The sequence below is a fragment of the Rhinatrema bivittatum genome, unplaced genomic scaffold (genome assembly GCF_901001135.1).
Source record: "Rhinatrema bivittatum unplaced genomic scaffold, aRhiBiv1.1, whole genome shotgun sequence".
Taxonomy (NCBI): domain Eukaryota; kingdom Metazoa; phylum Chordata; class Amphibia; order Gymnophiona; family Rhinatrematidae; genus Rhinatrema; species Rhinatrema bivittatum.
In genome coordinates, this window is record NW_021820740.1 from 73,630 (window position 1) to 145,718 (window position 72,089).

At 44.0% G+C, this 72,089-nt stretch overlaps 1 protein-coding gene across 1 annotated transcript; it reads right to left on the reverse strand.

Annotated features, from left to right (window-relative positions):
- Positions 1 to 28,260: 28,260 nt before the first annotated feature.
- LOC115082060 (exocyst complex component 1-like) lies at positions 28,261 to 58,698 on the reverse strand. Its single transcript, XM_029586323.1, has 5 exons — positions 58,689 to 58,698; positions 51,666 to 51,849; positions 49,627 to 49,820; positions 30,227 to 30,421; positions 28,261 to 29,192 (listed from the first exon to the last, which is right to left on the reverse strand). The coding sequence occupies exons 2-5, from the start codon at positions 51,685 to 51,687 to the stop codon at positions 29,037 to 29,039; spliced, it is 567 nt and encodes a 188-aa protein (XP_029442183.1). The 5' UTR covers positions 51,688 to 51,849; positions 58,689 to 58,698; the 3' UTR covers positions 28,261 to 29,036.
- Positions 58,699 to 72,089: the final 13,391 nt, after the last annotated feature.

A 72,089-nucleotide genomic window follows, 5' to 3' on the forward strand; every position in this document is an offset into this window, starting at 1 on the left:
GGGGGGATGGGAAATGGAAATGGAAACTCAGGAACACTAACAGAAAATGATACAATTTATTGACACTTTCCAGGTCAGTAAAGGTCAGTTAGGAATGAATATGTATTCCTATTGGCTGGCTGCCCTCTTATCTATTGATGTTACCAAGGTTCCAACTGAGGTGATGGTTGGGGGGATGGGAAATGGAAACTGTTGGTAGTTGACAAAAAAAGTAATGTGATCAGTCAATATGACTAGAACTTGTGCCCTATTCCTGATACCAGGGGTGTTGTGATCTTCCTGCACTCAGTGCCCTATCCCTGATACCAGGGGTGTTGTGATCTTCCTGCACACAGTGCCCTAACCCTGACACAAGGGGTGTTGTGATCTTCCTGCACACAGTGCCCTATCCCTATTAATACCAGGAGTGTTGTGATCTTCCTGCACACAGTGCCCTAACCCTGATACCAGGGGTGTTGTGATCTTCCTGCACACAGTGCCCTACCCTGATACCAGGGGTGTTGTGATCTTCCTGCACACAGTGCCCTAACCCTGATACCAGGGGTGTTGTGATCTTCCTGCACACAGTGCCCTAACCCTGATACCAGGGGTGTTGTGATCTTCCTGCACACAGTGCCCTAACCCTGACACCAGGGGTGTTGTGATCTTCCTGCACACAGTGCCCTATCCCTATTAATACCAGGAGTGTTGTGATCTTCCTGCACACCGTGCCCTAACCCTGATATCAGGGGTGTTGTGATCTTCCTGCACACAGTGCCCTAACCCTGACACCATGGGTGTTGTGATCTTCCTGCACACAGTGCCCTATCCCTATTAATACCAGGAGTGTTGTGATCTTCCTGCACACGGTGCCCTAACCCTGATACCAGGGGTGTTGTGATCTTCCTGCATGCAGTGCCCTATCCCGCCTGCATTACTAGTGAGAGGCTGGCTTCACAGACAGGGGGGAGCTGCCTGACCCTCAATCCTCCCCTCCCCCATGTCCCAGCCAGTGAATGGTGTGTGGGTGAGGGGGGGGGGGAGGATGGTGAAGACTGAGACAGCTCCCTCACTGCATTACTAGTGAGAGGCTGGCTTCACAGACAGGGGGGAGCTGCCTGACTCTCACTCCTCTGGGGTGTTGTGATCTTCTGCACACAGTGCCCTATCCCTGATACCAGGGGTGTTGTGATCTTCCTGCATGCAGTGCCCTATCTCTATTAATACCAGGAGTGTTGTGATCTTCCTGCACACAGTGCCCTATCCCTAATACCAGGGGTGTTATGATATTCCTGCACACAGTGCCCTATTCCTGATACCGGGATGTGTGCAAGAAGATCACAACACCCCCGGTAACCGGGATAGGGTACTGCATGCAGGAAGATCACAACACCCCCGGTATCAGGAATAAGGCACTGTGTGCAGGAAGATCACAACACTCCTGGTATCAAGGATAGGGCACTGTGTGCAGGAAGATCACAACACCCCTGGTATCAGGGATAGGGCACTGTGTGCAGGAAGATCACAACACCCCGGAGGAATGAGGGTCAGGCAGCTCCCCCCTATCTGTGAAGCCAGCCTCTCACTAGTAATGCAGGGAGGGAGCTGTCTCAGCCTCACCATCCTTCCCCCCCCCCCTCACCCACACACCATTCACTGGCTGGGACATGGGGGAGGGGAGGAGTGAGGGTCAGGCAGCTCCCCCCTGTCTGTGAAGCCAGCCTCTCACTAGTAATGCAGGGAGGGAGCTGTCTCACCCTTCACCATCCTCCTCCCCCTCCCCTCACCCACACACCATTCACTTGCTGGGACTTGGGGGAAGGAAGGAGTGAAATACAGGCAGCTCCCCCCTATCTGTGAAGCCAGCCTCTCACTAATAATACAGGGAGGGAGCTGTCTCCGCCTTCACCATCATTCCACCCCCCCTCACCCACACACCATTCACTTGCTGGGACTTGGAGGAAGGGAGGAGTGAGGGACAGGCAGCTCTCCCCTGTCTGGGAAGCCAGCCTCTCACTAATAATGCAGGGAGGGAGCTGTCTCTGCCTTCACCATCCTCCCACCCCCCACTCACCCACACACCATTCACTGGCTGGGACATGGGGGAGGGGAGGAGTGAGGGTCAGGCAGCTCCCCCCTGTCTGTGAAGCCAGCCTCTCACTAGTAATGCAGGGAAGGAGCTGTTTCAGCCTCACCATCCTCTCCCCCCCCCCCTCACCCACACACCATTCACTGGCTGGGACATGGGGAAGGGGAGGAGTGAGGGTCAGGAAGCTCCCCCCTGTCTGTGAAGCCAGCTTCTCACTAGTAATGCAGGCGGGAGAAGGCACTGCATGCAGGAAGATCACAACACCCCTGGTGTCAGGGTTAGGGCACTGTATGCAGGAAGATCACAACACTCCTGGTATTTATAGGGATAGGACACTGTGTGCAGGAAGATCACAACAATCCTGGTATTAATAGGGATAGGGCACTGTGTGCAGGAAGATCACAACACTCCTGGTATCAATAGGGATAGGGCACTATGTGCAGGAAGATCACAATACTCCTGGTATTAATAGGGATAGGGCACTGTGTGCAGGAAGATCACAACACCCCTGGTATCAGGGTTAGGGCACTGTGTGCAGGAAGATCACAACACTCCTGGTATTAATAGGGATAGGGCACTGTGTGCAGGAAGATCACAACACCCCTGGTGTCAGGGTTAGGGCACTGTGTGCAGGAAGATCACAACACCCCTGGTATCAGGGTTAGGGCACTGTGTGCAGGAAGATCACAACACTCCTGGTAGTAATAGGGATAGGGCACTGTGTGCAGGAAGATCACATCACCCCTGGTGTCAGGGTTAGGGCACTGTGTGCAGGAAGATCACAACACTCCTGGTATTAATAGGGATAGGGCACTGTGTGCAGGAAGATCACAACACTCCTGGTATCAGGGTTAGGGCACTGTGTGCAGGAAGATCACAATACTCCTGGTATTAATAGGGATAGGGCACTGTGTACAGGAAGATCACAACACCCCTGGTGTCAGGGTTAGGGCACTGTGTGTAGGAAGATCACAACACCCCTGGTATCAGGGTTAGGGCACAAGTTCTAGTCACATTGACTGATCACATTACTTTTTTTGTCAAGCTACCAACTGTTTCCATTTCCCATCCCCCATATATTGTCAGTGGGAACCTTGGTAACATGAATAAATAAGAAGGCAGCCAATAGGAATACATATTCATTCCTAAACTGACCTTAACTGACCTGAAAAGTGTCAAATTGTATCATTTTCTGTTAGTGCGCACTAACTCCCGGTTAGTGCGCACTAATCGGAAAAAACGATTTTTTAACGATTTTTTAACGAAACAATCGTGCCAAACACGATTTTCTTCTCCTGCCAGATGATTTCAATCGTTAAGACGATAGGGGACACGATTCACATCCCTAGAAACCATGCCAAATGTTTGGACTTGGTGGCTTTTTGCTGTACAGCTTCAGCTTCCTTGCCTGGTATAAAACAAATTGTATGTTTGTCCTCAAGGTGGACATGTAATATTTCCACATGATCAGTTTGGTGGTGCATTTTGTATTCTCTGAGCCTCCATCATGCCTCAGGTGCACTTACATATCTGGTCTCCAAGAAATTTTTAACTTCGTCCCATTCAATAGTATTTATTTATTTATTTAGAAACTTTTATATACCGGCATTAGTGGGTACATCATACCGGTTCACATAATAACTGAAAGTTTGGAAAACTTCCTGTTCTGTGATAACAGTAAGGAATTGAATATTTGCACAGTCATGCCCCTTGTAGACATATTTGAACAGGTATTTAACACTTTGAATTGAGTTACAAATCTCAACGTTAATGTGGGCTTTGTATTTCAGAGAAAGGTATGGGTTGTATGGCACCACCCATCTGTTATCCAGTTTGTTTCCCCCAAGTTGAACAAAGTTACCATCATCTCGGTGTTGATATTTTGGGTAATCATTCACATTGGAGTTGGTCTCGGGGCAGAAATGTTTTGGGAAATCTTTTCTGCATTTGCCGTTTTCCATACACGGTGAGTTTGAATTGAATGGACCACATGGGCCGTGTATCATACAGGATTTTACAATGTCATGTAGTCTTGGGTGTGCATCCTTATCAGGGAATTCTGCACAGACAATTTTGTCTATTCTTTCATTCTCCCAGAATTTGTGTTCTGGGGCTATGAATAGCAGTATGTGCCCATGTGGTAGACCATGTTTTTGAAACTCGATGACATGGAGCATAGCCATAACACGTCCAAATCTGTGGTGTTTGGTGAAATCTTCAAGTAAGAATTTCATTTTCAAGTGGAACACCCTGGCAACTAAATCAGGGCAGCCGTATGGTTACTGACCAGGAAGTAAGTTTTCCCTGATTTCTCTCCACTTAGGATTGGAGGTAAATGTAACAAATAAGTCAGGCTTACCATATTTCCTTACCATGGCCATAGCATCCTGGTAATTTTGAGCCATATTTCTTGGACTCCCTTGGAAGGTTGAAGGCAAGATGACTTTCTTTCCAGGCAATATGTTAATCTCCTGAAAATTGTGGTTGTTGAAAAATCGGTGAGCACATCATAGTCTTCAGCTCTTATTGTGTTTTGATTTTTTCTAAACCAGTTCAAACGGTTTGCCTCGGTCTTGCAATAGGCGTCAACCATGAATTGATGTGTCAGCTTTCCTGTGTTGAGAAACTGGTTAAAGTTGCCATCATGAATGGCCAAATGGTATGAATACCATTGAAGCTGGGACACATTTCCTTGACCAACCGCTTTCTTCAGATCTGTGGTCCACCCTGAATCCCCATATGGGAAAAGCAATGGGTAGCACATTGGGTCGCAGAGTCTACTAAGGATAGATATATTTTGTAAAGTTCCGCTTTTGTGATGAATTGTAATATCCCAATTTTCTGAGGGTGCACCATCTGCATGGTAAAAAACAGCAGCAATTTCTCCTCTGGCAGTGGGAGCGTTCATTCTGCCGGGTGCACATTAATTCATCTTTCTCTTAAAGTCATGCAATATTCAATTGGCATTCTGTTTTCCCGATTTGCCTTTAGCATTTCATCTTGTTCAAATTTGAGCATGTTCTTCTATTCTGTAGAGAATGGATTGATATATGCAAGAAGTTTGTGTAGATTCTCCATTACGACAGGAATGTATCCATTGTTTGCTGGAGTGTTCATTCTTTCTGTCAAAGCTTGGGCAGAATCCAAAATGTACAGTTGGGCATACTTTGGTAATTCACCTTCATTTGGGTGTAATGCAGATGTAGCGTGATACATTTGCCCATGGATACTGTAACCTAAAGGACCGGAATGTGTGGTGACTAACTGGTCAACTTGTGCTCCCATTGAGGCAAACACCATTGCACTGTTGTAGGATCTAATGTTTGCCATGAAATTCTTGGAATGTGGATCAGATCCATCCATGTAATTTGTAATGAAGGGATGCAATCGTATTTCTTGTAAAGCAATGGTACCTTTATGGCAGAAATTTGACATTAATTCATGTGTGAAGTGCTTAGCATTGCAAAATGGACATGTAGTGTCCATAGGGCCAAGATAACTTTCTTCAATTTCGTGTTCATTGAAATTTTCGGGAAGCAAAGCAGTGTTGCAGGATCGGTCATATCTAGTCAGACGTCCTGTTTGATGTAGGCGTGCAACCTTTTGTCTTTCAGCATTTGCCTCACGCTGTTGTTGAACTTGTATTTGTGTCATGTTTTCTCTGCGTTGCCGGTGACTTACAGCATTAGCTGTGCGTTGTGCTGTAAGCTGCTGTTCTTGCATAGCTCCTCGACGTCGCTGCTGGGTAACGCCGTTAGCTTCCGTTGCTCTTGCAGCAGTTCTTGTGACATGGCTGCTCTATGGTGTCGTTCAGCTTCAGCATGAAGTTTTTTTTTTTTGCTGCAATTTCTTCAGCAGTTGGTGGTTGCTGGCGTTTAGGAGGCATATTTCCTGGACATCACTGCTGGCTATCGGCGTTAGCTGCATCACGTTCCTCAGCCGAGTACATTCCTCAGCGGCGTTTGCTCAGCGGCCAGGGAGCCGCCGCCGCCTACGCAATCTATCGGCGGGCTGGCTCCTCTCTGACAACTCTATGCGAGCACTGACGGACACACTACCAAGCCCGATATATAAAGAGATGCCATACTGGGTCAGACAAGGGTCCATCAAGCCCAGTATCCTGTGTCCAACAGTGGCCAGTTTTAGTGGTGGAAAACCTTGAGAGGTCCCTGGTTTTTGATCTGGAGAGAGATTACAGGGAAATCTCTCCCTGGGGGATCCAGGATAGGGAAGACCTGCTCCTGTCCACCCTCTTATATGACAGAGGGTACTGCAAGTGAAATCTGATGTTTGGACTCAGTTTTGGGGAAATACATTTTTGTTTTAGAAAACCTGGGAGGAAGATTTTGCTGCCCATTTCTGGCCCTGAAGGAGGAACATTGAGAAAGCTGTGGTCCTGGTTGGCTCCTCTTTCCAGCGAGGGACACTGACTGACAAATACATTCTGGAGAACTGTGAGCAAAACTAAATTAAGATATTCTGAGGACCCACACTGGAATCTTCAACCTGAGGAAAAAATTTTAGACTATGTGCAAAGACTGTTTTACCATTTTTCTTACCAGTTTTGGAGAGGGTTTTTCTGTCCAAACAAGAATGCCCCTCCCTACTTAGGAATTTATCCAAGCCTGGAGCGTGAGTGTTTCCCTTGCTTTCGTAGAGAGAGACCCTTGCACAGATAAATAAGAAATTGAGATCTGCACATGTGACCGAGGTGAGGGTTCTGCTAGTGTATAGTTCCTGTGCAGGGGTTTATAGCAGTCTGTTTTGTTCTGTTTTCAGTAGGAGGTGTATTGGTCTTCTAGGGCTTGCTGTAATATTTGCAGTGCTGCTCTTTCCTGGGCAGGATTTTTGCTGTTTCAGTCCTGGGAGTTAATGTTGTTGTTGTGGGAGTGGACCCTTGAGCCGGAGCGAGAGAAGATGATGACAGCCGAGGAGGTCTCTCGGTGGGGACTCGTCTCCGGAAGGTGGCGTGGGCGATGAAGAGAACTCACAGACAGGTTCAGATGATCCGGCAGGATGCGTAAGAGCCCCCGAAGAGTGGTTACTCAGATCGTCCACCCAGCCGAGTGGAGAAGGCTGGAGAAAACTTGAAGTCCAGGCAGAAGATCCGAAGCAGGAAGCGAAGAGGCGAAGTGAGGATACCGTCCACTGGATAGGTCGGACAGCTGCCAGAAGCAGACGAAGCGACAAGTCAATGTCAAGCCAGGAGACCCAGACGAGGAACTGCGGCAGAGAGGGGATACCAGCACTGGAAGTAGAAAACACAGAAGGATGAGACACCAAACACAGCAGAAACACTGAAGTAGGCCCAGCCCGAGAGCAACAGGGGAACTGTTGCAAAGGCAATTTCCTAGTGCCCAAGTGGAGTTTAAATACCCCTGTCAGCTGACATCCTCTTCCGGGCCCGGATTGCGATTTCCCGCGCTTGTCCCTTTAAGGGGCGGGGCCTCCTGCGCGTGTGCGCCTAGGGAGAGCCCCGCTGCAAGGAGGAGGATGGCGTTGGCGGCCATGCGGCAGGCTGCAGGAGGCCTGCCATGGATTGGGGGCACGTCGGGCAGGGCCGCGGTGACCGGGGGCAGCGGCGGCGGAGGTAAGAGAACCGCGGGCCGCAACAGTTGTTTTGATATGGCAGATGGGTCTCTTGGGGTAAACTGTATTCTTGGCAGGCTGTGATTAATTTTTATTGGATCTAAGCAATTGATCTAAGTGAATTATTTAGACAATATAGGATCTGCTTTACAATTGAACGTCTCTAATCTGACATCCAAAGAAGGAAGCTATGTAGTTTTAAAAGTGTTTGCATAATATTTTTAGGTACATGCATTTTTTATTTTACAGGTAGTTTTAGGCAGCCCGGCTTGTTCTGTTTTCCAAATATGAGGTGTATTGGTGTTTTAGAGCCTGATGTAATATTTGCAGTGTTGCCTTTAAATAGATAGTTGTAGCTATTTGACTGCTAGCAATTAGTGCTGTTTTGTATTGGAAGTTTACTATATTGTAATTGTTCATTCATGGCTTTCTAAGGGCCAAATCCACACTTAACACGTTACAATAGGCCTAATGTTATATGGGTTCCAAATGTCCTTTGTGTTTTGGGGAGCTGGGGTTGAGAGAGAGAGACTGCTGGAGACCTGGGTGGGTATGTGAGAGAGAAGAGGGGACTGAGGGAGCGAGACTGAATTCTCTGCAATAATTGTCACCGTATGCCACAATGGCTTTCAATATTGACCTTGATGCGTACTGCCAAAGAAGAGACTTGGACAATTCCCAGCTCATTTCAGAGTCCTTCTTCTTAAGCTGGGAACACTTCTGAAGCAGCACTCAGTTTCTGGAGGAAAGGCCCAGCCAAATAGTGCTCTTTCGGTCACTTCTAGTGGCTAGTTAAGTAATCAGAGGCGTAGCAAACAATGAGAGTGAAGTACTGATGACCACCAAACCAGTCAGGGATCTGGGAATGATCATATCTAATCATTCAAATATGTTAGTGTGACAAGGCAGTGAGGGGGAGCTGTGCAATGCTAGGATCCATATGAAGAAGTCTAACCAGAAAAAAGGAGGTGTTACCTGTACAAATCATCACTGAGATTTCATCTGGATTATTGTGCCCAATATTAGAGGCCACGACTATGTTTCAAGGATATCAGCAATGAATATTCATGAGATAAGTGCATATGTTTGGTCTAATAGCCAGGCTCTTTTGCATAACTTTTTACCCTGAAAACTACACTTGCTTTTGCCCTTAAAGGATCAAGTTGCCTATCCTGAACGAATACAGTGAAGGCTATCAAAATGTCTACACCTGAAGCTCTGTGAAGTGAAACTTAGGGGCCTGAGAGTAATATTTTTTCCAGCCCACTCCCTGCCAGCAGATGTCCTTCAAAGTACTTACTTTGTGTGATTTTTTTTCAAATGACAAACAGACTAACAAAACAGATTGGTTTATTAATACCACAAAGAACAATTGAAATTCTTAAAACATTTTACAAAAGCATCAGAAACAGCATTTCAATATGCCCTCTGGACCTATAGATTTTTATAGTATTTTATATCAGAGCTGTTCTTGTTAAACTGCTATAAAACAGTGGCAGCCACTATAAAATACAGACACTGCTGCAAAGTAATGAGCCTTTTCATCTGATTTGTATGCAGTTGGGCAATGCTGACTGAATTGTGTCCTCACTCATTACAATAGTGTGATAGCTCACCATCACTATTTCTGCCAGCCTCCATGTTTTGTTTTGGTTTTTTTTTTTTATAATTATTGTTTATTAATAGAGAAAGCAGGATTAAGACTAATGCCCCATTTTCAACTGGATCCCGATGTTAGGCATATAAATTAACTTGCCCAAGATCACAATGGCAGAGAGAAATCTTGAATTTAAGAACCAGGATTTTTCTTGAGTCATGGGCCAAGTCTGTATCCAGTAAACCACTATAGTAGGGCAAATTATACTTAGGTGTTCCTGCTCTGCACAGGTTGTATGCATAGCAAGTTTGCACTTTTCAGCATCTGACACCATTGCTAAAACCATAGGTCCTGAATTTAAAAAGCATTTACATGCTTAAAATTGGGTTTAAATATGTAAATGCACTTTACTCGAGTAAGTGATCATTTGAAAATTGCTACAATATATGCCACTGAATTGTCCATAGGATGTACTCACGCAAGTACACTTTACTCGAGTAAATGGCTTTTGAAAATTGATACAATAATATGTTACATTTACATGCGTAACTCCTTTGAAAATTACCTCCATAGGATATAAATTTCATTTAGAAGAGCGAGCATAAAAATCCTCCTATTGGTACTAATCCAGTTTTGGATTGCTGTGAATGTCACATTCATTTCAATTTACAGCTGTATGTAGGAAAATGATTATTCCTTATCATCCATGTCAAACTAACCCACACAAATGTGTTATGTCCTCCTGACAGCAGATGGAGACAGAGAAAAAAAATCTCAAAAGCTGAAAGGTCTGGTTCTACCTTTAGCTCTTCAGTATTTCTCTGTCTCCGGCAGATGGTACAGATATGTGGACTTGTGCTGCAGCTAGGAATAGGCTATACCCAGGAAGGCTTTATTTAGGCTCAAGTTCCCGGTGGAGCATAGGCTGAGTCCTGTGGGCACTGCAGGCTACGGACCTGTTGGACTGATTCTCCCTTCCCCTTGAGAACCGATTCAGCTGTGGTCTGAGTTCCTGTACCAATGGGTTACACATTAGATAGGGTGGTCCTTAGTGACTTTGTTACCTTCTTAGGTCCGTTAGAAGGAATTATTGACAACACACTCTCACTCTGTTCTTGGAGAGCAACAGGGAGGTAGTAAAAAAAAAAAAAAAGAGGCTTGGAGCACAACCTCTTCCCTGAACTGCCTCCCAGTCTCTTATGGTGTTGTGCCAGATTTGGACTTGGTTAGGGGATCAGAAGTGATCACCCCCCTCCCTTCCTCTCCTAGCTTCCAGTTTGTCTGTGAAAAAAAATGGAGGTAAGGCATCACAGGTAAGGCACAGTGGCTCAGTATGTCAGCCGATGCATTCTGCCTGGTTTGCAAACAGACAGGCACCAGGCAGGAAAGTGCAATCTGTGGAAATCCAGCATCTTACTAAAAGCAAAACTGAGTGGATCCCCCAGTTCAAGCCCTGGTCCCTAAGATAGAAGGCAGCGCTATGGTGTACATGGAATAGGTCGTGGTCAGAACACTCATTTTGGTAGGAATTGCAGCCATTTTACTGCCACATTGATGAAAAATAAATAATTATATAATTAAGTCAAGCATGCCAGGCTCTTTACCTCTCTCTTCCCTCCAAAATCCAAATGGAGAAGTTCCATGGGGCTACAGATTTGCCCTCAGTCACAGCAGAGCCTGTGGACCTCTAGTTCGCAGGAAGCAGATGGCCGCCAGGTATACTAGAGTTCTCTTCCTCCCTTTTTTCTAGTGGAGTGATCATAGGAACAGTCTCTAAAACCAGATGTCTTCTCTTGTACAGAAATGAGACTTCCCAGAAAGGCTTTTGGGACCAAATTAAGCTTGTAGTGATGAAGATGACTGAAGCCAGTTAAAAAAAAAAAAAATCCCTCCTTCAGTCCTTCCCAGCGATTATTCATGTTCCCACATGGAAGAAACTCAAGTTGACCTTGCCAATGTTTGGGGTGCTAGAGCACTCCTCTGGCTGGGACAGTCCTAGGGAACTGGCAGAACATGAAAAGGAGGAGAAAGCCATGTCTCCTCAGAAGTGAAAAATAATGCCTCAGTGGGGAAGCTATTCAGGAGACAGGAGCTGATCATCATTTATTCTGGGACACAACCTCCTTCAGCTCTCAGATGAGCATTTGGAGACAATCTGTAAGGGGATGCCACATTCTTGTGTGTTACAGCCACCTCCCCCCTCCACTGAATCCTTCCTGTTAAATCTGATTGTTGGAGATGGGATCTCCCCAGTGTGATACCCTTGATTCCAGCCTTAATGATATACCAAGACATTGAGAGATCTATATTTTTTTTCCTAGAAAAGAGAATGATAGGTTATTGGATCATCATGAGGAGTGAGGTGAGGAGTTGTCTTCATCTTTTAAGACCACAGTTGGTGGAGCAAAGCAAAATGTTCAGAGACCTCCATAATGAAAGATTGAATCTCAACTTAAACATGCTTTCTTTTTTATTCCTATAGTCTCTTTCCCCAGGCTACTATGTGCAATGGGTGTGACTCATGTCCTTCTGCCTTGCATCCCTCAGAGGCGGCAATGGTGACCTTTCCCACAAGAGGGAGAGGTCTTGATACTTCACACACAGCTCTCTAACTGATTCACAGCTGATGAGTCTCACACAGTGAACGTAAGTGATGCTGGGAGTTCTTTTTGGTCAGACCTCCCCCCATCTGGTCTAGTCAGTGCTAGTTCAAGATGGAGGCCAGAGAGTTTATGGCCATACTTCTCAGGAACTCTGCCACAGAGAGACACGCATTGCAATCTCAGCCATGTATGGTTTTATCCTCTCTACGAGAATGGTCTTGTGACATGGTCCTGGAAGTTTAAGGACCAAAGTTCAGAGGCCAGCTAGGGTTGCTATTTGTAAGCACCTCCTCCCACCCCCAACCAAGACCAATCCTGGTTAGGGGAAATTTCTGAGGCTACAAGCAGTAGGCTCAGGGAGCTCTCTCTCTTTCTTGGGAAAAGTATTCCAGGACAATGGGTTTGGCTGGGGCAGTCTCTTCCGTAATGCGAGCACCCGTAATTCTGACCATGTTCTTTCATGCCAACACTCGAAGCCTCCTGCACTATATTGTTGAACACTACTCAGAGGGACTTCCATGTCCTCTCATCATAGGCCTCAGTGGCAATGGTATGAGGCTGGTTTGGTCAGTCAAGGGATTTGGGGCTCCATCTCTTCCTTGAAAAGAGGTCAGGGGTGAAGTTCTATTTATTTCAGGTCTCCCAGTTGAGGTGGTGAGTTCTCCTAATCTTGAGGTCTCCAAGAAGAATGGTAGACCTTTTCTTAGGTGGTTCCCCACATAGATGCACAGGGCATTCCCTTTTATCCCCACCAGGGATTACTCCCAGATATTTCTCAGATGAATTATACTGGATCCCTATCTATCAGGCTTGTCTCTTGTGCTAACCAGTACACTAGTACTAAAGGCCTCCCTATGCACAAATGGAATCTTTTTCCTCCTTTAGTCATATGTCTGACTATTTAGGTCCAAAGTAGAGCAGGAAAGCCCAGGATAATGCAGGTGCGAAACCCTATACTGATTAATGAATATTTCAAATAATAATCAGTCCTTCCCAGTCTCTGGAATATAGGGAAGCCCTCATATTTTCACAGAAGAAAGTGATCTTATGGCCCTGGATATCATAGGCTCAAGGCCTTACTCCTAGTATCCATCTCCTGTTTCAATGTCTGCCCTGAGCACGATCTGTTCTGCAGTTTCTAGGCTTCAGGGCAATGAACCTGAATGTAATACTTTAGGTACAGATCCACCTGCATCTCGGTCAATTTGCTCTCTTCTCAGGATGATATTAAGTAGCCCAGTATCACAAGGCTATTTTCTCTTTCTGTAGGGAGGTTATAAGGAGCCAGAGCAAGTGGTTTTTCATAAGAACATAAGAAAATGCCATACTGGGTCAGACCAAGGGTCCATCAAGCCCAGCATCCTGTTTCCAACAGTGGCCAATCTAGGCCATAAGAACCTGGCAAGTACCAAAAGTACCCGATTCAGTCTCCTGCAGAGACTGAATCTTGAGTCTCCTTCAAGGTTCTTTTGGTATAGGCATGGGCCTTATAGGTTAAGAGAGGAGTTATGATGTGGGGTGGCTGAAGTGGGTACAGGAATTCTAGTGGAGATCCAATGAGTCCAGGTCTAAACCAAGGACCAGAGCTAGCCATCTAGCAATCTTTGCTTCTAGCTCAGAATAAGACAGCCCAATGGTGGTCAGTATAACACCATTAGCTGATGTGGACAAACTGAGGGAATTCTGTAGCCAGGTAAGATTTGGTCTGGGATGGTGTCCCCCTACAGGATCTAGCAGCAGCTCACATAGGAGGTCATTTTCAAAGGAGTTATGTGCGAAAATGTAACATATTATCGTAGCAATTTTCAAAAGCCATTTACTTGATTAAAGTGCATTCACTCACATAAAAACGAGTTTTATTTGTGTAAATGCTTTTTAAAATCAGGCCCTTAGCGAACACGGTCATCATACAGACAAATATTTTGAGCTGACACTTTTGAGATCCTGAAGTGGAAGGACTGGCAGAAGGGGCCGTTGCCCTGTATGAGGTCAGGTGTGGAGCTTCCATGAGTGGGTTTCAGATTAGCTTTTTGAAGCTCTGGCTGAAAAAAGAAAGCAGGAGCCAGCAGGTTCAGATATACTAGTATAACCATGACCTGGATCCAGTCTTCAGCATGTTTCCTCTGGAAGTTTGAACATTCCCTGGACTGAGTTTTGAAGATGAATATTCCCTGGACTGTTTCTGAATATGCAATGATAGGGAGGATCAACTTGGTGGGGGTGTGGCACTTTATGTCCGGGAGGGTATAGAGTCCAAAAGGATAAAGATCATACAAGAGACTAAATCCTCAGTAGAATCTATATGGGTAGAAATCCCATGTGTGTTGGGTAAGAGTATAGTGATAGGAGTATACTATCGTCCACCTGGACAAAATGGTCAGACAGATGATGAAATGCTAAGAGAAATCAGGGAAGTTAACCAATTTGGCAGTACAATAATAATGGGAGATTTCAATTACCACGCAACAACACTGGTGCAAGATCAAAATTTAATCACCACAATTTCTATGGTGGTTATTAGCAATTCCAATAATGGAAAGACTCAGTTTTTATAGTGGCAACTCCATGCGTTCAACGAAACAGAATTTGAACAGGTCCCCCGACACGGTCCCGTGTTTCGCTGGGCTGCTTCGGGAGGGACCAGGGGTATATTTTAATCTTTATGAAAATACCCGGAGCGCCATAAAGATTAAAATATACCCCTGGTCCCTCCCGAAGCAGCCCAGCGAAACACGGGACCGTGTCGGGGGACCTGTTCAAATTCTGTTTCGTTGAACGCATGGAGTTGCCACTATAAAAACTGAGTCTTTCCATTATTGGAATTGCTAATAACCACCATAGAAATTGTGGTGATTAAATTTTGATCTTGCACCAGTGTTGTTGCGTGATACTTGCTTATGTGCAAGGGTTCGCTCCTTCTTCATTTGGACTAGATTTCAATTACCCCAATATTGACAGGGTAAATGTAACATCAGGACTTGCCAGAGATATAAAGTTCCTGGATGTAAGAAATGACTGCTTCATGGAACAATTGGTTCAGGAACCAACAAGAGAGGGAGCTATTTTAGATTTAATTCTTAGTTGAACGCAAGATTTGGTGAGAGAGGTAACGGTGGTGGGGCCACTTGGCAACAGTGATCATAACATGATCAAATTTAAACTAATAATTGGAAGGGGGACAATAAGTAAATCTGCACCTCTAACACTAAACTTTCAAAAGGGAAACTGATAAAATGAGGAAAATAGTAAAAACTGAAAGGTGTAGCTGCAAAGGTTAAAAGTGTTCAACAGGCATGGACATTGTTTAAAAATACAGTCCTATAGGAACAGTCCATATGTATTCCACACATTAAGAAAGGTGGAAGGAAGGCAAAACGATTACCGTCATGGTTAAAAGGTGAGGTGAAAGAGGCTATTTTAGCCAAAAAAAATCCTTAAAAAATTGGAAGAAGGATCCATCTGAAGAAAATAGGATAAAACATAAGCATTATCAAGTTAAGTGTAAATCATTGATAAGACAGGCGAAGAGAGAATTTGAAACGAAGTTGGCCATAGAGGCAAAAACTCTTAATAAAACCTTTTTTAAATATATCCGAAGCAAGACACCTGTGAGGGAGTCGGCTGGACTATTAGATGACCGAGGGGTTCAAGGGGCTCTTAGGGAAGATAAGGCCGTTGCAGAAAGACTAAATGAATTCTTTGCTTTTGTGTTTACTAATGAGAATATTGGGGAGATACCAGTTCCGGAGATGGTTTTCAGGGGTGATGAGTCAGAAGAACTGAACGAAGTCACTGTGAACCTGGAAGATGTAGTAGGCCAGATTGACAAACTAAAGAATAGCAAATCACCTGGATCAGATGGTATGCATCCTAGGATACTGAAGGAACTCAAAAATGAAATTTCTGATTTATTAGTTAAAATTTGTAACCTATCATTAAAATCATTCATTGTACCTGAAGACTGGAGGGTGGCCAATGTAACCCCAATATTTAAAAAGGGCTCCAGGGGCGATCCGAGTAACTATACCAGTGAGCCTGACTTCAGTGCGGGGAAAAATAGTGGAAAGTATTCTCAAGATCAAAATCGTAGCGTATATAAAAAGACATGGTTAATGGAACACAGTCAACATGGATTTACCCAAGGGAAGTCTTGCCTAAGAAATCTGCTTCAATTTTTGGAAGGGGTTAATAAACATGTGGATAAAGGTGAACCGGTAGATGTAGTGTATTTGGATTTTCAGAAGGCGTTTGACAAAGTCCCTCATGAGAGGCTTCTAAGAAAAGTAAAAAGTCATGGGATAGGTGGTGATATCCTTTCATGGATTACAAAATGGTTAAAAGACAAGAAACAGAGTAGGATTAAATCAGGGTTGCCAGGTTTTCATGAAAGAACAAGCCCAAAAAAATCCCAAAACACATGAGATTGAAATTTTTTTTTATTTTTATAGCATTTAACACTTGAAATACTTTTGTCATGCACACAGTGACTTTATTGTAATAAATTGTTGTAGCTCTCACAGTTAACTAAAACAAGGTCTGACAATTAGTGATAACAGCCAGTTCTTCATTCTCTATATTGTCAGCATTGTCACGATACATATTTTCGTTGAATCGCTTCAGCATAATACTACCTGGCAAGAAGCTGGTACAGCAAATTCCCTCACACTCATTCCCCCCTCCCCACCCCCCTCCAAGCCCATCCCTGGCACACACTCATTCCCCTCTCCCACCCCCTACAAACACGTCTTCAATTCCCTCATGCTCATTCCCCCCTCCAAACACATCCCTGGCCCCCACACTCTGATTCCCCCTCCCTACCCCCTCTGAGCACATCCCTGGCCCTCCACACACTGATTCCTTCTTCCCCACGCCCTCCGAGCACATCCCTGGTCCCCACACACATACACTGATTCCCCCCTCCCCATGCCCTCCGAGCACATCCCTGGCCCCTCACACACTGATTCCCCCCTCCCCATGCCCTCTGAGCACATCCCTGGCCCTCCACACAGATTCCCCCCTCCCCATGGCCTCCGGGCACATCCCTGGCCCCCCACACTCTCATTCCCCCCTCCCTACCCCCTCCGAACACATCTCTGGCCCCCACACTCTCATTCCCTCCTCCCTACCCCCTCTGAGCCCATCTCTGGTCCCCCACACACTGATTCCCCCCTCCGAGCACATCTCTGCCCCTCATATACTCATTCCCCTCTCCCCACCCCCCTCCGAGCACATCTCTGGCCCCCACATTCTCATTCCCCCCCTCCCAACATACAAATTCCTCCCCTCCTGATACCTGGCTGTTGCTGCACAGTCTGAAGATTTCTTTGCTGTAACTTGCTGCTGCACTCCAATGCTGTACTGCTGGCCTTCCCGTTCTAGGTCTGCCCACGTGCGATGCTGTGCTGGATGGACGTTGCTGGCTGGGTCTGCCCACAAAATGTGCTCGGGTCATGTGCATCAACAAGGCTTGCAGCTCTGCTCTGATTGGCTTACTGCTGCAATATAGGGATAAGGTGCGCCTGCTATGGACAGGCTCCATTGCAGCAGCAGCAGCCAATCACTGTAACATGATTCAGAGCACAAATTCCGCCCAACAAGCCCAAAAAATAGCCCAATTAAAAGCAACCCGCGAATTGGAAAAAAAACCCGTGAATGACTACAAAAAGAAGTCCAATCACGCGGTAAATAAGCGAGGTTGGCAACACTGGATTAAATGGTCAATGTTCTCAGTGGAAAAGGGTAAGCAGTGGAGTGCCTCAGGGATCTGTACTTGTACTGGTGCTTTTCAATATATATATATATATATATATATATATATATATATATATATAAATGATCTGGAAAGGAATATGACAAGTAAGGTTATCAAATTTGCGGATGATACAAAATTATTCATAGTAGTTAAATCAAAAGCGGATTGTGATACATTACAGGAGGATCTTGCAAGACTGGAAGATTGGGCATCCAAATGGCAGATGAAATTTAATGTGGGCAAGTGCAAGGTGTTGCATATAGGGAAAAATAACCCTTGCTGTAGTTACACGATGTTAGGTTCCATATTAGGAGCTAGCTACCCATTATCCAGTATGATCTAGGCATCATACTGGATAATACTTTAAAATCGTCGGCTCAGTGTGCTGCGGCAGTCGGAAAGGCAAACAGAATGTTGGGAATTACTATGAAGGGAATAGTTAATAAAATGGAAAATGTCATAATGCCTCTATATCACTACATGATGAGACTGCACCTTGAATACTGTGTACAATTCTGGTCACCGCATCTCAAAAAAGATATAGTTGCAAAGGAGAAGGTACAGTGAAGGGCAACCAAAATGATAAAGGGGATGGAACAGCTCCCCTATGAGGAAAGGCTGAAGAGGTTAGGGCTGTTCAGCTTGGAGAAGAGACAGCTGAGGGGGGATATGATAGAGGTCTTTAAGATCATGAGAGGTCTTGAACGAGTAGATGTGAATCGGTTATTTACACTTTGGAATAATAGAAGGACTAGAGGGCATTCCATGAACATAAGAGCATAATAACATAATAACATGCCATACTGGGTCAGACCAAGGGTCCATCAAAGCCCAGCATCCTGTTTCCAACAGTGGCCAATCCAGGCCATAAGAACCTGGCAAGTACCCAAAAACTAAGTCTATTCCATGTTACCGTTGCTAATGGCAGTGGCTATTCTCTAAGTGAACTTAATAGCAGGTAATGGACTTTTCCTCCAAGAACTTATCCAATCCTTTTTTAAAACACAGCTAACTAACTGCACTAACCACATCCTCTGGCAACAAATTCCAGAGTTTAATTGTGTGTTGAGTAAAAAGAACTTTCTCCGATTAGTTTTAAATGTGCCCCATGCTAACTTCATGGAGTGCCCCCCTAGTCTTTCTATTATCTTAAAGAGTAAATAACCGATTCACATCTATCCGTTCTAGACCTCTCAGGATTTTAAACACCTCTATCACCTTCTATCATATCCCCCCTCAGCCGTCTTCTCCAAGCTGAAAAGTCCTAACCTCTTTAGTCTTTCCTCATAGGGGAGCTGTTCCATTCCCCTTATCATTTTGGTAGCCCTTCTCTGCACCTTCTCCATCACAATTATATCTATTTTGAGATGCGGCGACCACAATTGTACACAGTATTCAAGGTGCAGTCTCACCATGGAGCGATACAGAGGCATTATGACATTTTCCGTTTTATTCACCATTCCCTTTCTAATAATTCCCAACATTCTGTTTGCTTTTTTGACTGCCGCAGCACACTGAACCAACAATTTCAATGTGTTATCCACTATGACGCCTAGATCTCTTTCTTGGGTTGTAGCACCTAATATGGAACCCAAGATTGTGTAATTATAGCATGGTTTATTTTTCCCTATATGCATCACCTTGCACTTAGGTAAACACAAAAGGATAAATGCCTTGATCTTTTTAAAAAATTTATTAAAGTAGAGACGTATTCATGAAACCGCCTGACTCAGGCCGGTACAATAATCACTATGTCTGTTTAATTATTGATGTCACCATTTTTGAAGCTTAATTTTCAAATTTTTTCAAATTTTTAATTTGTAATATTTAGTATATTTAGTATATTTTAATGATGATGTTGCATGAGTCATTCGGTTGCTATTTTTAATTTACTCTAAAGATGTTGGTTTTATTGATTATTTATTATATGGTTTCTTTGTAGCCCCTGAGGCAGCAGCTGTTGAGCTGCGAAACGGCCTGAGCCAGGCGGTTTCATGAATACGTCTCTACATTAATAAATTTTTGAAAAAGATCAAGGCATCTATCCTTTTGTGTTTACCTGACGGCCATTTATAGATCGCCTACCTCTTTGCTTTCTGGGACCATCACCTTGCACTTATCCACATTAAATTTCATCTGCCATTTGGATGCCTAACTTTCCAGTCTGGATGCCCAATTTTCGTAGGGCATGGTTGCCCCTAAGTTAGCAAGTAGTACATTTAAGACTAATCGGAGAAAATTATTTTTTACTCTATACACAATAAAGCTCTGGAATTTGTTGTCAGAGGATTTGGTTAGTGAAGTTACTGTAGCTGGGTTCAAAAAAGGTTTGGATAAGTTCTTGGAGGAGAAGTCCATTAACAGCTATTAATCAAGTTTACTTAGGGAATAGCCACGGCTATTAGGGGTGTGCATTTGTTTTGAACGTAAATGTAAAACACAACTTTTTTTTTTTTAACTTAAAAAAGTGATGAGGCGAAAACGATCGGATTTCCAACTTATTCAACATAGCTATGTTGAATACATTGGAAATCGCGATTGTTGATCCTAAATAAAAATTTAAACCCCTCACCCTCCTTAATCCCCCCCCCCCCAAGACTTACCACAACTCCCTGGTGATCCAGTGGGGAGTTAGGACGTCATTTCTGAACTCCTTTGTGAGGAGCACGTGACGTCGGCGTCACGTCGGAGTGACGCGGCATCACGTGATTCCCCGCGGGTTCGCTCCAGGACCCTCGTTGGGCCCAAAATGAACTTTTGGCCAGCTTGGGGGGGGGGTCAGGAGGCCCCCCCAAGGAACTTTTGGCCAGCTTGGGGGGGTCAGGAGGCCCCCCCAAGCTGGCCAAAAGTTCCTTTTGGGCCCAACGAGGGTCCCGGAGCGAACCCGCGGGGAATCACGTGACGCCGCGTCACTCCGACGTGGCGCCGACATCACGTGCTCCTCGCAAAGGAGTTCAGAAATGGCGTCCTGACTCCCCGCTGGATCACCAGGGAGTTGTGGTAAGTCTTGGGGGGGGGGGGGATTAAGGAGGGTGAGGGGTTTAAATTTTTATTTGCACGTATGGACATAGACTCAACTTATGGAATTCTCCATATGTCCATATTGACCGCAAATGGGACCGCCTTTCGACTTATGGACTTATGAACATAAACTTTTGCTCTGCACATCCCTAACGGCTATTAATTGCAACAGTAGCATGGGATCTTCTTAGTGTTTGGGTAATTGCCAGGTTCTTGTGGCCTGGTTTGGCCTTTGTTGGAAACAGGATGCTGGGCTTGATGGACCCTTGGTTTGACCCAGCATGGCAATTTCTTATGTTCTTATGCAAGCAGGGGTGCTCCTTCACCCTTTTCCCTAGTCAGAGGATGTTTCCATAGAAGATCCTTCTATTCTCATTTACAACCTTGGCTCTTAAGTGAACCAGGCTACTAAGTGAGGATACTTAATGCTAGGGATTACAGTCTTCAGTAATGTGAGAGTTTGAAGCCTCTGCAAGGTCAATTTACAGGAGGAGACAATATTTCCCTTTGAAGGATCCATTCCTTCATTCTTAACCTTTCACCAGAGGAGACTGATACGAAGGCATAACACTGGCTTGCTGCAAGAGACACAGTCACAGAAGCTTTCTCATTATTTTCAGATTAGATAATTTCTTCTAAGATATCAGATTAGATAATATCTTCTAAGATGCCAAGATCTCTTCAAAACTAAGCTACTGGAAGTGAGCTTAATTTTGAAGGGATCGGCATCCCTTCCTCTCAAGCTTTGAAGGGTAGGATCTGTGTCTTGTTGAAGTCAGTCTCCTTGGTGCCTTTGACAATTTTCAAGGAAAGTATATATCTGCACCCAGTATGTTTCTTTTTAGGAGGTAGTGTTCACTTCTGTTAGAATAGGAACTTTCTCACGTGAGAAAGTCAGGTGATGTGATGTAGACTGGGACAGGGATAGCTACTTCAAATCCATTTTAGATCACCTCTGAGATATTTGTATGTGACTAGCTTCTTCTCGTGATTTCTTTTTTTTTTTTTTTATTTATTCTTTATTGAATTTTAAATGTAAGACAACAGTTTAACAGCTGTATAAGTACAGTAACAATAAAACCATAAACTGATTATTTACATTTGTCTTGTCTTTCTTATCAAAATACATCGTAACTGTTTTCTCCCCTCCCAGCTCTTGATACACATTTCCGAATGCGTCGTGAACACAGTGCTCATAGATTTGGAAAAGTGCATTTTAAATTTGGGATTAACAACCCATGTATAATATGGACAGCAGCGGCATAAGAAAAGTAGCATCATAAAAAATAATACCACATCAGGTAAAGGCATCTAGGGAGTAAGGTGTGATTGATGTCACCCACAGCATTCTGACGGAGAGGCACGCAAGCCTTTACCAAAAACTTACCCACATGACCTTTTAGTGTTAGTACTACTGGGTAAGCCAGCCCACCAATGGTTGCCATATTTGCAGGTATCTCTGGTTCCATTTATTAGTATTAGCCAGTAGCCACCCCTCTATGTACCGTCCAAAGCTTATTCAATCTAGCCTTCAAGTCCTCCTCCGTTGGTACTCCAGCCGACCTCCACACCATGGCTATTTCACAGCGAGCAGCCTTTATGATAATGTGAACCAGTTTCCATTTGTCAGCTGGAATATCCAATAGCAAATTCAAAAGGGCATGCTTTGGGGTTAATATCATCTCCTCTCCCAGCTGATGCTTTATCAGATCTGTAATATAGGACCAAAGGTGGCAATTTTAGGTCAGGTCCACCACATGTGGTAGAAAGTGCCTACTTGTCCACAGCCCTTCTAACAGTATAAGTTATTAGCAGCTGCCATTTTATGGAGTCATTCTGGATAGAGATACCATCGGAATAAAACCTTGTAGCAATTTTCTGCTAGGGCGGTATATGGAGACCCTTTTTTAGTAGCTAAGAAAATGTCATCTCATGAGGAGTCGGAGATCGCTCTTCTGAGATAAGCCTCCCATGCTCGCATGTGCGTTGGTTTGTTCTGGGGCTCTTTGTTAAGAAAATTATAGACCTGAGTGATTGCCTTCTTAAAGTTATCTGCATAATCGCATCAGTGTTTTATTTGTGTTTTGCCCATGACCAAGTCTCTGATAATCCCCTCTGCCATGACAAGATGCCTGACTTGCAGGTAGGCAAAAACATCCATCGGAGGTAACTGATAACCCTCCTGCAAGGTTGCAAAGGGGATCAGCAGAGCCCGTGCCCAAAGTTGTCCCAAGCTATGGAGCCCTTTGGTATCCCAGGAACAAATAATTTTCATATGACCCCCCTTAAGTGAGCATTGTCCACCAGACTAGAGCTATAAAAATAGGTCCTGTCTCCCGCAAAGCAATTCGTCCACTACTCCCATACTGAGATAGTGGTACTGACTGGTAAGGATACATAGCTTAGGGTCAACCATGCCCTATGCGGTAACCAGAGTAAGGCTTTCAATGGCATCCTGCCCATGAAAGATTGTTCAATGGCCCCCCATTGTTTTTGTTCGCCCTTATGATGCCAATCCAAAACTGCATGAATTTGAGCTGCTGCGTAGTACCAACTTAAATTGGGCACGCCTAATCCGCCTTGAAGTTTAGATCTGTACATTACATGACGGGCAACTCTATGTGGTCTCCACCTCCAAATGTAGAAGAAAATCCTCTGTTGCCACTTTGAGAATCGCATTAGAGATAATGATTGGTAAGGACTAAATAGGTATCCTAGACGAGGCAATACATTCATTTTTATAGATGATATTCTGCCAAACCAAGATAGGTACAATTCGGACCATCGATCTAAGTCTTGAAAAATCTTTTGAATGAGTGGTGGGTAGTTCAAAGCATATAGCTCTATAGGATCTCCACTTAAATACACCCTCAGGTATTTGATTTTTTTGTTCGCCCATTGAAATGGAAATGACTTCAACTGGAATATTTCCCCTGGAGGAACAGAAACATTTAAGATTTTCAATTTGTCTACATTAAGCTTAAAGCCTGACATGCTGCTAAATGTCTGTAGCTCATTCAATGTTTCCTGGAGCGTGTGGGCTGGGTTTGTCAGGGTGAATAACACATCATCAGCAAACATTGACATTTTGTACGTTTTTCCTACAACATCTATACCCCTAATCCCCCGGTTTGCACGGACTTTAAGGGCCAAGGGTTCTAAAAATAAAGCAAACACTAAAGGGGATAATGGACAGCCTTGACGCGTCTCTCTGTGGATGGGGAAGGGGTCTGAATAAATCCCATTCACTTTCACCTGGGCTTTAGGATCAGTATATAGCTGCCGTAAGCAATTTAAAAAATGGGGTCCAAAATTTAGCTGCTGCCGTACACTAAAGAGAAAGGGCCAGGGGACCATGTTGAAGGTCTTCTTGGCATCGACCGATAACAAAATAGTCGGGATTTGTTGATCTCGTACCCACCAGATTATGTCTACTATTTTTCGGAAGTTATCAGCCTCCATCCTCCCAGGTATGAAGCCCGCCTGATCCGAATGTACAAGCCGAGCAATGATCTTATTAAGGCGTGAAGCCATGATTGTGGCCAAAATCTTCAGGTCAAGGTTAAGTAGGGAGATTGGGCGGTAAGAACCACATTGAGTCAAATCTCGCTCTGGTTTACCTATGATGCCAGCGGTGTTGGCCCCCGACCCCAATGGGAACCCATCCCTTAGATGATTAAAGAGTTTATGTAATGGAGTCACCAACACGGAGGAGAATGTTTTATAAAATTGTGGGGTGTAACCATCTAAACCCGGTGCCTTGTTGGCTTTAAGACCTTTTATAGCCTCTAATATCTCAACCTGAGAGATCTCTTTATCCATAAACTCTCGTTCTTTTTCAGTTAAACATGGGAGATTTATATCTTATAAATAACTGTCTATTTGATCTGTGTGAATCGATGAATTGACATCATAAAGATCCCTATAAAACTGTTGAAAACGGCCCCTGATTTCTGGAGGGGAGACCAGGAGAACTCCATCCGAGTTTTTGATCCTGGTTATGTGAGACTGAGTCTGTTTTTGTTTCAAAGTATCGGGCCAGTAGTTTCCCCGATCTATTACCCCACTCAAATTTTTCCTTCGTAAGTAAGGTTACCTTGGCTTGGAGTTCAATGTCAGCCATGTTTCGCAGCTCATCTCTAGCTCTTTGTAGTTTCACATACGTGGCCTTCGACAGTGTTTGCCTATGCTGGTCAGCCAGCTGTTGAATTTCTCCCAATAGTTGTTGTTTAGCCTGTTGTTTTAATTGTTTTGCATGTGTCCCCTTTGAAATTAAATGACCACGGACCACCACTTTCATGCATTCCCAGATTACCTCTGGAGAGCCAGTTTTTGTATTATGAAAGACCTTAATTTAATTTTCCAAGTGTTTGCAATAGGCGTCGTCTGCGATAAGGGTATCATTTAGCTTCCATGGCCGGAAGCCTTTCTCAATAGTCCATTCAGATACCTCCAAACTCAGTGCAGCATGATCGGACCATGTTATAGAATTTATTCTTACCTCCTTCACCCTCCCAATTATAGATTTGTCCACTAAATAATAGTCAATTCGAGAATACGTTTGATGTGGGCTTGAAAGAAGGTGTACCGTTTTTCCTGGGGATTCCTCTGATGCCAAGCATCCATTACATTCCATTTAGTAAGAAAAGAACTCAGCCATTTTCTTGCTATTCTAGTGCCCGGGCTGTGTCCTCCTGAGTTATCCAGAGATGGGTATATTGTTAGATTGAAGTCTCCCACCAGAATAATAGTACCCTCCCCTTCTTTGTTTAGTAAGCTGTCCATCTGATCAAGGAAAGCCTTCTGCTCGTAATTTGGAGCATAAATATTTAAAAGAGTAAATAACTCCTTTTGATATTCAAATTTAACCAGAGTATATCTACCATTATCATCTAGTACATGCGATTTCATAATATAGTCATATCCGTGTTTAAAGAAAACACTAACCCCAGCATATTTATGCAATTTACTCGCGGGGGGCAAAAAATCTATAGGCAGACATTGGCCAGTCTACTAAGTGTTCATATCTCCATTGTAGGTGTGTTTCTTGTAAGCAGATGATCCCTACGGGTTGGGTTTGGAGATCTTGTTTCAGCAAATGTCTTTTGCGCGGGGTATTAAGTCCCTTGACGTTTAATGAGAAAAAAGTAAGCGCCATAGAACCTACATACAGGAGTCAATTTATAGCTGTTACGCAATTATCGAACCCATGCCTGAGAGCACCCACCTCGATCCACTCCTCTTAGAAACCCAACCGTCATTGAACCTGAAATGATGCCATTCCCAATGCCCAATAATATACCCTCACTCGTATCCCCGAGCCACTATCAATTCCTCCCCTCCCCCCCCCTCCGCTCCAATGCCGGATTTCTCTGACGTCCCTGCCTACGCAGTGTAAGTCAATGTACATCTCTGGTCATGAATAGCAGCTATCCCTTTACCATAATCCTAAGGTTAAAACTGTAACCCATCTCCTCCTCCCGTTATCATGAAACTCCCCCTCCTGGTAAACATCATAACCATCTATGAACCCAGTAACCATATAATTGAAAAATCTGTAAATATAGAAAAGCTAAAATCAAACTCACAAATGAGCCTTTCCTTGAGTCCAAATTGTCCACTCCAGTAGCTGGGAGCTGCAGATTCAGCCCGCGCCTTCCATCTCGTTATTGTCCAAATTCTCCAGATTGCGTCGGAGCCTCCTGCCACCCTTTTCGACTCTCTGCCATCTTGGTGGGTCTGGTCTGGTGCTGTGCTCGCCTCTTGTGACCATTGTGATTTGCATGCCTGCTGATTTTAAAATGGCCGTCGCTTCATCTGGGATATTAGCTCTGGAAATTATACTTTTGATAGTTATTGCTATCCCCGCTGGGAACAGCCACCGGTACCAAAGTTGTTCTTTCCACAGCAGGGTGGTAATCGGTTGGTAAGTCTGTCTACGTTTTATGGTTCCCGGGGATAGATCTGCAAATACCGAGATTGTCTGCCCTTCCCACAGCCAAGATTGTTGCTACCGAGCCTTTGTCAGAATTTTTTCTTTCAGAGGGTAACGCGAGTAGCAGGCGATGATATCTCTAGGTTGATTTCCCTGTCGGGAACCCAGAGTTTGATGCACTCGCTCGATTTCAATTTTTGAAGGGATTGCTTCTGTATCATTCTCTCCACCCTGTGCCAAAAAGAAATTACTCAGCGAGCTGACAACTGCCGGACAATCTCTGTAAGCCTCTGTTTTGGGAACACCTTGAAACCTCAAATTGCACCGCCGGTTCCTGTTTTCCAGGTCCTCTACTTTTAAAAGGAGAGAGTCCTCAGCCTTTGTCAGACCGTCGCATTTGTTTGTGAGTTTCTCAATCTTATCTGCATGAGATTCTAGTCGAATATTGCAATCGTCGACCCGATGGCCTATCTCCCCCATTTCATCACGGATTTCGCTATTTTCTCCAACAGTTCTTTCTTATTTGATTTCATATCTCTCCAGAGGTCGCTGAACTACTGTCTGAATTCAGTATGGGTAGGTATCCCCGTTTCCTGCAACCCCTGTTCTTCGCTTGGAGAATCGGTGTCCGCTTCAGGTGGGGGTCCGCCATCACTGGCTCCTCACTGCTTCCCAGGCCTTCCAGGATGTCTCTCGATTTATGAGATCTGTCCCTTTTCACCTGGTAGACATGAATAAAGGGTCTTAGAATACGGTATCACTGAGAATCACGTTGAACGAGGCTGGATGGATGCCGATTTGCTTTGTTACAGGATCATGGTGCTCGGGATCTCTTTTTCATGCTGCCATTCCTCTCCGTGATGTCATCGGCTCTCTTCTCATGATTTCTAAGGCATGTTTCAGGAGTAATCAAAAAGAGGAACACTTTGACCTTCTCCAGCAAGAATTTGCAGTTCTCAGAGGGCCAGTAATCTCAAACAATGAGGGTGCAGAAGTCCTTGTAGGTAGAATTAGAATCTATCTTTCCAGAAGATAATGTCCTTGCCTCCACTGTATCCCTGCTCTAAGCACCTCATTGTGAGTGAGCAAGCTGAGAGAGTCTGTGCCTTGGATATAGTCTTGAAAGCTATTGTGGATTCCTCCTGCCCACTCTGGGTGGAGCTTTGGTACACTCCACTTGTCTGGACTGGTCTGGAATTGACAATAAGGAAGGAGAAATTTGAAAACTTACCTTTTAATTTCTATTTCTTTAATCCTGCCAGACCAGTCCAGAATCTACCCAAGGAAGTCATGGCAATCAAGGATTCTCAGTCTGATAGGTTTAGAAATGTAACAGTGAGTACACTGCTGCCCACTCTGAAGATAGTTGGCCTAATTATGAGATTGGTGTAGAGATTCTTATTTCTGTGTTGTTAACCATAAAGTATAATTTTTTGCTATATCAGGTTTTAGTTTTACTAATGATTCTGATGAAAACCAAACATTTGCCTGCGGTTAACTTAACTATGATATAAGATACTGAACAGCTGAAGAAAGCAAAAACCTTTATAGGGGAAGTGAAGTTGGCTTTGAGCTTTTTTTCTCTTTTTCCTTCTGCTGGCAGGAAAACATTACCTACTTGTCTGATCTGGAAGAACTAAAGGAAAGAAAATGTACAGGTAGGTTTAAATTTCATCTTTATTTATAAAGGCTAGAATTAATGTTTCAATCACAAAATAGGAACCTCAGGACAGTAGACATGTCACTTTCTATTTCTGCAGGGAGTTTGCTCATTTATTTTATTTATTTTCAATTTTCTAAACTACCCCTCCCTGAGATGCTATAGAGCAGGGCACAATAAATATTAAAATCAATAAAACCAAAACATAAAAGCTGAAAATAATTAGACAAATATATTACAAATGCAGCAGTAAATCTAACTTTGTTTCCTTATATGGCTGTATGCAGTATCTTTAGTTTGAATCCAAAAGTGTGGTGGTTCACATGCTTTTGGATTAACATAGTAACCACACTACCTTATTTCTAAAGGGAAATAAAAAAACAACTAAAGTTCCACATAAGCGCCCCTATTCACAAAGATTTGTTAAGCTTTAATGCACCAAAACACGTTGTTTATCAAAGCTCCATTATTTTCAATGGCAGTAAATTTGCACTAATAATGCATTTTTTTTGACCCATTAATGCTTAACACGCATGCATGAATAGGAATCAATGAGTTCTGGGGACGTTTTCAGTCATTTGTCTAGTTGCTCAGGTGAGTCTTTCTCTGAAGTTTGAAATCAACATGAAATAAACAACTTTTTTTTTTCACAGTAAGTGCCTCTGCTTCTTCTCGAATCTTTCTAGGCAAAAACAACAGAACAGAGCCCCAAGAGGTACTTCCAAATCTACGGGTACATCATCAGCATCTTTTGGTGAGAGCTGGCATCTATTTAAAGAAGAAATTCCAAGAATACTTAGAGGCAATTCTGCTACTGGTACAACTGCGTGATAGTGGTAAAGTAATTCAGCAGGTCTTCTACTGAGAAGTCCAGGGTAATTCCTGACCCTGGGTAGCAGCGACTGATCATGTCCTCAAACTGTTTGTACTGGTGGAGTAACTCTTGCTCCATAGCATGCCACACCACCTGGAAAAGAAGGCATTCAGAGTCAGTGCACAGAGCCAATCCTCAGCCTGTCACTCAAGCGTGTCCCAATGCTTTTTACAATCAGAGCCTAGCATAATAAGCATATGTGTGGATCAAATGCTCACTGTATAAAAGCTTCAAAAAAGAGTAATAACAAGCTTCCTGTTGTTAACAGTGGACTAGTTGACATGTTATGTAATCTATTGTCTGAGGGGCTGATTTGTAAGGGATGTCCTTAGCAATAAGCTTTATTCATGTTTTACCACTATTCCCTTCCCTCTTGCCCTGTTATCATCCCTTCTTTGCTCCACCACTACTACCCATAGCTCTTTGCTCTGCTTCTTGACTATCATGTCATTGATTCTCATTCATATTCTACCTCACCAAGCATCTATATATTTTTATACACTTAAGCAGTGTATAATACACTTAAGCAGTGGGGATTATATGTGGGGTGTACACTAGCATATTCCGCTGAGGGAGACGCCTGCATGGCTTCAGCAGTCGCACAGCTGGAAGGTGGACTCCAGCCCACATGGCTGGAAGACTCAGAAGAATCAGTGATGTAAACACAGGACAGCAGCCATTGTGGGTCGTCAGAAGGAGCAAATGGCTCCAAAGATTTGATTGGCCCTTGTGGGTCAACTGAGAGAGACAGCTGCAAGAGACAGAGGACGTCAGTGTGGTTGGGCTGCAAGAGACAGAGGACGTCAGTGCGGTTGGGCTGGGGGAGTGAGTGCTGGGGTTGGACAGGGACAACAAGGGCATACAAATCTTCATTCCTCTGAAAATGTTTTGCCTATACCTATTAGTCTAATCTATTCCCCCCACCATCTGCAGTGAAGTTGCATCTCTCTGACATTCTGCATCTGATACTCTTCTTTAGCTTGATTTACTACATTCAATTCACCAGCCCCAGTTTGGTACTGATGAAGTCCTTGAGCAGTTGTGATATGTACATCTCCTTTCTAGAAAATGGAATATGTAATTCATTTGAATCTTTCCCAAGGCAGCCATCCCAAAGCTTCAGTTACCGGTAGCAGGTTCTCTTCCAGCGAAAGGTGCTTTAGGATCTTGCTGTACAACACCTCCAAAGCTTTTTTCACCTCCTTGCCAGGATACTTCTCAATCACCTTCCTGAGCTCTTTCTTACTGTATGCCAGCTGGAAGCTTACATCTTCCTCTTTCACTCCCTGAGCAATGCATGCTTTCACTCCATCCAAGAAACACTGGCCAGAAAGGAGAGACAGGAGCTATATTATGTAGTGCAGTTTTTGCAGTTATAAATAATACAGTATAAATGTATGTGTATATCTTTAAGAAAGAGTTTGCCTGCTTCTGGTCCATGGTTCATCAGGGCTAGAGATGCTATGGAGGCAGCATTCAAAGCCCCCAGTGGAGGGAAGGTGTCTCAGCCATTGCACAATGATGACACCTACTGACCAGAGTCAGGGTGCATGCATACAAGGTTCAGTCCAGAGGGAGCCAAGGTCTATAGCACGTGGCCAACAGCCATCACAGCAATGGCTGGCCTAGGCTGGCATTATAAAAAATAGGGGAACAATTCCAAGCAGTGGCAAATGAAGGCTTATGATGCCATAGCTCTGAACATGCCTATTCTGATTAAGCTGGAAGCCCAAAGAAGTAGGATGAAGCTGGTAAAGAAAAAAAAAAGATAATTTTACACTGCCTTTGCAAAGTAAAAAATGCTAGCAATAAGTCAGAGAACAACTAAGAGGCACAGAAAAATGCAGCAGATAAAAAAAAAAAAGGGAAAGTGAGTGCTTCATGAGGATGCTTGCTCATGGAAAGCATCATGTCTTCCTCACACACAGAGCTACACCTCTCCCTAGGGTCAGTCCAGCGGGCTGTAAACTATGGAAGCCAGGGCTTTAATCTGCTGAAGCTCATTCATACCCTGGGAAAGTCACTTCAGTCTTCATTGCCTCTGGTGCAAAATTAATGGACCATTTGCTAAACTGCATTAAGTGTTTAATGCATGTTATACAGAATTTACTACATGGTAAACACTTAATGCAGCAATAACGTGCAGTATTTTACCTCACAAAACACTGATGATAATGAACTACCATCAGGATGGCTCTTAAAGAGCCAAAATGGCTGGAAAGAGCTCCCTGACAATGTATGAAATACCCCTGTTGTCTCTGGAGGCGGCCCTCAAGAAAAAAAGGTTAATTTATTTTTTGTCAGGCAGCAAATACCCCACCCCTACCCAACCTCCTCCCTTTCCAATAAATGCCCCCTTCCCGGGATCCAAATATTTGCCCTTGCCAACAGTAGCGGCCACACCTCCCACCACCTTACCCATCCTAATCCACACCCCCGGGCATATCTGATGGTCTAGAGGGGCTCTAAGGGCCAAGCCCGGCATTCGCTCTAGTTAAAGGCACTGGCCAGATGTCATATGACCGGGGCATATTTAGTACGATGGCTAGCTGCTTTTACTTTGACTAGATAGTGCACCAGCCCCGGAGTCTAGGGGGTACTCCTGGCCCCACTAGACCACCAGGTATGTCCGGGGGGGTTGGGCTAGGGTGGGTCGGGGCTTCTACTGTCAGGGGGGCAGTCATTTGGATCCAGGAGGGCCATTTATTGGAAAATGGGAGTTTGGGCAAAGAGCAGTGAGTTTGACATGTGACTTCAAATATTTAAAAAAAAAAGTTCTCTTGAGGGCCACTATTGTGCTTGATAGGATTTTTCCCTGTGAAATTTTACTGCCAGGATAAGAAAAGCTCAGTTTCCAAAGCTGTAGTACCAAGTACCGCAGCTTTGGAAGCCTCTGTAATAGAAAAATACTACTGCTTCGTAAATGACCCCTTTAGATTGTAAGCCTCTGGGCACAGGGGAACTATTTACAGTACTTGGATGCAACTCTCCTTGAGCTATATCAGTGCAAAGATGTGAGTTAAATCTAAATAAACACAATAAATCAGTATTAGGGGCATTCCAAGATGAAGAGAGTTTGCTCTTTTAAAGTTATTCTCTGAAGAAAGTGTTAGATGAGGATGGCTCTGGTTTTATAAAGTTTGTGTGAGACAAAATAATGGAATAAAAATTATTACTGATCTGTGTAAAGTATTGTGGGTACATAGAAATATGGATCATCAAATAAGTTGTAGGTGATACCTTTTGATTAGGATAAATACTTGTGTAACAAACTTTCAAGAGCTAAGTCCTCTTCATCTGGTCAGTGCAAAATGAGGAAATGAAAACAGGTACTGCCCACAATTTTATTTTTTTACTTAATGGTCTTCTCAAATTTTTGCCTCCTGTGTAGTTTCTTCATGCCAGCAAGGGTTCTTAGTGAGCCTTTCTCCTTGTCTTGCCTGTCACTTCCTTATTGACAGTATAAAACCCAAGCTTCCTCACCAGCAGAGGCCTCCAGCAAGCTTCACTCACAGTTCTACTAGTCACATCCTTGCTGACCCTACTACATCCAAGCCTCAGCCCTAGATGACTCAATCTTGGCTCTCTGACCTGGCTACCTCTATCTTGATATTCTAGCTTGCCTTGTGGCCTAACCAGGCCTTCTTACCTTGTGGCTTCCTGGTCTTCTGCCTTACCTTGCAGTGTGGCCTTTGGACCTTCTGTCTTATTGCCTTTTGGCCTCCTGCTTTGCCTTGTGGCATCTTGGGCCTCCTTGTCTTGCTCTGTAGCCTCCGGGCCTGTTAGGTTCTTCTAGTCAGCCTTATGCCCTGTTGGTCTTCTCTGTCCTCTGTTGCCTGTCCTTGTCTAGTCCAGTCTTGTCTTTGTCTAGTCCTGTCCTTGTTCTGCCTTGTGCTGCCTTGTCCAGAACCATGTCTATTTCTCAGTCCTTGCCCTTATCCCTAGTCTTGTCTATACCCTTTAATCAGCCCCAGTCTGTACCCTGTATCCAGCACAGACTGTTTCCTTATTCCAGCCCCAGCTTGTGCCCTGTATCCAGGCCCAGTCTGTATCTAGTCCCAGCCAGCACCTGTGTCCAGTCCTCAGCCAGTATCTGTATCCAGCTTCCAGTCATGCCTGTCCTCAGCTTCCAGCCTGCCTTGCCTTGTCCAGCCTACACCTGTACTCAGCTCCATCCATACCATGATGCTCTACTGAAGACAAGCCCTAATATCCTCCAGAATCCAAGGGCTCAAGCTGCAGGAGAAGGGGCTGGATAGGCAGAAGACCAGCTCTACTCCTATTCTGCAGCTCTGTACTGCTTCAGTGGGAATGCTCCCTGACTCCAGTCTGGCTGACCATGACAAGTCTTACGAGAAAAGTTACACATGTGCGATAATCTTGTGACACCTTGTGGTCACAGTGTAACCTGCTGGTTTCTTCTCCATTTCCTTGTTAAGGAGAAATGTAATCTTGCCTGATAATTTCCTTTCCTTGATTCCAACCAGATCAGTCCAGATGCATGGTTTATGCACATCTACCAGCAACTGAAGACAGAGAGCAACAGGTTGCTGCCTTCACTCCACTAATGCAGTATTCAATGCAATAAGCTAAGAAGATTTTCAACATTCCTCATAGCCATACTAATAAAGACTTCCTAAAGAACTATCAATGCGAATGTCCCCACTCAGGAGAAAGCCACTCGAGCAAGACTAACTGTAGCCCCCTGATAAAATAACACTTAGAACTGCAATTAAGAACATAAAAACATAACACTAGCCATACTGGGTAAGATCAAGGTCTATCAAGCCCAGTATCCTGTTTCCAACTGTGGCCAATCCATGTCACAAGTATCTGGCAGGATCCCAAGCAGTAGATAAATTCCAAGCTGCTTATCCCAAGAATAAGCAGTTGATATCTGCAAATCCACCTTAATGTTTTATTTATTTTATGATTGTTTTCTTGTAAGCCACCTAGAAATGTTGATAGGTGGTATATAAACCTAATAAATAAATAAATAAATAATGATAATTTATGGAATTTCCTCCAGGAACTTGTCCAAACTGTTTTTAAATGGAGCTACATTAATAGCTTTCGCTATAACATCTGGCAACAAATTCCAGAACTTAATTATGCGTTGAGTAAAAAAATATTTTCTCTTGTTAGTTTTAAATGTGTACTTTTTGAAAGAGTAAACAACTGATTAATGTTTACTCATTCCATTCCACTGATTATTTTGTAAACCTCTGTCATATCTCCCCTCAGCTGTCTCTTCTCCAAGCTGATGTTACGTTCGGTGGTCTGCGGGCTGCCCCCATGGACTGCCACACTCACATACAGGCCCTGTCCAGCCAAGCAACGCTGGAATGTGGTGGGGCGCCATCCACACAATTCACAGCAGGATGCAGTCAACACACATGGCAGGACGCTGACGATTTCCTCTCCAACGTGACTGCCAACAGCTCCTTTAAGGGTATGCGCAGGCCAGTGCTGCAAAATTTAAAGGGCCCATGGCGGGAAAACCCCCGAGGTGCCCATAGATGACATCATCAACCATGCTATATAAAAGGTTAGCTCGAATGTCTGCCCAGTGCCTCAGCAATAGATCCAGCTATGTCATTGTAATGTATGTTACTTCTTCGTTCCAGCTTTGTCCAGCTTGCCTTGAGTTCCTCATTCAGTTTGTCTTTTGTGCTTCATCCAACTTGTCTTCAGCCCTTGTCCAGGAGACTCCGGTTTGTCTTCTGTCTTCATCTCCATTTTTTGCCAGCTTGTTAATCTCCTTGCATCTCTGCCCTGCCCATCTGTCCCTCCACTCCTCCCTGGTTTCAATCTAAATGTCAAGCTGAGATATGATTGACTGCTACCTGCCTCTGACCATTGCCTGCACCTCAGATTATCCTGACCACTGCCTGCCTCTGATCATTGCCTGTACCCTAGCTGATATGGGATATACTTTTCTGCCATCCACAGAGAACCCACTTAAGTTCTGCCAGTTCCGGCACCCAAAGGCTCAACCTGAGGGGAACATGGGCTGCTCCTCCCTATAGGTAGAGCCAATACTGCCTTGGCAAAAGGCTCCACAGATACAACAGCCGAAAAGTCCTAACCTCTTTAGCCTTTCCACATAGGGAAATCATTCCATCCCTTTTATCATTTTGGTCATCCTTCTCTGTACCTTTTCTAATTCTGCTACTGTATTTTCCGGCGTATAAGACGACTTTTTAACCCAAGAAAATCTTCTCAAAAGTCGGGGGTCGTCTTATACGCCGGGTATCATCTTATAGGGCACACCTGCTCTCTTACCAGTTTCTCTCAATCACACACATGCTCTCAATCAAATGCATTCTCGCACTTACACACAGGCTGGCTGCTTCTCTCTCTCTCTCTCTCTCTCACTTACACACAGGCTGGCTGTCTCTCTCGCTCTCTCTCTCTCTCTTTCACCCCCCCCCCCCGAGCACAAATAGTAGCTGCAGCAGCTTCCTCCTCCAGCCCCCGCAGGCCAAGAAAGAAGAAACCCATCAGCCGCGGGAGGCTCATGCTGCTGTCTCCTTTCCCGATTACCAGCTCCTTCGACTGCTCGGGGCCGTTCCTGCTATCGCCGCTGCAATTTTTTCATTCGGCACGGCTTTCTCCTTCCCACGGCTGTGGCATCCGCGGCTGGCCTCTTCTTCTTCCCGCCCCCCCCCCCCCCCCCCTTTGAACCGGAACAGGAAGTGATGCGCGGGAAGAAAGAGCCATGCCGCGTGAAAAAATTGCAGCGGCGACAGCAGGAACGGCCCCGAGCAGTCGAAGGAGCTGGTAATCGGGAAAGGAGACAGCAGCATGAGCCTCCCGCGGCCGATGGGTTTCTTCTTTCTTGGCCTGCGGGGGCTGGAGGAGGAGGCTGCTACAGCTACTATTTGTGCTCGGGGGGGGGGGGAGTGGAAGTGAGAGAGAGAGAGAGAGAAGCAGCCAGCCTGTGTGTAAGTGAGAGAATGCATTTGATTGAGAGCATGTGTGTGATTGAGAGAAACTGGTCAGAGAGCTCGTGTGTGAGAGACAATGAAAGTGACTGCTCAGAGAGATGACTGATGTGTATGTGAGTGTGAGAGAGAGAAAAAGCATGGAAGTGAGAAATCTGGGTATGTGAGAAAGCATGGGAGTAAGAAGCCTGATTATGTGAGAGAGAGCATGGGAGCGGGAGGGCTGGCTGTGTGTGTGTGTGTGCGCGTGCATGAGAGAGAGACTGGTTGATAAGGTGACAGTGTGTGTGAGAGAAAGAGACTGGTGTGTGTGAATGTGAGAGAATGTGATTCAGGGAATGAGAAGCCTGTGCACGTGGAGAGTGAGCATGGAAATGAGAGAGAGACTGGTGTGTGTGTGTGAGACAGAGAAAGTGATTATGAGAGTGAGAAGCCCGTATATGTACGGTAAGCAGAACACGGGAGTGGGAAGCCTGTGTGTGTGTATGGCATGAGAGAAACTGTTCAGGAAGGTGTCTGGTGTGTGTGTCAAAGACTGTTTGGGAAATGATTGGTGTGTGAGAGACAGAAACTGGTCATGGGGGCATGACTGGTATGGTGTGGTGTGTGGTGAGAGACATGGGCCCTAAGGAAGAGGAAGAGGGAATAGGAGAGCTGCTGGAGGGGGTAAGGAAAGGTGGCTTTTTAAGTTTATTTTTCTTGATTGACTGCCATTTTAATTATTTAATATTATGTGATATGTCTGCTTTTTTGAAATATTTTATTGGTGTTTGGAGAATGTTTAATAGTTTTTATGAGTTTTTAATTGTTGGATGTTATTCTGTTCATAGCTGTTTTGAAACATTTATTCTGCTTATTAGTATAGTTTTACAATTATTTATGTGTGGGGGATCTATAGCTGCTTGCTAGTTCTGTTTTCCTAATAAGAGGTATATTGGTTTTTAGGGCCTGATATACGGTATTTGTAGTGTTGCCTTTTCATAGATAGGGTTGCTCCTGTTTGAGTGTAAAATTATTTTTTTTCTTAAAAATATGTATAAAAAGGGGGGGGGGGGGGGGGGGTCGTCTTATACGCCCAGTCGTCTTATACACCGGAAAATACGGTATATCTTTTTTGAGATGTGGTGACCAGAACTGCACACAATACTCAAGATGAGGATGCACCATGGAGCGATACAAAGGCATTATGATATTCTCTGATTTAGTCATCATCCCTTTCTTAATAATCCCTAGCATTCTATTGCTTTCATGGCTGCTGCTGCACACTGAGCAGAAAAGTTCAACATATTATCAATGATGATGCCTAGATCCTTTTCCTGAATGGTGACTTCTAATGTGGAACCATGCATTGTGTAGCTATAATTTGGTTTACTGTTCCTTAAGTGCAATTCTTTGCACTTGACCACATTAAATTTTATTTGCCACTTGCATGCCCAGTATCCAATTTTTCAAGGTCTTCTTGCAATTTCTGATTATTATCTTGTGATTTAAGAACTTTGAATAATTTTGTGTCATAGGCAAATCTGATCAGCTCACTTGTTGTTCCTATTTCCAGGTCATTATAAATATATTAAAACGTAGTGGATCCAGAACAGATCCCTGATACACTCTCTACTATTCACCTTTCTCCACTGGGAAAATGTATCATTTACTCTATTCTCTGTTTTCTAACTTTTAACCAGTTGGCAATATACAATAGGACACTGCCCCCTATCTCATGACATTTTAATTTCCTAAGAAGTATCTGATAAGGAACTTGTCAAATGTTTTCTGGAAATCCAGATACTGTATCAACATATTAGTTCACATTTATCTGCATATTTATTTATGCCCTCAAAAAATGTAGCAAATTGGTGAGGCTAGACTTCCCTTGGCTAAATCCATGTGGGCTTTGTGCCATTAAACTATGCCTATCTCTATGTTGAGCAATTTTGCTCTTTATGATAGTTTCTACTATTTTGCCTGGCACAGATGTCAGACTCACTGGTCTGTATCCTGGATCACTCTATTATCCCTTTTTAAAAATTGGCATTACATTGCAACCCTCTGGTCTTCAGGTACCAAGGGCAATGTTAATGATAGTTTATAAATTTCCAATAGAAGGTCTGCAATTTCATTTCTCAATTCTTTCAGCCCTCTGGGATTTTTATCATCTGGTCTAAGTGATTTGCTACTTTATAGTTGGTCAATTTCCAGGTTCATTGAGATTTGTTTCATTTCCACTGAATCATCACCTTTGAATATCATTTCATGCATGGGTATCTCTCTTACATCTTCCTCAATGAATGCAGAGGCAAATAATTCATTTAGTCTCTGCTATGTCTTTATCATTCCTAAGTACCCTTTTTACCCCTTGATCACCTAATAGTCCAACTGACTCCCTCGCAGGCCTTTTACCTCGAATATACTTGAAAAAGTTTTTATTGTGAGTTTTTGCTTCCACGTCAAGTTTCTTTTCAAATTTTCTCTTTGCTTTCCTTATCAATGCTTTGCATTTAACTTGCCAGTGTTTATGTTGTTTCTTGTTTTCTTCATTCAAATTCATTTCTTGAAAGATGTCCTTTTAGTATTGTGCTGAAGGTGGACCCTTGGCCTGGTGCAGGATTGGTATGGCCCTCTGGTTGGACCCAGAGAGCACTTGCCACCAGGAGGAGGAGCACACAAGGAGACAGAGGCTAGCTGGAGCTTCACCAATAACATTCTGGGGTTTCTGCAGGGTTGAGCCCTTGGATACCCATACCGCCTGGACTTAGGTGGGCCTCCAGTGGTCTCCCGGAGAGGTATTGGAGAGGTGGGCCCACCACAAGCAAGGGTGCACGGCTGATGCAGTGGAGAAGCTAGACCTGAACTAGAAGCTCCGGAGACCTCGGAAAGGCAACAGTTCAGAGAGGTCCTCCGAATGAGACAGGCAGCACCTGCAGGTCTAGCCACGTAGAAGCCGCGATTATTATCCAAGTACATTGGCCCGAAGGTCACCGGGGGCCAGAAGAGTGCATGAGTGAAATGCAAGGGTCAGAGCCAGAGTATCAGTCCAAGAGAGGTCAGACAAAGCGAGAGTCAATACCAGAATCAGTCCGTACGTAGTCGAGGCAAGTAAGGATCGGATCCAGGCAGCAGACAGTAGAATGGTCAGACAGGCAGTGGTCAGTTCCAGGTGACAGGCAATAGAATGGTCAGGCAGGCAGAAGTCAGTACCAAGAAGTCAGTCCAAATAGGTACAACCTGGGAAGACACAGGAACAAGGAGACGCTGGGACTGGAGATGCTGGAACAGGAGAAGTACTGTGGAAAGCCCAGGGAGAATCCTGAGAGAGGCACCAGAAAATAGGGATGTGCAATTGTTTAATTTGTTTCATACATTTCCCATTATATGCTAATTAGACATGCATTCGTTTCATATGTTTCATACATTTCATATTACATGCTTGTATAGGAAACGTATGAAACGAATGCACATCCCTACCAGAAAGAACCAAGAGGGAGCACAGCAGCTGAGTAAGTCACAGGGCTGCAGTTCAAATCTTTAGTGAGACTCCGCTATAGAGAGAGTTGAAAGCAGCAAAGGGACTAAATCAGACACTGAATGGCAAGATCCCACAGAGGAGAATGCAACTGAGCAGAAGAAGAGCCAGAGGAATGATGTTAGTATCTTTTTTGCAGAAAGTGACAAAGATTTGGTATTACAGAAATATTTTTCTTATTTTGTGGTTAAAAGGTGCACATTTTCCCCAGATATATCATGTATAACACAACTTCAAAGTAAACAATTTCTGCAAATGATGCAGAGTGATAGCCCTAGGGGCAACCTTCTTTCTCAAATTTCCTTGTACGTGTGTTATTATATATCAGAAGAATAAGTCTATTTTCACAGATCCAATGTATTTGGAAGCCTTTTTACATGATAAAACAGTCTAAGATGCTATTTCAGGAAAATTATTTATAAGACGAGTGAGTCTCATAAAGATTAATGTAGAAACACCTTGAACAGGTGGGCAATTGTTTTTCGATTGCTTCTTTGTTTTCCTTTTTCCCTTTTTCATTCTAACTCCCCTCTTTAATAATGGGGACCTAACTTGCTATAGTGTTTATTTCATGTTTAATTTCTTAGTGTTATGGTGTATTGAGCAAGTAATCTTAGAAGTTATTTCATGCCATGTAAATGATTTTAACTTTATAAAGTACAAAAAGAAAAAAGTCCAGAGTTGTTGCTCTTGGAGCTTTCCATACAAGGATCTAATTAAAATAACTTGGGAATACATTTATCTTTTCTGACACTGATCATGTGGAGACTTTTTTTTGCAAGATAAAGAGATAACTTATTCAGTACCTAGCACCTAAGGGATCAACCAGTGAAGATGCATCCTTGTTTTCATTTTATTATTTTACCTTACATCTCCCCTTTATATGGATTAATGATCAACAGATGTTTATGCATTTTTTGTTAAATATTTTCTGACCTTCTCTTTTATGAGAATTGCTGTATTTGTTCTGAATTTCTCTTATTTGGTTTTTTGGAAAATTAAATAAAGAGTTAAAAAAAAAAAGTTGGACAGAACCAGCAGATGAAAAAATCTCTGACAGGAAGGACCAAAAAGAAAGAAACATTAATTGGGTGATAAACCCAGGAAGGGGGAAAGAAAAGGAAGTAGGGTTGTTAGGTTTGGGACCGCTCTCATCTACCCAAGGTGTGACCTCTTTTTTCCTGCTCCAGTTCATATCCCTCCTTTTTTGTCTATTTTTCCTCTCTCCCTCTTCCTTCCTCTGGTTCATTTTTCTCTCTCTCCTTGCTTCATTTTCTCTCTCATCCCCTTTGTTCCAGTTCCTGGTTCTTTCTCTTCCTTGCCCTATTATTTTCTCCTTCCTCTGGTTTCCTTGTCGCTCTCCTCCTTGCTCCATTTTCTCTATCCCTTCCTCATTGCCTTATTCTCTTGCTTTCCTTTCTCCTTCCTTTCTCTTTCTCCCTTCTCCTCGTCCCTTTTCTGTGTTTTCTTTGTGTGCCCCATTTGCCATCTCCTCTTGAAGGCAGTTCACCCCAATGTGCCAGAATATTGCAGGGCAGGTATTGTGATAATAGCTCATGTGTATTGGGATTTATTGGAGGAAAAGCAATTGCATTGATTACAAGGCAAGAAGCATTACATTTCTTAGATGATGGCCTGGATGGAGTCAGTCATTTCATAAATATGCTATATATCAATTAACACTGAATATCTACCCGTCACCTGCAGAAATTCTACCGAAAGTCTCCTTTTCTGCAACAGTGATGGCAAATAAATATATAATCCAAACGAAGGCCTTCAAATGGTAGGCAAGAAACATTTACAGCCAAGAACCGGGTCTTTAGAAGCCTAGCCATGAAATCAATCATGAAAAGGACAGAAAGCAATGAATAAATAACTATAAATGAAATGAAAACCATTTAGGAATGCAAGCTTTACAGAGGCCATACTCTGAAGGCCATATTTAAGTTTCAGGCAACAAAAGATGCAAATAAGGTTAGCTTGCTTCTACAGTTTGGAAATAACCCATCTTTTGATCAAGAATTTAATTTTCTACAGTTTCACATAGGGAACATTTTCCACAAAACATGCTAGCAAAAACATGTGAAAAAAAGCATAGTGGGAGAATTAATTTGGCAGTTCTTCCCTGAATTCTATGTCTTTGTCAACATATTCCATATAAGATATCCTCCCAAGCTTTTCTGGTTTAAATGGGCACATTTCTAATTTATATAGCATGAGAAATCTGCTTGCATAATATTAAGTAGACTTTAGTTGTAGAGACGTGCATATGGTTTAGACGAATGGGTAAAATGCGATGAGTTGATTTTCAAATTTTTACGAACAAAACAAACCAAAGTGTGACTCATTCCAAAAGTTTGTAACATTTCTTGGCTTATTTGTTTACTGCAACTCATGTGCACAAATTGAAATTTGTGTGCACAAGTTACCAATCATGAATAATCCAAAAAAATCTGAAGAAAAACATGAAATGAAATTCAGACACAAAAGGTGCTAAAAATTAAAGAATGAACTAAACTGAAAATTTTGTACATGCACATCCCTAAATGGTTGGGCAAAGACATCAGTGGACTGGCTCTTCCAACTATAAAGCTTTATTAGTGAGTTGCTAAGCAAGAGGCAACCAAAGGTATGTTGTCTAGGAGCACATCTGACTTCCCCAACTAGCATCCTCACTGTCAGGCACGCTAGTAGAACACATCATAATATTTCTCATATGTTGGGGATTTGGACACACATCTGCAAATTAATTATAAAATCTCTGGACGCATTATTTCCTATTTCCCCTTTGAGTGACAATTCAGTTTTATCACTAGCAACTTGTTATCCAGATGCTGTGGTTTGGCATGCTGAGAGCCTCAAGCTCCCAGGACAGCTAAGGAAAAGGGGAATTTTTAAATCATTTGCAGATTTGTTCACTGAATTTCAGATGCCTAGATATACTCAATGGGGCGGATTTTAAAAACCTGCTCCTGTGCACGCTGAGCGCGCTAAGCGCATGTTATAAAATTGGGCATAGATTTGTGCTCGCTGGGTTGCGCGCACAAATCTACGCCCACGCGGAATTCTTAAAATCCGGCCCAATTTCTACATTTACAATTGCGATGGGATACAGTGTGTAAGGTAGGCCTGAGTGGTCTCGCCAAGGTCTTGATTATTTGGAAAGAATAGTTAGTGGAGTTGATCATGTTAGAAAGTGCCAGCGGTACAATATAGCCAGTGAAATTCCTTTAATAGAGCATGAAACAAGGAGAAATTACTACTTATTTGATAATTTCCTTTCCTTTAGTGAAGGGTAGGTTCATTCCAATGAGTGGGTTATGCACCTCTGCCAGCAGATGAAGACAGAGCAAAAGCTGACATTACGGCTATATAGTTTTGCCCTGACATCAGCCCACCAGTATTCTCTGGAAAAGCCAAACTGTGGACAAAACTGATTATACTTGAACATTATTAGCAACAGGCAACCATTCATGTTTCTCAACTAACAGGAACACTGAACTCAGTTAAAAGAAGGAACATATCTAGCAAACTAAGGGCTAGAGAAGGCACTTAACCTGTTGTCAATGAAGAACAGGAATCATCTTCTGCCCAGCTCGTCCTACGATAGGCTAACCACAAATTCAAACCCCAGCAGCCAAGGGCAAGTCTGGGATTGACCTACCCTTCACTAAAAGAAAGGAAATTATTGGGTAAGCAGTAATTTCTCCTTCCTTAGCGTTCGGGTAGGTTAATTCTAATGAGTGGGATGTACCAAATCTAATCTCGAAAAGGGCGATGTCCTCTCTAGCCCTTGCATCCAAGTGGTAATGCTTGGAGAAGGTGTGTAAATGTTACCATGTAGCCATTGGCAAATTTCAGCAGGTGACAACAAACAAACATCTGCCCATGATACCGCCTGAGCCCTCGTGGAATGCAGTGTAATCTGTTCGGTAAGGCAACCTCAGCATCTACAAAGGCTGCTGTAATGACTTCCTTAACCCAGTGGGCAATCATTGCCCTTATCACTGATGTTCCCTGCTAACCTCCACCATGGAGCACAAAACAGGCAATCAGACTTCTGCATAGTCTTAGTCATGTCCAAGTACCGCAGTAAATGAAGCTTGACATCCAAGGAATGCAAAAGGCAGTACTCAGCTTCATCTCTGTCCCTGTCCAAGGCAGGCAGAGAAATGGACTGATTCAAATAAAAGTCCAATACCACTTTGAGCAAAAAGGAGGGTACAGTCTGAAGTTGAACCACACCCAGAGTCATACGGAGAAAAGTCTCACGACCTACAGTTCAGAGACCAGACGTGCCTAACAGATTGCTACCAGAAAAACTGTCTTCAGGTTAAAAGAAAAGATTATGCAGAGATCAAAAGGTTGGACCTGCTAAAACTCAGGAAAAAGTTAAGATCCCACAGAGGCACCGGAAGCCAGAACAGGGGCGAAGATGCTTAATTCCCTGCAGAAAATGGGACACATCTAGATAGGAAGACAAAGGCCCTCCATTGATTCTCCCTTTATAACAAGCCAGGGCTGCAACTTGAACCTTCAAGATATTAGAAGCCAAACCTTTATGCAAGCCATTTTGTAAAAATTCCCAATTCAACGAAATATCCACCTTGAGCGCTTGAGTACCTTGCTCAGAATACCATGCCTCAAAGATCCTCCAACTTTAACATAAGGTAAAGAAGTAGAAATTTCCAGGCCCGAAGAAGAGTGGAAATAACCACAGGTGAAAAACCGCGCTTTAACAGCCAATCCCTTTTAATGGCTAAACCATAAGACAGAATTGACCCGGATCCTCGTGCAGAATGGGCCCGTGATATAATAGATCCTTCCGAGCCAGTAGCCTGAAGGTATTGTCCACCAGAAGACTCTGGAGATCAGCATATCATGGCCTTTGAGCCCAATATGGAGTCATACAGGAGGTCACTGCATGGCCACTCTTGAACAAGAGTGTTGATGCCCATCCCTTTTGGGTCTCACCTGCGACTGAAGAAGCATGGAACCTTTGCGTTACTGAAGGTCGCCAACAGGTAAGATCTGGTAGGCCCCAGAGGTCCACCAGCAGCAGAAAGGCCTTGTCCAACAGCTCCCATTCTCCTGTGTCCAAGTTTCTGCTGCTGAAGAAATCAGCTCTGATATTGTCTTATCCGGCAATGTAAGAGGCGGATATGCTTAGGAGATGCTGCTCTGCCCACATCATGAACTTATCTATCCCCTCTGTCACCTGCTGACTCTTGGTTTCACCCTGCTGATTGATGTAAGCCACCGTTGTCGTATTGTCGAACATTATCCGAACTGCTCGAGTCTAGCCGCTCTGCAAACGGCAGGTACGCCAACTGAACCACTCATGCCTCCAGTCTGTTGATGTTTCACTGCTGCTCTGCTGCATTCCAGCACCCTTACACGACAAACTCCTGACAATGAGCCCCTCAATCCCGGAGGCTCACATTTGTCACGAGTACCAACCAATCCAGCGAAGTCAGGAAAAATCACTTCCTGAGATGGTTCACGTGTAACCACCAGTCCAACTAGGATCCTACTTCTAACAGAAGGCGCAGCCTTACCACATAGTTCTGTGACTGCAAATGCCATCAGGAGAGCAAGGCATGCTGAAGAGGACCCTCACCTAGGGAGCCATTTCTAATGTGGAAGCCATCAACTCCAGGACCTATAGATAAGACCACACAGTCGAACAAACAGAGATCCTCAGGGATCGAACTCGCAGCATCAATGTGTGTATCCAAGACACTGGTGGAAACAATCTGCCTGCCTTGTACTGAATTGAACCCTGACATACTTCAGGGTCTGAGATGGCTGCAAATTGTTCTTGGCCAGATTCACCACCCAACCTAATTCCTGTAGCAAGGAAACCAATTTGTGGGAAGCATGAAGACTTCCAATGTCTTGACTTGAATTAACCAGTCATCCCGATAGAGGTGAACTAGAATGCCCTCCTGGCGAAGGGTCACTGCTATCACCACCATGAATTTTGAAAAGGTTCTCTATGCCGTAGCTAGTCCAAATATTGCAAGCCCTGAAACTGGTCATGATGTTGATCCAGAATAGCAAATCGGAGGAACCACTGATGTTCCTGCCAGATGGAAATATGCAAAGATGCCTTTGTCATATCCAGAGATGTGACATACTCCCCTGCTTGGACAGACATTATGACAGAGTGCACCGTTTCCATCCTGAAATGCATGACTTGTAGATGACGAATGTCACCCTTGATATCCAGTATGGGTCTTAATGACCCTTCCTTCTTGGGCATTACAAAATAAATGTAATATCGGCCCATATTTTACTGCAGTTCAGGAACGGGGAATTACTGCTTTCAGATTTAACAGCCATTGTAATGTTGCTTCCACTTCTACCCTTTTCTGAGGAGAGTTGCATGGTGAGACCATGAAGGCTTCCAGAGGAATGCAAAGAAATTCTAGAGTATACCCCATTCTGAATTACTTCAAGAACCCACTGATCTGAAGTATACACCTGTGATAAAACTGGGCTAGGCAACGACCTATCTCCTGCACCACCAGGTGAGCCCACAAACCTTCATTGGGAAGACCGATGAGCTTCATCTCTGGAGCTCACATCCTTGCGAGGACTATGGAGGTGAAAGGATTGAGACCTGCAGAAGGGACGGGATCTCTGGGAAGAACCTCCCCTATAAGGCCGAAAATGCTGGTAGTCTTGGGAGCAGCCAGTTGTCTGATAAGACCTGGCATTGTGTTTCTTGTCCTCTGGCAAATGAGGGACCTGGGTCTCTTCCCGTTTACTTGCCATTTTTCCAATTCATTGCCAAATAAAAGTGAACCTTTGAAGGCAGTTAGAAGTGTTGGACTTTGAAATAGTATCTATGGTCCAGTTTACACAGCCACAGCTTCTGCCTGGCCACAATATCTGAAGCAGCTCCTCTGGTAGCTATGTGTACCAAGTCACATCCCACATCGTCCAAGAAGGTGGCCCCCAGTTCTACCATAGGTCCAAGGTTGGATCCAGCACCACCAGATTCATGACAACAAGTTACCAAGGTGTAACAAGAAGCAATTTGCAAGTTCATTGTCACTGCTTCAAAGGCTGCTTCGGGATAGCCTCAATCCTCCTATCCTGAGCTTCCTTCAGTGCTGCATCTCCCTCTATCAGGATGGTGGTACATTTTGTAACAGAACACACTAAAGCATCCACCCTAGGGAAATGCAATTGCCTACTGGCCTGCAGATCCAAGGGGTATAAATCTGCCAAGACACATCCTTCCTTAAAGGACACCTCTGGTGCACTCCATTCCAGATCAATCAACTCCTGGAAGGCATCTAAGAGGAAAGAAACAAGAAGCCTTGTGTAGGGTGACTAAAATAGGATCCTTCTTCTGTGTCCCCAAGGAGTCAGGCCCAGTCACTCTGAGGGTCTTCAGGGTCTGAGATATCAAGCCCAGCAGCTCATCTTTGAAAGAAATGGAGAAGATTTCTATATGGCTCCAAATCTGGGGAAATGTCTCCTTCCTCACCAGGAGAAGCACCCACATCATCATCGGTATTATCTTGATCCACCTGTATTCAAGCTCTGTCAGAACATACTGCACCATGGCGTTTGACCATAGAAATAGGCAGAGGAGCATGCAGAGCGCACAGAGCTACCTTAGTAGGCACTGCCACTTCCTAAGACCAGCCCCGTAGAAATTTCTGTAATCCCTGGAAGAATTCTGTCCAGGAAAAGGAGGATGGGTCCATTCTAGGCCCCAATGGGCCCGAACTTGACGTCCTGCGATCCAGTATCCCCTGAGGACTCGACCCATGCATCAATCAAGGGAAGGGACACCTCTGCCATGTTTCCCTCAATCCCACTCCCCTCAGACCGAGGAGATGGATCATCATCAGCAAAATCAGAAGGAGGCAACTTTCCTCAAGAATACAGACAGTGCTGACACAGGCTTAAAGAAAGCTCTGGCTGAATGCCCCTGATATGGCATGCAGCACTGATAGATAGACAGGTTTCTTTGCCGTGGGCGCATGCTGTAAGCATGCAGACCAATAAAGGCTCGCACCTAGCTTAACTACGTGTATAAGAACGCCCAATTTGGATGCACAAAAATTGTGTGTCCAAGCCCATGTGCCTAGGCCGCTCGTCCAAATGGACGCCCAGACTGGGTGCTCAGCACCGGCACCTAAACTAGACGCATAAGATGTGTGTTCAGAAGGAAGAATACCCAAATTGGATGCACAGACGAGAACGGATGCCCACATGGATGCATAATTGTGCGCCGATGGCCTGCAGCATAAAGTGCGCCAAACTACCCCACCACCTAACACTTGCCAGAATAGGCAACTTGCCTCCTCCTTAAGCAACTGTAAGGGAATGGCTTCAGCCACGGTCCTGACAACCCCGCAAAGGACAAGTTCTCAGATGCCGACCGGCGCCATTCCTCTGGTAGAGAGGGCTCCGAGAGGGGGTCAACTGAACAATCTGAGGAGGACTCCATGGAGAAGCCTCAGAGTGGGGCCTAACCAAATGACTGCTCAATCCGCCGAGCCTGCACTCTCTCCTCACCTCACAGAACTCCCTAGAGACATGAGCGGGATAGCCGAACACTGAGAAAACAGACCCTTCTCCTGCTGTCTTCCTTTTGAATCCTTCTATTTTATTAAGTAAAAAAACTTTTACCTGAGCTCATCTTTCCCTGGCTGAGAACAGAAACAGGTCCTGGCTACAGGGGGGAGAGGGGTAAAGCTTTCCCTGATGAGCCTTTCTCAGCCTGCAACCGCTAATTGGAATTTAGGTCCACCAGGCTAAAGGCACTTTACTGAGGAAGGGACCAATGTTATCACCTCAGGAGGCAAGTGTGCTACATAAACAGTTCGTTTTTCCAATATCTTCTTTCCAACTCCTTTTCTTCTTTTCTTTTTTTTTTTTTTTTACTCACAGGCAATCCCCTGAAAGGAAATGCATGCTCACCAGCTGCTGGATGGAAATACTGGCGGGCTGATGTCAGGGGGGAATATATCGCCATGATGTCAGCTTTTGTTCAGTCTCTATCTGCTGGCAGAGGTGCATAACATACTTGTTGGGATTCACCAACCCAAATGCTAAGGAAGAGCAGGTTTGGGAGTGATCATATCTGATGATCTTAAAGTGGCCAAACAGGTGGCTAGAATCTTGAATACACAGGGAAAAAATGGTCAACTGAAAAAAGGAGGCATAAATTCCTGGTGGACCATTTGGAATAGTGTACAATTCTGGAGACCACATCTTCGAAAGGATATAAACCAGATGGCATTGTTCAGAGGGTAGCTACTAAAATGATCAATGGTCTTCATTGGTACAGACTTAAAAATCTAAACATGTATACCCTAGAAGAAAGGCAAGCTATGATAGAGACATATACATTCCTCCAAGGTATCAATGCACAGGACGTGGGCTTCTTTGAATGGAAAGGAGACTCTGAAACAAGGAGAGGTCATGGGATGAAGGTGAAAAGGGGTAGTCTCAGGACTAACCTAAGTAAATATTTCTTTACAGAGAGGGTGGTGGTTGCATGGAACAACCTTCCAGTGGAGGTAGTGGAGACAAGAACAATATCTGAATTAATGGGAAAAGCACAGGGGAGCTCTGAGGGAGTGGCAGAGATTGTAGAGCTTAGTAATTGGTGTGGATAGGCAGACTAGAGAGACCATCATGCTTCTATGTAAAGGTCTCAGACCTAGCTGCTAATATCTGCATCTTATTAAATTGATCATGATTGGTTTGCCTCCTGCATGCTCAATGCATTCACTTTAATGCTAAACTTGGCTGATGCAGTACCTTTTCCCCTTTTACTGGGAAATTCTATGGCAAAGAGCAGATTTTACCACAAATGTTCTGCCTGCAGAATTGCAGAAAATCAGAGGCTTTGGGAATATTTAGAATGGTTGGTAGGGGAAGTGAAGAGTAGGTGGGATGATTAATTTAAAAATAAAAATAAAGAGCTTTTCCTCAAAATGTGAGGCGTGTCTTTCTCTAACATAGCATCCATAAATAGAAAGGAGCAACAAAAGATGTTAAATCACTCCACCACTTTGGGAATACTCACATTCAGCTTCTGTAGCGGCTGTCCTAGGTGCTTGATAACGTATTTGTCCAGATGCTCACTATATCTCTGCTTAGCCTCCTTCCTCTTACCCTCCAGACAGTGAATCTTCATCTCAGACAAGAAGCAGTAGATGTGGTGGAAGTTCTCCATCATAACCATGTTGGCATTGATCTTTAGCATGGAGAGGCTGTTAACTAGCAAAGGACAAAACATGTCACTAAGTAAATACTTTTAACCTGTGCATTCAACAAAATAAAATGTAAGGCCCTAAGCCTTGTTTTTAAAAAATCATTCACTCAAACAAGACGTGGTGCATTCCATTGCTCCCCTATGGATTCATTTTACGTGAGCTAGATCAGAAGGGGATATATAGGGATTAGGAGACATCTAGAGAGCTTTTCTCTTAGAGAGAAAGGAGCCAGGGAGTAGCAGTAGCCATGCACATCTAAAGGTATGGACTTATGGATTAATCTCAATAAAATCCTAGATCATCAAGACATTTAATATGTGAGTATTTTCTATCAGGGAAATCAGCATCTTTGAAAAACCAGTTTATATGCTGCTATGGGAACCGAGTAAGAAATAATAATCAGGTTTTTGGGTCAGTCATTGCAAAGTCTTTAAACTTAACCACTTTGGCTGAATGTAATGTTCTGTTAAAAAATGAAACTTTTTTCTTTTGGTTTGTAATAAGAGATGGAGACAGTAATAAGTATTTGTCATCTAATTCAAAAGCAGAGGAGGAACATAAGAACATAAGAACATAAGAAAATGCCATACTGGGTCAGACCAAGGGTCCATCAAGCCCAGCATCCTTTTTCCAACAGTGGCCAATCCAGGCCATAAGAACCTGGCAAGTACCCAAAAACTAAGTCTATTCCAGGAGCAAAATGTTGTAGAGACTACAGAGTTTCCACCAGGTGTTCCTGGTCCCCAGCACATGGGTAGACAACTGTGGAGGGACATACCATTCTGATCCCCACCTCCTCCACAGGTTGTCTGGAAGTCCCTTAGGCACAAGGTGTGTGTGTGTGTGGGGGGGGGGGGGGCTACTCTAGGTGACAAAGGACAGATGTAGTTTGCTTTCAGAAGGGAAGGATGTCTATCATGTGTTCTCTCTGAGTTAGGCCTTCAGTCTGACATATATGCCCTGCCAGTTCCATTAATAGAGCTAGAAGGAAGAGGGATATCAAGAAGCTTTTACTTTTTCTGATTTCTACAATTCTGTCCTGGTTCATTCTGGCCAGGATAGTCAGGAGGGACTGTATACCTTTTCAACCAGCATAAGAGAAGATTGCAAGGCCAAGATGTGAGCAGAAATCCTGATTCAAGTTTTTGCAACTTTCTATTTTACCACTTTTGGGAAAGGGGCAATTTTTCTGCCCCTCTCCTTTTTCCTGAACCGGAGACTTTTAGTAACTGTTTCCAGTATAGGCCTTTTCTTCTGGGAGGCCAGCAACTATTTGTTAAATAGGGACATCAAGGGAGTCGAAAACCTCTGGAATGTGTTGCTAGAGGATGTGGTTAGTGCAGTTAGTGTAGCTGGTTTATAAAAGGTTTGGATAAGTTCTTGGAGGAGAAGTCCATTCACTGCTATTAATCAAGTTGACTTGGGGAATATTCACTGCTATTACTGGCATCAGTAGCATGGGATTACTTAGTGTTTAGGTACTTGCCAGGTATTTGTAGCCTGGATTGGCCACTGTTTTAAACAGGATGCTGGGCTTGATGGACCCTTTGCCTGACCCAGTATTGCAGTTTCTTAAGTTCTTATGCTCTTGGAGAAAGTCATTTCTGAAGCAGAGAGTAAAATTAGTTAGATTATCCTGGGGAAGAAGTGATTGAAGCTAGCTGCCTACCACCATCTTGCTCCTCCCAACTTCATCTCTTGACCTTTTTTCAATGGAAATTCCTGCCTTTTTTTTTTTTTTACCTTATTGTTAACAATAGTAAGGGTTGTCGCCTTACTCCTAGAAAAATTGTAATTCTGCTACAGGCAGAAGGCACTGGATGCCTGAAATTCTGATTATTGCACTTACTGGTGTTAAAGACTGTGTCCATTAGTTTGCCTAGGGCCTTATCCAAGTCTTGTCTTTGCTTAGCATTTCTGAACACATCTTCAGCAAATATCACAAAGTCTTTGAAGCGGATGATAAAAGGCAGGATCCCAATCTTTTTCTTACCAGGCACTTTGGCTTCCTCAATATCTTTGGACAAGGAAACCTGTCACAGACCAAAAGAATTTGATCAAAATGCAGTTAAAATCTATTGTCATATTCTGACATCCAAGATTAATAATCATATGGTTTAATAGAGCTGCAAACTATGACTGAGGATCCCAGTCATAACTCTATGGGTTCTAGCAATACATTTACTGAGGATCCCATTCATAACTCCATGGGTTTTTAGCAAATACATTTACCTACATTGCTTCTGATGCTCACTATAAACTGAGTAAAACAAGTTTGTTTATTGTAAATGTGTTCTCCTTAGACATAAGGATTAATTAGCCAGATATGTGAGTAATATCATCTTATGGTGCCAAATGGAACCTTCTCTTTAAACTCATTGAACTTTTGCTGTACTGAGCATGTGTGAGAATTCATGTGCAGGGGGTTGCCTCAATGACCCCCCCTAGGTCAATGTTAGAGTTAAGCTGGAAGAAGTTGACTCCCCAGAGAGGCAGGTGGTAGCATAGCTAGTCACTGTGCTGTCTACAGAGAACATCATTATGGTAAGCAAACATACTTTCTCCATTAACTACCAAGGCTGAATTAGCCATGAGATGTGTGGCGTCCCAAAATGAGTGCTGCAGAGGAGTGTTTACTGTATAAGCAAATTGGACTCTACAGAGGAGAGTAGACTATTGAATGAACAGACTAAAACTGCTTGTACAAATTTGAAAGGTGGCCATAGATGCTTTGCTTTCTTTCCTTGCTCCACTGAACAAGACAAACAAATGATCTGAATGCCAAAAACTATTAGTGACTTTAAGGTACCATAACAGAGCACAATGAACATCCAATAAGTGAAGCTCCCTTGCATGCGGCATTTCCGATGACAAATTTGGAAACGCAGTGAATTCGACAGACTGGTTAATATGGAACGAAGAAACAACCTTCAGCAAGAACGATGGCACCTTACGCAAAGACACACCGTCATCCATAAATCGCAAGAAAGGCTTTCTACACTTGAAGCTCTGAAATATGCCTGGCCGAATAAATTGCCACCAAAAAGAGAGACTTCAAGGTGAGATCCTTTAAAGACGCCCTTTACAAAGACTCAAAAGGAGAACCACAAAGCACTATCAGAACCAAATTAAGGCTCCAGGACGGACACATCCTACAAACCAGAGGACACAAATGCTTTGCCCCTTCAGAAAAAGTACATCTGGGTGGGAGGCAAATGGCATTCCATGTAACTACCCTCATAAACATGCTAATGCTACTACCTGCACTCGGAGCGAGGTGTACACAAGACCCTTCATCAAGCCCCATTGCAAAAATGACAGGATCTAGGAATATTGACCCGAAACAATTCTAAACCTTCCTCCAAGCAAAAGGACTCAAACACTCCTCACACGTGAATGCAATCAAGTGAATAATCGGCCTCCACGCCTGAAGTAAAGTAGCAATAACTGGCTCCAAGTATCCTTTCAACCGTAGCCACCTCCTCTCAAAAGTCAAGCCGCGAGACAGAAGCGATCCGCCTGATCCGAGATTAAGGGCACTTGTCGCAGTAACCCGGGCAGGTGAGCTAAATTGATGGGATCGTCTATTGCAAGCCAAACGAGATCCACAAATCACGGATGACACGGCCACTCTGGCAACACCAAAATTACCCTTCCTGGGTTTTTCTCTATGCATCGCAATACTTGACCAACAAGAGGCCATGGAAGGAACAAATACAACAGAATTTCTGATTGCCAGGCTTGAACCAGTGTGTTGGTCCCTTCTGAGCCAATTATCCGCCTATGGCTGAAGAACCATGTCATCTTGGCATTGCTTTGCGATGCCATCAGATCCAGCTGTGGACTGCCCCACCTGGATTGTATAAGAGTCAAGGCCTCCACAGACAACTCCCACTCCCTGGGATCCAATGTCTGCCTGCTGAGGTAATCCATTTGCATGCTGTCTACTCCAGCTGCATGAGATGCCACTATCCTCGCCAGATACTGCTCTGCCCAGGCCAAACAGCGTCTGCATCTCCTGAGGCCACTGTGCAACTGTTCATCCCGCACTGGTGACTGATATAGGCCACTGTAATTGCATTGTCCGAGAATATTCTTCCAACCAAGAATATTCTCACTGCATCTGCTGCAGAAAATGATACAATGCACTGCGCACTGCCCTTGTTTCTATCAGATTGATCAACCAGGTCACTTCCATTGGTGACCAAAGACCTTGGGCTGTCTGCCCTTGACAGACTGGCCCTCAAATCTTGAGACTGTCATCGTTGGTCACCTCTACCCAGTCTGGAGTCTCCAGTTCCACCACTGAAGACTAGAGCCGGTGTATCCCTGAAGTGGAAAAGGGAGATGAAACTCCTCCAACAGCGTATTTCATCTGAACAAAAGTGCCCTCTGGAGAGGACACATGTGGACAAACACCTATCGCACGAGTTCCAGCGTAGATACCATAGAACCCAGAACTGCAAATAATCACAGCACTGGGAATCACCAGCTGCAGTAGTCAACCATCTGTGGTCTGCAGCTTTGTAATCCTTTCTAGGGTAAGAAAAACTCTGCCAAGCTGAACCTCGTCCCAGGTATTCCAATGACTGGAATGGAACTAGGCGATACTTTGCTAGATTTATTACCCAGCCCAGTAACTGCAACATCTCCATGACCCACTGAATCAGCTGACTGTACTCCACCTCTGACTTCTCCTGGATGAGCAAATTATCCAGATAAGGGTGGACCAGAATCTACTCCTTTCGCAAAGCAACTGCCACCACAACCATCACCTTTGTGAACGTTCTCGGAGATGTCTCTAATCCAAAAGGTAGACTAGAAACTGAAATGCTGCTCTAGCACCATGAAACACAGAAACCTCTGATGCTCTGAGCATATGGGCATGTGCAGATAAACCATCATTAAATCCAACAACTCAAGAAACTCACCTTTGCGGACCATGACTATTACAGTCTTCAACATCCCTTTGTGGAAACGCGGAACCCACAGAGCTGCATTGACCTTCTGGAGATCCAGGATGGGATGAAAGGTACCCTCCATTTTGGGCACCACAAAATAAACTGAGTACCTTCCTTGGCCGAGTTCTTCCGGCGATGCTTCTAGCCTCTGAAGCCTTTGCAACATATCCTGAATCGCCTCCCCTTTTGACACGGGATGCACAATAAGACACTATGAAAGCTTCCTTGAGCGGGTGTGAAAATTCTAAAGCGTAGCCATCTCTTATAACTTCGAGGACCCACTAGTCCAACGTTATCTTGGTCTACTCCTCATAAAAGAGGGTTAATCTCCTTTCTATGGCATCCTTAGAAGAGTGGACCAGCCTGATTTCATTGTGAGTATTTGCTTCCTTCGGCCCCCTGACCAGAGTTATCTCGGATTGTTTTCCAGCTGCCCCAAAAGGACTGCTGCCTTCCTGAGCTCTGCTTCCCTGAAAATGAAGCAGCCTTATTGGGACAAAATCTTCTCATATCCCTGAAGCGGGAATGCGCAGGGAAAGTTTTCTTGCTGCTCTTCTTATCCTCAAGTAATCTATTCCCCTTCAACTCCCCCAAATGCTTCATCAGTTGCTCCAGATCTTCCCCAAACAACAGTTTTCCATTAAAAGGAAGATTACACAGCTGCGACTTGGACCAACTGTCTGCTGACCAATTACGCAACCACAGGAGCCTGCATGCAGCTATCACTGAGACCATGCTCCTGGCAGACGTCCAGACCAAATCATATAGCGCATCCGCCTCATAGACTGACTTCCAACAGGGCCGCCTCTCTGGAATTGGCTGTCGGGGTGGAGCCCTTCTCTTGCACCTTCTGCACCCAATGCAGACAGGCTCTCTGCAAAAGGCTACCACAGATTGTTGCTCTAAGACTTAGAGCTGAGTCTTCAAACATCATCTTCAAATGAATTTCCAGCTTTGGTCTGGGCATCCTTTAGCATGGCTGACCCCACAACCGTAAAGGTTGTTTTCTTGGTCACCACCAACAACGAAGGATCCACCTTGGGAAACACCAACAGCTCCAAAGTATCCTCTGTCAAAGGATATAACTTTGCTATTGTCCTGGCGACTTTGAGGCCTGCTTCTTGAGTATTCCACTCCCAGCTCACCAACTTCTTTAACTTTTTTGGCAATGCAGTCCACAAAGCTCATCCAGGACCGGATCCACTCTTTCATTATCCAATTTCTCCTGGACAAATTTAATTCCCAGCTCTTCCAGAACCTGGGAAATAAGTGCTCTCAGTTCCTCCTTGTGGTACAGATGGACCACGCTAGGGTCATCCCTTTCTGTGACTAGAGCCTCTTCCAGGGCATCTGCATCCATGCTTACATCCAGACCCATGTCCACTGGTTTGTCCCCTGGATCATTCCCCATATCATCCTGCAGGTCATCTGAACCTTCTGAAACCATAGAGCAGACGTCTCCAGTAGGACAGTCCAGGCCCAGATGGGAAAGCAGGCCTTCCCTCTGGCCTGCTTCACCGTCTTCGGGGTCTTCTGAGGTTTCAGGCCGCAGGGCTGCATACATTCTGCTCCTTGCTTGGCCAGACAGGCCTTGTGCAAAAGCAAAACAAATTCTGTGGAGAAATCCTCCATATCACTACTCCCATCACCTGCCAAGGCCTGGTCAGACTCCTCTTCTTCCTCTTGATCTCCCAGCCCCAACTGAACTGCTGGAGACAGCGGGGGATAGGTATCTCTGGACACCCTGGAAACTGTTTCTTGCTGCGTGCACACCTTTTCCTAGTTGCGTCTTCAGCCTCCACAGGGGACTCTCTAATACATCCTTGTGACCGTGTGACTCTCCTACTGCCAGACGCTCCCACGGACCTTCCCTCCCAATATTGCAATCTGAGCAAATCGCAGCTGAGTTTAGCTGCTCCTGCCTATCACCGCAGGCCTGACATTAGGGATGTGAATCGTGTCCTCGATCGTCTTAACGATCGATTTCGGCTGGGAGGGGGAGGGAATCGTATTGTTGCCGTTTGGGGGGGTAAAATATCGTGAAAAAATCGTGAAAAATCGTTAAAAAATCGAAAAATCGAAAATCGAAAAACCGGCACATTAAAACCCCCTAAAACCCCACCCCCGCCCCTTTAAATTAAATCCCCACCCCCAAATAACTTAAATAACCTGCGGGTCCAGCGGCGGTCCGGAACGGCAGCGGTCCGGAACGGGCTCCTGCTCCTGCATCTTGTCGTCTTCGGCCGGCGCCATTTTCCAAAATGGCGCCGAAAAATGGCGGCGGCCATAGACGAAAAAGATTGGACGGCAGGAGGTCCTTCCGGACCCCCGCTGGACTTTTGGCAAGTCTCGTGGGGGTCAGGAGGCCCCCCACAAGCTGGCCAAAAGTTCCTGGAGGTCCAGCGGGGGTCAGGGAGCGATTTCCCGCCGCGAATCGTTTTCGTACGGAAAATGGCGCCGGCAGGAGATCGACTGCAGGAGGGTCGTGCAGCGAGGCGCCGGAACCATCGCTGAACGACCTCCTGCAGTCGATCTCCTGCCGGCGCCATTTTCCGTACGAAAACGATTCGCGGCGGGAAATCGCTCCCTGACCCCGCTGGACCTCCAGGAACTTTTGGCCAGCTTGTGGGGGGCCTCCTGACCCCCACGAGACTTGCCAAAAGTCCAGCGGGGGTCCGGAAGGACCTCCTGCCGTCCAATCTTTTTCGTCTATGGGCCGCCGCCATTTTTCGGCGCCATTTTGGAAAATGGCGCCGGCCGAAGACGACAAGATGCAGGAGCAGGAGCCCGTTCCGGACCGCTGCCGTTCCGGACCGCCGCTGGACCCGCAGGTTATTTAAGTTATTTGGGGGGGGTTCGGGAGGGTGGGGGATTTAATTTAAAGGGTCGGGGGGTGGGTTTTAGGGGGTTTTAGTGTGCCGGCTCACGATTCTAAACGATTTATAACGATAAATCGTTAGAATCTGTATTGTATTGTGTTCCATAACGGTTTAAGACGATATTAAAATTATCGGACGATAATTTTAAATCGTCCTAAAACGATTCACATCCCTACCTGACATTCCTTCCCGTGCTCTGAGGCTAGCAAGATTATTGCTATGTACATGGCGCACCCTGAGCCTCACTGCAGCATGACAAGGCAAGGAGGAGAATTAGCAGCCCTGGACTCTAGAGTGCTGAGAAATCTCATTGTTTCCTGCGCTCTTCTTCCCCAATGCCTGTCATTCCTCAATGACCCGACATCGCTGAGCTACTGACTCTCCATTTTTTTTTTTTCCAAAAGCAGTCATAACAATAGCAAAAGGGGTACTTCCCTGTGTTCCTGGCTGTAGGTTAGGGAAAGAAGGCTTCAGGCGAATGGAGGGAACCAGCACCCCTGGCCTTCAGTCCCCTGGGTGTTGCGGGCTAAAGCAGCTCAAGGATCTCCAACTCCCGCTCACCCAGCTCGACCGAAGGGATGGCCCACGAAGATGTCTAACACCTCAAGGAGCACATGAAGATCTTCCTTCTCTCCTATCTCCTTTATTTTTTTTTTTGTCAGACTGCAGGTTGCACCTCTACCATCTGCTGGAGACAGAGAAATACTGAAGGACTGCAGGTGGCACTCTCATTTATGTAGCAGTGTCTTAAAAGTTTTTGTTCTCTGCCTCCATCTGCTGGTAGGGATGCAAAATCTATCTGTGAGGACTGATCTGGGGTATTAACAGAACATCTTATTTCCCTGTAATTCTAAAATATTTCCCATCAAAAACACTGGACTGTAAGCTACAGAATGGCAGGATAACCCTGTCAAGATGGTTCAGGCTCAGCTGAGAGCACTAGCTTTCTGTCATATCCACAAATGACAGTTAATTATTTATAAAAATGTATAAACTGCTAATTGCAAATACATTGTATTAAGCGGTACTTACAATGCATTTGCTGAAAATTGTTCTTAGCCAGGAGCAAGATGTTACTAATGACACAGTCAAAGAAGGAAGATGATGATGATGATGGTACAGAGTAATTCTGGACTTTCAGCATGTAGTTATTCATCGTTACCAGGACTTGCAGGCAACTGAACTGGCTCACTTTATTGCAGATATTTATAAAGGCTCTCAACTCTGGTTCTAGGCAGTTGAAAATCTCATTCAGCCAATAGACCACCATGTCTTCTGAACTGTTGCAAGAGTTGTAATGACAGAAAGGCATAGGTAAACGAAAGAGACAAAAAGAATCTAAGGCTAGTGCTACCAAGTGACTCCAAGTCATGAGGGCAGGCTGAGCAAATGCATTTTTTGTCCCATTGTACCTCTGGATTTATAGTTTTACTTATCTTAGCAAAACTAGAACTACAGTCTCTGAATGCAGTAATACAAAACAAGGCCCTGCTAACCTTGGTGCAACTGTTAATATTATATAGCTCTAATGAACACATTTAGGAGGCAATTTTCAAACTGTCCACATTGAGACAAAGATACATTTTGAAGCAGAAGTGCATGCATACTTCTGCTTTGAAACTTGCAGCAGGTATGAAGTACGTAGAGTCAATTGGACCTGTTTTATGCAGGCTTTTGCTAGAAACGTATGCACAAAGATATGAAAATGCCACATATATGCAAGTACTTTTCCTCCCCCAGCCTAACCATGCCCCCAGGATTGTATCTTCTCAATGTAGCTAAAAATCATGCATTGTAGGGTAATGTGTCTGCTTTTAGCTGCATCGAGGGAGGGCAAGTTTCAGATAGACATGAATGCTGCTAAAATGATTTTTACCCACGTGAATCACTTTGAAAATTGTGTTAACGCATGATTAATCCAAGGTTTTTCCCAAAGGAATAGACCAGAAGACATAAACCTTTACTAAATAAGCTTTCTCTTGATTCAGATTAAGCTTGACAGGCAGATTCAGACCTGATTTTCTAAAATGTACCAATGCATAATTGTATTTCCTGTAATGAAAACACAGAGGTCCATAATCAGCTGCTGAATATGGTAAAATTAGTTGGATAAACTTTTTCCAGTTAACTCACAGGGTCATTTATCATTTCACATAAGGGCCTTAACGCTAGCAATAACGCATAATGGGGTAGATTTTAAAAGGTGCGCACGGGAGTACCGGTAGATTTGGTCAATTAGGTGGAGAGAACATTGCCCAAATCTCATCTTGGAGTGAGTTTCCTCTCTCCGTAGGTCATCAAATCTTCACAAGAGACCACTGTTCTGTTCATACGTCTCACGTTGAATGTCAAAGTGGCCCCTAACCCCCTACACTAATACTCACCTCGAGTTGCTAGGTGGGCCTCCCATAGGGATACAAATACCTGTCTAGGGAGGAGGCACTATGGCAAGTCTCTCTCTCTCTCTCTCCCTCTCCTCTCTCTCTCCTCCCTCTCCACCATGGCTCAGGTAGCAACACTAATCATTTTGAACTGCAAGTCCAAAAGCATGCACTAAATCTGAAGATGATTACAGCATCACCCTCATTGTCCTTTCTTTGAAAACTAGTCTGAAGCCAATTTGCAATCACTTTAAAACTGTATGATGAAAACCTTTCCATCATCTTGGAATACATTTAAAATTGGTTTGAAACTAGTTTCACTATATTGCAGAGAAAGCTAAAAGGGGATTGTCCTGTACAACAAAGGGTTTTTATAGCCTTGCTGTGCTGTGCTGTGAAGTAGATGAGAGCAAAATCTGTGACTGCATATGTTAAACAGCCAGATACATTTACAAAACTTATGTTAAAGCATTATTATAATTCTAACATAAATTAAAAGTCAGTAATGTAGAGTTATGGCTGCGGCAGTAAGCAAACCTTAGCATCCATCTGCACTAAACTGATATCATGAGTCATCACAAGTTATTGTTGCTGTGATGCCATCACTCTACAAAGTTAATGAAGAAAATCATAAATTCTTAAAACACATTAAAATAAGAATGAAAGGAAGCTTGAAAGTTCATCTAGGTCATCCTCTGCCTCCAGGGAAGATCCACTGTATCTGCACCAATAAACACAACGTTTGGTCTATTCTGCTGCTAAAAACCTACAGTAATGGAAATTCCAACATCTCCCTTGGTAGTTTCCTCTAGTTTTCAAATATCTTGACACAAATGTATTTCTAATATTTAAATGTAAGCCTACCCTGCTGCAATGTTTGTGCATCACTTTCTTGTCCTGTTCTTAACACAGATGGAACACAACTGAGCCTCATTCTCTTTATAACTCTCCTTATGCTTTTGAACACTGTCAAGTCACTAACAAGCTGATAAACCCATTTTTAAAACTTTCCTCCGGATATTTATTTTCATATGTTAACTAAATAATAAGTCTTTTGTGTCCTAATCACCAGGCCTTAAGGCGTAAAGGTGACCATCCTTGTCTTGGAAGAGGGAAACATTTGGGGCCCAAGCTGCCAGGTGCTGGATGTGTTGGTCAGTTTTTAAGGAGAACATGGAACTTGCTTTCCAAACACAGGACACTTTACCCCAGTAACGGTAGAGAATCCAATACCCTGAGCTGAATCAGCAGAAGTGCTTCATCAATCGTTTGCCACGTAGGCAGCAATGCCATCTCTGACAGCTCAGTCGTTGCCCCTTTCAAAGACAGACCCCGTGCCATCACACCATTCACATCTGTAACTAGAACCCCTCCCTCTAGTTTGTCTTATACTCATAACTTCGACATATCAAGGTGGTAGCAGTCTAAGTTGCCTAAAATACACAGCAGTCCCCTAATTTATTCAGAAAAGTGGGAACAACAGCAGGATCTTTGACAGGCTTGCAATACATATATCCACTTAGGAAAGAAAGGAAAATCAAAAAAGTAAAAGTAAAAGATGAAGCATTTTATAAGATGAGAGAGGGATTAAAAAACACTCTTTAAACAACACTAAAATTCTCAGCCATTTTCCAATTCCATTGAAATTCAAACTTCATATACATATTATCACCAATATCATGTTTGTTTTGCTCATTAAAGAAAAGATAAATCAAATAAATACTGTGGGGATGCTAGGATTAAACTGTAAATCAAGCAGGATCTGCAGTATTGCAGAAGTAAGGGAAAATACACAGACACGTTGGGCCTGGTGGTGTTTCTCTGCAGTCATATTCTATGTTTCTATGCATGAATGTTCCTGTCATTATAGGGATTGTGATGAATCATAGTACAGACCAGATGACGACAAATAAACACCAATTCACCCACCCAGTCTGTCCAGTTAAAAACTTTACATCTCCCTGTCAGCAACTCAGTCTTTTGTCTGTCTGTCACTTACTTGCAGTCTGAGTTTTGAGGGTCCTTTGGAGGCGCAGGTCACAGTGTCACTTATCACAGGCAGCTGAGGAAAAGTGTATAGAATGTGTTAAATCATCAAAATGAGGGCCTTAATAAGCCTCTCCCACACAAACATGCATATAAAATAATGCTCTATTGAAGTCTCAGGAAGATGATATAGGCCTCTTCAGTCTTTTCTGATCTGACATTGTAGCTTACTGAAGAATTGTATAATTTAGAGGCAAGCTCAAAAATCATGATTACAGTTCTTATCCTGAATATGGATATTTGCGCATATTTGGGGTTTATGGAATAGGGATCCTAGATGAACTCTTAAAATTTTGGTCAAAAAAATAGTCAGATGTTCTTATTACTGTAATCTAGAATTAATCCCCACCTATGGGAAAATCACCATGGTTAGGGTGGGGTAGGTGACAAAAACCATTAATTTTTAAGAATCATCTCTACTATCTTTTCTTTATTTTTAGCACACCTATTAACCCAACTTGAGACTTTGCTACCTTTGCACCAGGCAGGCAAATTGCCAAACGATCCTCACGCCTACCAGCAAGCCAGCTATCTACATTCCTAAATTACAATGTACATCCTAACCCTTCCCTTCTTGGCGCACGCCCCTGGAAATACATTCTCGCTGCGAGAGGATAAAGCATTACCTGGAAAGCAGGTCTTCGCTCAGAATCACTTCCTGCCACAACAAGGTGATGGTTTCCTGCCAGATAATCCTGCTGCTCCAAAGCAGTACAAGGGCTGTTTGAGTGGAGTTGGGACCCTACAGGTCTCCTCTGTATGTCTCTCTCTGTCTGCCTCAGCAACTCCAGATCTGCCACTCTGATGTCCAGAGATAGAGTTGTTCTCTGAGAGGCAGGAATACTTTGCATCAGGTACACACATACCACCTCTTACTAATAGGTAAATAATCATACAAATGGCACTGAGTAAAGAACTGAATAGCCCCCCAACTCACTGCTGGACTGTAGGCATCTTAATTTTGTTGAGGCAGCATTCTGGATCTGCTAAAGGATTCTGGAGTCTAGCAACCAGGCAGTACCTTGCTTATACACCACCACTACAAGCTGGCACAAATGATAAATTATTCATAGATGTTAATTTATACTTCTTGTGGCAGGTGGTAATTTGCAGAATCTTTAGAGCTAGGATGTCATAGGAACCTTGGCACTCCTGATATATCCATTAAAAAAAAAGGAGAGATTGCTTCCACAGCACTAAACAAACAAAGAGTTTGATTTACTAAGGTTTTTCTCTCATTCTGTGTCTATGGGAAAACATGTTTAATAAATGAGACCTTAAGTGAGACATCTTCACCATTTCAGGCCTCCATTATTCTTGGGTATCCTTGACCCCACAAAAGTACTAATTGGCATGTTTTAATATTAATGAGTCAGAACAGTTAAGAGGTTTTGTAGACCATGGAAATGGGTAAAAAGGACAACATCTGGAAAGCTAGAGCTCCTAATGCCTATAGTATGTAAAATAAGTTCTAGAACTAAGGCAGTCAGGGATGAAGCCAACATTGTTATAAAATATTTTTCCTCTGACTGACGAAAAAAATAATGCTTAAAAAAAACATTGATTTCCAACTGACACCTAACTCAATATTCAAAGAGATGTATTTAAAACATTTCTATATTTTATGAATTGGACCTTCATAACACCCCATGGAGGCGCTCTTTATCCGTGGGGTTATGAAGATCCAATTCATAAAATATAGAATTGTTTTAAGTACATCTCTTTGAATATTGAGTTAGGCGATGTTATGTTTTGTAAGGATGTGAACCCTGGGCTGAGATGAGAGGTGTCTCCGCCCACAGGGAAGAGCCCTGTGAGCCTCACCATCAGCAGGCATAGTCTCAGTGGTGTAGGACACAGCTGTATGATGGAGATTTTATTATGAAGGAAGGAAAAGCAGAGCCCGCAGAGCGGGAGATGCAAGTAGTATAGTTCTGAGCAGTGGTGTATACCCAGAGTGATAGCATAGATGTGAAGATCCGGTAGTGGCCCGCAGAGCGGGGTACGCAGAGGATGTCCTGTACAGTAGATGATGAAGAGCTGGTCTGAGGTGCAGGAACCCGGAAGTGGCTCCTGTAGCAGGTGTGCCAATACCCTGCAGCACAGAGTATGCTGGAACAACTTCTATTGAAAGGAAACAGTAGTGGCCCGTGGCACGGGGTACACCGCAGGGAACCTTCAATAAGGCTGGTATCGTAGAAGTCTTTAGAAGTACTCACGATGGTGGTTCCAGGAGAGTGTCCCGAGAAGCGGGTCAAGTAGTAGTCCAAGGCAGGAAGGCCCTCCAAGGAGCGGATAGCCAGGAACGCAGAAGAGCCCCCGAGGAGCGTCCACGCGCCAAGACTAGTGTTAGGACTAGGAAGTCCAAGAATGGAGCGGATTCAGCAAAGAGGGAACTCCTTGCTAACTCGTTGAAGGCAAGGGCTGGTCAGCTTAGGTACAGCAGCGAGTTGATGTCATCGGGAGGGGACACCCCTCGAGGTTCCCGCCATGATGTGTTCAAAGGAGGCCCTTGCACGCGTGCACCTAGGTGATTCTAGATACATGATGGCGGTCGACAGCGCCCGCGCTGTCCCGGAACGCCGGGGAGGTGGTGGTGGTTAGCAGAGGCTGCCATTTTTCCCAGAATTGATGGTGCAGGGAAAAAAAGAGGTGAGCATGAGTGGTCGCAGCTGTCTGCGACCGACGGCGTAACAGGTGTAAGTTTGAAATCAATGTTTTTGAAGCTTAGATATTATGGCTGCCATGAAGATGTAGTACCTGGAAAACTATAACTGGGATGGTGGGATATCCTTGTTCTACCTTGTGGATTTCCCGAGTGAAGACTTCTTGTTCAAAAGATAGTTCTTGTGTTATTTCTTGAAAGGCTAGAAATACAGAGTTTTGATCAATCACAATACTCCTACTAATTGTTACGTTGTTGGTATCTCTGTTCAGAATCCTGTAACCCTTTTGTGACTCATTGTAGCCTTCGAGTACTCCCTGTGCACAAGCGTCCTACTTTGTGCACTTTTCCTTTGGTACATATGGACTTTGCTTCCAAATATTTTAATATGCTGCAGGTTAGGGTTCTTCCCATTCCATAACTCATATGGTGTCCTTTCACTTGCCTTCCTCATAAGCAATTTTGGAGATAGTAAGCTGTCATGATGGCTTCTCCACAGTAATAGCTGGCATATCTGCACCAGAGAGCATAATCTGCCAACTTTCACAAAGTCTCCTATTCATTCTTTCAGCCACACTATTTTGTTCTGGGTTATATGGAATTGTTGTCTAGAATGCAATCCCACATTTTTTCAGAATAGCTTGTGGGGTTTTTTTTTTTGTTTTTTTTTTTAATTTTATTTTTATTCATTTTCATCTACATTCAAGTAATCACTCTTACTTCCAACAAAATTTAGAGATACATAAGCATATGTTTAAGCACAATTACAACACAGAAAAATCTTCAACAATATCCATAAGCAACTTGCTCAAAATAATCTTTAAACATATTGGGGTAGATTTTCAAAAAGCGCGGCTTAGCGTACTTTTGTTGGCGCATCAGGCGCAAACAAAGTACGCTGGATTTTAGTAGATACGCACGTAGCCACGCGTATCCACTAAAATCCTGGATCGGCGCGCGCAAGGCTGCCGATTTCGTGTAGCCGGCACACGCCGAGCCGCGCAGGCCTGCCGCCGTTCCCTCCCCTTCCCCTCCCTTCCTCTATCTAACCCACCCCCCCGGCCCTATCTAGACCCCCCCCTTACCTTTGTCGGGGGATTTACGCCTCCCGGAGGGAGAAGTAAATCCCCGCGGTTATAAGCAAATCTTGGCCTAAAATTCTAGGGAAGTTCAAGAAGCGTAGATTTAATCTTCTGTTGAAATTTTCCAGTTGTTCTAGTCTCCTATTGTGATAGTTTACATCCTTAATTAATTTAACCACACAGTCTGAGTTCTTAGAAGTTAATGACTCTGCTTTTTCAATTTGTTCTTTAAATCCGGAATTCTGCTCTTCCATTTTCTCTTCCATCACTTCCATCTTTTCCTTTACACGCTTTAATTCTGTCCCTTGTTCCTTATGACACTGGCCTAAGGTGGCCATTAAATCCCATAACGCTTCCAGCGTTACAACCTCAGGTTTAGATGGCATATGAAAAGACTCACCCATTTCTTCCAGATGGGTTGTCACTTTCCTCCCTTGCTGTCCCGGGCATTCCTGTCGCTCCAGCCAGGGTTCTAGATTCTCTGTCCGGCGTTGAGGTCCGAAAAACACGCCCCAGCTCCAACGCTTTCCAGGTCCTCCGACCGCGACTGTGCTAGGCTCTGTCCGGGCGAGACCGCTCTCAAGCCCCCACCATCCGGAGGTCACACATTCGACGTCATCCGATGGCGCCCCGGGCCTGGGAGAGGAGCCAGACAATCTCGGGACCTGAGGAGGTTGAAGGTACGGAGGGCTCAGAGTCACCTCCCCTGGTGGTTCCCCCCGCTCCCTCGAGGTTACTCACAGCGGGAATTCGCCCTCCTTTTCGATGGTTGGAGTGGAACGGTAAGATGTTATCAGTCTCTGTGAAGAGGGCATTGCAGCTTCAGTGGGGTACAAGCGAACTTTACCCTTTCTTTATGTGGCATCTTAAAAGAAACGTAGACCAACAGAGAGAGCATTCCTCCGATCCAACTTACACAGCCGCCATCTTGCCCCCTCTCCAGCGCTTGTGTTTTGTCACTTGTATATTCTATTCTGTGCTATTGATTGCATGAAGTACTTTAGGAAAACTGACTTTTTTATTATTTACATGAGCAAGGTATTCCTCACGTTTTTCAGAGACTTCATCTTTGCTGTGGAGCAGGTAAACTTGTAAATCTTAAGAAATCATCTATTAATGTAAGAACATATCTTTTCTTTCAAGAGTCTCATTTTTCATTGGGCGACACACATCTATGTCAATCAGATCCAAAACACCTTTCAGCTCTGCTATTACTGATTTTTGGAAAAGGTTTCCTTGACATTTTCCCTTTTAAGCAGCTAGTACATTTCATTGTTTGACTGCACGGATCTATTTTGATACCATCAGATTGTTGTTTTGGGGCTAGCTTCCTTATTGCTTCAGGATTTCTGTGCCCTACATAACAGTGCCATACATGAATATAATTAATATTATGTTCTTGCTTAGCAGCAATTTGGCTTTTTTGCTTTGCACTCTGTTTCTGTAGTTAGTTCATTCTAGCTTTCCAAATTCTACAGCCTGTCTTTTGTGTGCAAAAAGCCTGGTCACTTAAACATTCCCTTGTTTCACATTTCTTAGTAGAGCTTTTAGAAATACAGGCCTGCATATGCAAAGCTGATTCACCATTATTTGTGCTTTCTGGTTTGCAATTATATTCATTCACAAGCTTGCCTTTAACATATTCTAGGCCAGGGGTGGGCAATTCCAGTCCTCGAGGGCCACAAACCTGTTGAGGTTTTAGGATATCCTAATGAATATGCATGACATAGATTTGCATACAACTGAGGCAGAGTGCATGCAAATCTCTCTCATGCATATTCATTAGGGATATCCTGAAAACCAGACTGGTTTGTGGCCCTCGAGGACCGGAACTGCCCACCCCTGTTCTAGGCTAAGCTCTTTATCTGATCTAGTATGAGTGACTCATAACTATCTGGAAAATCACTGAGCAGCAGAGCTGAAACATGAAAGTCTTTAGTTTCATCTCCTATGACACACACAGTGTTTCCAGCATTTCTGGGGCGCATCTTATATAAGCCTGGATGCACTGGCCTTTGAGCAGTTTAGTTTGATACAGCTTTCTAGGTAAATACAGCTTATTGCTTACATTTGCTCTGTCATGCACCTTCTTGTTATGATTCATGGACCCACGTGATAGTCTAACAGCCTACCTGAGTTAGGGTCACACCGAAGTTTGGCCGAGGTTGCCAGACACAGAATCCAATACATAGTCTGGGTCGGAGGCAGGCGGCAGGCAAGCAGAATCCAATAGGAAGTCCAGGTCAGAGGCAGGCAGCGAACAATCAATCCAAGGGCAGACCAGGTCAGGGGCAGACGGCAAACAAACAATCTAAGGGCAGTCCAGGTCTCAAGAAAAGAGCAGATTCCACACGAAAAGCACCAGCACAAGCAAGCCTGTAGCAGAGGCATTGCTGGTGCTGAAACGCCAGTTTAAATAGTCATTTTTCCCGCACTGGCACAGGGCCCTATGGGAGGCATCAGCACGAGGGACCTCACTGAAATGATTGGCGCTTGGCCATGATCCTGGCAGGGAGGAAGCACGATGTGTCGAGAGGAATCTCCCGCCAGCGAAATATGGGTCTGCACCACAACACTTCTTCAGCCCATTCCACATCTGTTTGACTGTTACTCATTTACAAATATGAATAATCTGATCATTAATGCTAAGAGAAATAGTACTTTGACCTTGCTGATCTTTCTCAGCCCATTCCTGTGTTTATTGGGGCAGGGATCGCCTTTTCTATACATTTCCACGTATCTTCTCGTATATGCAAGCATCTTTACCTTTCATTTCCATGTCTGGTAGTTCTGGTTAGTCAGATGAGCAACTGCAAACTCAGATGCAGTGCTGCCAATGGCTGCCATTACTTGTGACTTTGCTTTTTTTTGTTTTGTTTTGCTCATTGAGCTTTCGAATTTCAGCACTGTACTGATTGAAGTCCTATGATTGTTACACTTCTGGGCTCATAACCTGATAGCAGACAGTTAGCAGAAATGCAAGTAAGACAAGAAGAATCTGTAAAGCACATGGAATACCTTTAATAGTATGCTCAAAAAGGTAAAGACAGAACAACTTCCTGCTTCTTGTACAGAGTGCAAAGGAAGTAGCCATTTTTTTTTTAACTTTAAGCAGCACAATACTGACAATCATGCAGTTTCTATACAACACTAGTATACAGCTGAGAACAGTTGTAATAAAAGACTGGATTCAAAATACAGGTCTGACAATAAAACAGTTCCTTATTTATTTATTTATTGCACTTATTTTCAACACATCCAATACAGTTGAGCAGTGTGGATTATAATAAAATATTCATAAAATATAAACAAAATCCATACAATAAAACAAATATTAAAATATATATGTATACATATATCAATCAACACTTATGCAGCTAAATTCTAGCTGGCTAATAAGCCAGAATCCACTGCAGAATCCCTTTCCTCCTAAATAAGCCTTTATCTCTTCAATCTAAAAAAAAACTTGCAGAATCCCCTTTTTCTCATTCTATTGGCAGGCTAGTCAATGGAAGTCCTATCCTGATTCCTGGGTCAGATTCCTCCTTCTCTCCACCAGCCGTACAGGAGAGCAACTTTACCTGCAGATCTAAGGGACCTCAAAGCAAAGCCCTGCCTCTTGACTACTCCTAGATCCCTTCAAGATGCTTTTCAATCTGGATTGATTCATGGAGTCACCATTTATACTCCTCCTCAATGTTCCCACCCTTTGGGAATTGGACACTCCCCATCACTCCCAGTTAACCACACTCCTTTAGAATCATCCACTGCTGGAATTTTCTGACTAAAAATGTATGGGAAAAATCTATTACCCTTTAAATGAATGAATAATAATAAGAAACTAGTGGGAGATTGTTAAAGACAGGAACCTCCCTCTCCCTATGGGGAAGGTCACTGGCTGATGCTGACAAATACTCTGTTTTCTTGTTATACACATCCTGACACAGCAACTGTATTACTTTATAATCTGACTCAGCAGAGCTAATATTTCAAGTATTGCCATGCAGTCTTAGAGAGACAAGTCTAAAAAAACATAGGGATCCCTGCCAGCTTTTGTATGAGTGACTTTTAGTTGTGTGTCTAATATCGCAGAGAAATAAAAGCTGCATTCAGCTTTTGAATTCTGCATGAATACCCTAGAGCTCCATTATTTGCAAATCTACGGGTCTAGTACTATGAATTACAAACAAGAGTCTTAGTAAGGATTCACTGCAAGGAAGATTATGATTCACTTGCCTTTGTAAAATTCTAATAAAAAGATTATTTTTTCCTCCTTGCCATGACTGCAGAAAGGAAAAAAACATGACATGAAAAATCTGAGGAGGGTTTCTTCACCCAGATCTGAAGCTGTTCAGTGAAACAATATTTCTTACAGAACCTCCAGCCACATCAGACTTCTCTACCCAGCCCAAATACATAACCCTAGACTCCTCCATCTAGCCCAAACAATGCTAACAAAGACAAGAAAAACATGTCCTTGTATGTAGAGCTACCTGATTACCCTGTCCATACGTATAATATTGTAAGCCAGAAGCTTAAGATATTGTTCTTGCTCTGACTAGCAAAGGGTGAATTAAATTGCAAAGGGGAGAACCCCTGTTCACTCTCTGTTTGAAGGAAAGGTAAATGGTGACATGTGAAGTTCTTGGCAGTGCCTTATTGGTCAAAACAGCGAGGGGGCCAAATGCAAAATGCTTTCTTTAAAGCCTGCAAAGAGTCCTTCTCACCTATGCAAATGTTAATTACCTTCTGGCTCACTACAAGGGGGGGAGGGGGGGGGGAGTGCCATGGCTAGAAGTCCAGTGGAATTATCCCCTGACACTGAAGTGACACCAAGTGGATCTGGCTACAATTAATAGGATTAATGAATATTTCCACAGAAGGAAATTTGGAGTTGAATGGACCTATGGCAGCTCTTGGAATCAGAATTTGGGGTGTAATCCCAGACCAAGAGCCAAATATTGCAAAATATTTTTTTTAGTGTGCAGTTTTACTTTGGGAGGGGGTGGGGGGGGTTGTACTATCTGAGAGCAGCTTGTTTACCCCATCATAGTTCAATATTACCACCCAGTGCCAGACATGGAAGAATGGAAGGCCCAGTTCAAATCACTTAAAAAAAGAAATTGGATGACCAGTAGGCCATGTTTGGGGAGCAAGTTGATACTCTGCGACTGGCAGAGGACAGAAAAGAAGCACTGTCCTTAGCCAGAATGTGATGGAAAAAGTGACAAAGAGTCCAAAAAGTACTCATTATAGTCTCTTGAGACAAGAAGATCCAGATTTCAGTGGAGTGCCTGTGGGGCTGAGGACCTGACTGTAGAAGAATGGATCTCTCAGACCAAAGAGGCCCTGACAATTCTGCGCATTCCAGAAGGAGATCAGTTGGTGATGGTCAAGGACCACCTGAAGGGCCAAGCTAAGAACACTGTGAAATATACCCCTGCCTTAGAACCAAAATCTGTAGAAAATATTTTCTCACTATTGCTCGAGTAAATGGAGATCAGAAACTAATTACTGAGAGGCTGAAAGAATCTATGTCCGGAAACAACTGCCTGGGGAAAGTATCAGAGATTATGCCTACAGCCTTCAGGAAAAGGCTTTAAAGATGATTGCCAGAGATACTACCTGCATGGAAGACCATGAGGTCATGGTTAATGGGTTAATGGAAGATAATAAGCCTGATACTTTAAAGCAACTCCAACATTGCTCCCTGGTTCAATGGCAAGAGATAACAGGAATTGGTTCAGACAGCAATAAACAAGGGCCCCTGATTTTACAGCCTGAGAAAACTAAGTATGGGGGTAACTTGAATAGCACAGCAGATACTACCTTAAGCTTTCTGGGCAGACTTGATGGATCATTTGGTCCTTTTCTGCCATCATTTCTATGTTTCTATGTTTCAGTATTCTGCTGTAGGGATGTGAATTGTTTTTTGACGATTTAAAACAATCGTCAGATATATTTTAAATCGTCAAAAATCGTTAGAGCCGCGATACAATAGCAATTCCCCCAATTTATCGTCAAAAAAATCGTAAATCGGGGGAGGGCGGGAAAACCGGCACACCAAAACAACCCTAAAACCCACCCGACCCCTTTAAAAACAATCCCCCACCCTCCCGAACCCCCCCAAAATGTTTTAAATTACCTGGGGTCCAGTGGGGGGGGGGGGGGGAGTCCAGCGCGATCTCCCGCTCTCGGGCCACGGCTGCGTTAATAGAAATGGCGCCGGTGACCCTTTGCCCTTACCATATGACAGGGC

What these genes read in the sequence shown, in the direction of transcription:
- LOC115082060 (XM_029586323.1), bottom strand. Translation starts at nt 51,687, where the DNA reads ATGGACACAGTCTTTAACACCA. An exon ending in GGACACAGTCTTTAACACCA is followed by an intron (nt 49,821 to 51,665) that starts GTAAGTGCAATA and finishes GTCCTTTGCTAG; the next exon opens with TTAACAGCCTCTCCATGCTA. An exon ending in TGGAAGAGAACCTGCTACCG is followed by an intron (nt 29,193 to 30,226) that starts GTAACTGAAGCT and finishes CTTCTTTTCCAG; the next exon opens with GTGGTGTGGCATGCTATGGA.